We start from the raw sequence: 72,089 nt of genomic DNA, 5'->3' as shown, positions 1-72,089 counted from the left end.
ATAACCAGGCTGTATATAACACTGCCAATGTTGTATATAACCAGGCTGTAAATAACACTGCCAATGTTGTATATAACCAGGCTGTATATAACACTGCCAATGTTGTATATAACCAAGCTGTATATAACACTGCCAATGTTGTATGTGACCAGGCTCTGTATAACACTGCCAATGTTGTATGTAACCAGTCTGTATACTGTATAAGACTGCCAATGCTGTAATAAACCAGGCTCAGTATAACACTGCCAATGTTGTATATAACTAGGCTCTGTATATAACACTGCCAATGTTGTATATAACCAGGCGGTATATAACACTGCTAATGTTGTATAAAACCAGGCTCTGTATATAACACTGCCAATGTTGTATATAACACTGCCAATGTTGTATATAACCAGGCTCTGTATATAACACTGCCAATGTTGTATATAACCAGGCTCTGTATATAACACTGCCAATGTAGTATATAACCAGGCTCTGTATATAACACTGCCAATGTAGTATATAACCAGGCTCTGTATATAACACTGCCAATGTTGTATATAACACTGCCAATGTTGTATATAACCAGGCTCTGTATATAACACTGCCAATGTTGTATATAACCAGGCTCTGTATATAACACTGACAATGTTGCATATAACCAGGCTGTATATAACACTGCCAATGTAGTATATAACCAGGCTGTATATAACACTGCCAATGTTGTATATAATCAGGCTCTGTATACAGTCTGATCACATGAAATCTTAGTTTGGCTATTAGGTATTTAGGATGTTTAAAGTATTTAGTTTATTTCTAATGTGCAGAAGCTACAATTTACATGAACAGTGCAGAACTGTCAGGTATATAGGGGTATATAGGGTGCCTGGCAATTTCCCCTTAAACAAAAAAACAAGGGTATAGAGTGGCCCCCTGAGCACTCTGGGAACAAATCTAATTAACACACTGACAGACACTTTATACCTGGGCAGCGCCGGGTACATTTTCTAGTATATATATATATATATATAGTGTTATATACAGGAGAGGTGACACACATCTATATATATATGCAAAAAAGGGGTCTGTGGAGCCTCAGTTACGAGTCCCAAAACACGGGAATAGGCAGATATCCCTCTCTCCAGAGAAGGAAGCCCATTGCCAAGGGGCGCCTCCTAGTGGGGAGAGCACCAAACCACCCTGATACATAGCCCCTCAGGTCCTCACTCTGTTGCGAGCTTTGGGACCTAAATAGGGAAACACCAGGGTGGCCCCTGTAAGTCAAAGTCTAACTCTGTGGTGAGTATAACGACATAAGACAAGGGTTACCAAGGGTTACCAAGGCATATATATATATAACGTTCTGTATATAACACTGTGTGTCCTGTATATATGTAACCTCTGTATAACACTGACCTGTATATATGTCCCCTCTCCTGTATATACAGAGGTGACACATATACAGGAGAGGAGACATATATAAATATACACATATATATATATATATATATATATATGTGTGTATATTTATATATGTCACCTCTCCTGTATATGTGTCACCTCTGTATATACAGGAGGGGGGACATATATACAGGACACACAGTGTTATATACAGGAGGGGGACATATATACAGGAGGGGGGACATATATACAGGACACACAGTGTTATATACAGGAGGGGGACATATATACAGAACACACAGTGTTATATACAGGAGGGGGACATATATACAGGACACACAGTGTTATATACAGGAGGGGGGACATATATATACAGGAGGGGGGACATATATACAGGAGGTGACTTATAGGTAGTGTTATACCCAGGTGCTCTATACTCTCTGATGTATGTGGAATATACCAATGATTCATCAGGATGAGGGGGACACATCATACACACACATAACGGGACATACCATTATGGAAGCATGATGGGGGAGGTCACTGACAGGATGTACTGTATGAATTCAGCCCGGCGTGTATATACATGGTACCGGCTCTCACCTTTCTCCGGTCTCCGCTCCCGTTCCCCGCGGCGCGCTCACAACCGTACGGCACCGGTCGGGTGCGCGCTCCCTCTTCCTGCCAGCCCGGGAGGCGCGTCCATGACGCGCGCACTCGTATACTCCGCCCCCGCCACCTCTGCGCTCTCCACACGAGGCGTCCGCCGCCATCTTTGTCACTGGCTTTGTTTGCCAGGTCGGGATCTCCTCCTCCAGGGTGGTCTATGTACAGGCCTCCTCACCACCAATACGCTCCGCATTCTCGGCCCCACATATCACCCTGCCATAGCCGCCATGTTGTATACAAGTGTGTTGTAATTGTTCTCTGTAACCATGTTTTGTATTCTCTGCTGTATCAGCATTGCTGTGACTACCAAAGGGTTAATGGGTTAGAGGATTGCCAGCCTCATGCACTCTGCTGCCTATAAGAGACAATAGGGGTATATATACTGTGTGTTGTATTATATAGTTATTTGTGGATGAAGATGTCTTGCTGCATTTTGGTCACTAGATGTCGCTCTATGCTATTACTATAAGCACAAGCTGGAGAGCAATGATGAGAGTTACAGGGGAAGTTAGGCGCAAGGCCAAAAAGATTATGGCAGCCAGGGGTGGGGGAGCATAAAAAGAAGTCACATCCACCTGTCATGTGCGCCACCACCTGGCTGACGGATGTCCCGCTCAGTCAGTGGTTGGCCAAGCAGGCTAAATCCCACCTACTTGTGACGTTCAACCTGGGTCGTGACTTAACCAGTAGAAGAAGTCACGCGGCGGGGTACGGGAGCTCCGCGATGCAGCACACCGGGCCAGACGTCTCCTTTAATGGTGTGAGTAATGTTCTGCACATATCTGCCACCTGCGGAGAGACAGTCCCTGTAATGGTCACCTCACAGAGGAGATACTTCTCATGTTCCCAAAGTGTAACCAGCCAATCCTGTCTCAGGGTGCCTCAGATCTTCTCCACCAATGGGAAACCCACCAACATATAGAAGGTGGTAAGGAGATGATCTGAGGGAGGGATTTCAGCACTCAGATACTGTATCCCCCTCCATGGGCCGGGCCCTGGGCCAGTGCCTGCTCTGTATCCTCATCCTACAACGTTTCCAGTGTTTCTGTACGCGAGCCATGTCAGGTAAGTATATCCCACCAAGAAGGTACAACAACCTATCCACGCTGAGCAGCTATCCTGACTCTCCAAGCCCTGAAACTCCCAGACCTTCAGTCTACAGCCAGCGGATTGGAGAAGAGCATAGTCGCCGACGTACCCTGCTGCAACTCACCAGGACCTAAGGGTAATACCGATAGATGGTTTGTACTACTGGACATGTCACTGTGTGCCCTCTGCCCAGACACATCATAGCCGTGAGTCCAGGCTCCGCCTTATTGCCATCAACTAAAAAAAATTGGTTAGAGCCCCTCCAGCAGAATACTGTACTAACTGGGTGAGTCCCCTTGAGGTAGTCAGCTGGCTCAGGGCCGGGACAAGGGGTTTTGGTGTCCTAGACAGAGAAGGCAAATGGCGCCCCTTCCCCCCCCCCCCCCCCCTCCAGTGTATAGCCCCCACATACAGTATAAATTCTTGGCTGACCCCACATAGTGTATAGTCTCCACACACCCCCACATAGTGTATCCCCCACATAGTGTATAGCCCCCATATACAGTACAGCCTCCTGGCAGCCCCCACAGTGTATAGTCTCCACATACAGTATAGCCTCCTGGCTGCCCCCACATAGTGTATAGCAGGGGTCCCCAAACATTTTACACAGGGGGCCCGTTCCCTCAGAGCAGTGGAGGGCCGGACTATATGCTGCTGCTATATCTGGTCTGCTGGGAGTTGTTGCCGCTGGAGGATGACACTGCCTCTGCCCATGAGGAGGAGGTGAAGTGGAGGATCATACTGCTCATCTGTCTCTGGTCCAGGGGAGGAGCATTGGGAGCGGCTTAGGATGGTGGAGTTGTAGTTTCATCACAGCCACACAGGAGCATGCTGAGAGTTGTTGTTCTACCAAAGCCACACAGGAGCATGATGGGAGCTGTAGTTCAACCATAGCCACATAGGAGCATGCTGAGAGCTGTAGTATTACCAAAGCCACACAGGAGCATGCTGGGAGTCGTAGCTCTACCAAAGCAACACTGGAGCATGCTGGGAGCTTTAGTTCTACCACAGCCACAGAGGAGCATGCTGGAAGCTGTGCTATTACAACAGCAACACAGGATCTTGCTGGGAGTAGTAGTTCTACTAAAGCCACATAGGAGCACGCTGGGAGCTGTAGTTCTACCTCAGCCACACAGGTGTGTGCTGGGAGCTGTTGTTCTACCAAAGCCACACAGGAGCATTATGGGAGCTGTAGTTCTACCACAGTCACACAGGAGCATGCTTGGAGCTGTAGTATTACCACAGCCACACAGGATTTTGCTGGGAGTTGTAGTTCTACTATAACCACACAGGATCATTCTGGAAGTTGAAGTTCTACCAAAGCCACACAGGAACATGATGGGAGCTGTAGTTTTACCAAAGCCACACAGGAGCATGCTGGAAGCTGTAGTTCTACCAAAGCCACACAGGAACATGCTGGGAGTTGTAGTATTACTACAGCCACATAGGATCATGCTGGGAGTTGTAGTTCTACTATAGCCACACAGGATCATGCTGGGAGTTGTAGTTCTATCACATTCACAAGGGATCATGCTGGGAGCACTAGTTCTACCAAAGCCACATAGGAGCACACTGGGAGCTGTAGTTCTACCACAGCCACACAGGTGCATGCTGGGAGCTGTTGTTCTACCAGGCCACACAGGAGCATTATGGGAGCTGTAGTTCTACCACAGTCACACAGGAGCATGCTGGGAGCTGTAGTATTACCACAGCCACACAGGATCATGCTGGAAGTTGTAGTTCTACCAAAGCCACACAGGAGCATGCTGGGAGTTGTAGTTCTACCACAGCCACACAGGTATATGCTGGGAGTTGAAGTTCTACCAAAGCCACACAGGAGCATGCTGGGAGCTGTAGTATTACCACAGCCACACAGGATCATGCTGGGAGTTGTAGTTCTAGCTCAGCCACACATGATCATGCTGGGAGTTGTAGTTCTACCTCAGCCTCACAGGTACATACTGGGAGTTAAAGTTCTACCAAAGCCACACAGGAGCATGATGGGAGCTGTAGTTCTACCAAAGCCACACAGGAGCATGCTGGAAGTTGTAGTTCTACCAAAGCCACACAGGAGCATGCTGGAAGTTGTAGTTCTACCAAAGCCACACAGGAGCATGCTGGGAGCTGTAGTATTACCACAGCCACACAGGATCACGCTGGGAGTTCTAGTTCTACCTTAGCCACACATGAGCACTAACACACACACACAGATACATATATTTACCCACACAGCATTAGCAGTAGCTGTGGAAGAGGACGCTGTCACTCAGTGGAGGATCATACTCCTCATCTGTCTCCGTTGGGAGGGGGCGGGGGTTGGCCATCTGTAACCACACTTGTCCCTGCACTTCTCCCCTCTCCTGATTGGCTCCGGACGTCATGTGACATTGGTAACGAGCTTTTCTTCAGCTCCAGAGCAAAGCAGAAGAGAGGAGGAGAGCTTGTGCCTGCCACCACAGGGCTGGAGCCTTCAGCAAAGGTCGGTGAGGTCGGGTGGGGGCATTTTTACTTGAGGACTGCGCCCCCTGTAATTCAGCAGGAGATTGCGCCCTAGGCCATGCCCTACCCTTTGTCCTGGCCCTAAGCCGTCTCCCTCAGGTCACCCAAACCTCTGTACTCCTCAGTGACAGCTGTCTGGAGAGTTCAGCCTCATCCTACGGTCTCAGTACAGCAGCTAACTGCAGTGATCTCAGGTATTAACCCCTTCCTTCCTTCCTCAGCCACTTCTCATTTTTGCACTTTTGTTTTTTCCACCTCGTGCTTAAGAAGCCATAGTGACGTCATTTTCTCCCCTACAGACTCTCTCGACTATACCATGATTGCTCATACGGATCAACGCTGTACATATGTATTGCACTGATCAATGGAATCTTCATTGGATGCTGAAGGCCAAACCAGGGGCCACACCAGGACAAAGAAGAGGCCCTGTGCGGTAAGTATAATGGCTGTGATTGCATCTTGGCGAGCCAATTCCCCCACTGGACAACCAGGGAATGCATTTAAATAGTTAAGTAGCCGACACAGTAGATCATTACCAGCGGCAGCTCCCAGCTACTGATCGCAGCCGGGGGCCAAATGAGACGCAATCCAGGGCCGGACATCTCGAGGCATTTTGCAGCATTTTTCATCCACAGGGAACATTCATGGGTCGGCAGTATCTGCTGGAGGCATCTGGCACCTGTTACACCTGCAGCACAGCCATTACTGTGCATTATGTTAGTTGGTTTACGGGGCTCCAGTATGTCTTTTTCTGGCCGGGAACTCGTGTAGAAGCCAGTTAGATGAGTGTTCATGGTGGAGCCAGTCAGATGAGTGTTCATAGTAGAGCCAGTTAGATGAGTGTTCATGGTGGAGCCAGTCAGATGAGTGTTCATGGTGGAGCCAGTTACATGAGTGTTCATGGTGGAGCCAGTTAGATGAGTGTTCATGGTGGAGCCAGTCAGATGAGTGTTCATGGTGGAGCCAGTTACATGAGTGTTCATGGTGGAGCCAGTTAGATGAGTGTTCATGGTGGAGCCAGTCAGATGAGTATTCATGGTGGAGCCAGTCAGATGAGTGTTCATGGTGGAGCCAGTCAGATAAGTGTTCATGGTGGAGCCAGTCAGATGAGTGTTCATGGTGGAGCCAGTCAGATGAGTGTTCATGGTGGAGCCAGTTAGATGAGTGTTCATGGTGGAGCCAGTCAGATGAGTGTTTATGGTGGAACCTGTTGGATGAGTGTTTATGGTGGAGCCAGTTAGATGAGTGTTCATGGTGGAGCCTGTTAGATGAGTGTTCATGGTGGAACCTGTTAGACTCATCTAACAGGTTCCACCATGAACACTCATCTAACAGGCTCCACCATGAACACTCATCTAACTGGTTCCACCATAAACACTCATCCAACAGGTTCCACCATAAACACTCATCTGACTGGCTCCACCATGAACACTCATCATGGTGGAGGCAGTTAGATGAGTGTTCATGGTGGAGCCAGTTAGATGACTGCTCAAGATGGAGACCGTTAGATGAGTGTTCATGGTGGAGCCAGTCAGATAAGTGTTCATGGTGGAGCCTGTTAGATGAGTGTTCATGGTGGAGCCAGTTAGATGAGTGTTCATGGTGGAGCCAGTCAGATGAGTGTTCATGGTGGAGCCAGTCAGATGAGTGTTCATGGTGGAGCCAGTCAGATAAGTGTTCATGGTGGAGCCTGTTAGATGAGTGTTCATGGTGGAACCTGTTAGATGAGTGTTCATGGTGGAGCCAGTTAGATGAGTGTTCATGGTGGAGCCAGTCAGATGAGTGTTCATGGTGGAGCCAGTCAGATGAGTGTTCATGGTGGAGCCAGTCAGATGAGTGTTCATGGTGGAGCCAGTCAGATGAGTGTTCATGGTGGAGCCAGTCAGATGAGTGTTCATGGTAAACCAGTTAGATGAGTGTTCATGGTGGAGCCAGTCAGATGAGTGTTCATGGTGGAACCTGTTGGATGAGTGTTTATGGTGGAGCCAGTTAGATGAGTGTTCATGGTGGAGCCTGTTAGATGAGTGTTCATGGTGGAACCTGTTAGATGAGTGTTCATGGTGGAGGCAGTTAGATGAGTGTTCATGGTGGAGCCAGTTAGATGACTGCTCAAGATTGAGACCGTTAGATTTGTGTTCATGGTGGAGCCAGTTAGATAAGTGTTCATGGTGGAGCCTGTTAGATGAGTGTTCATGGTGGAGCCAGTTAGATGAGTGTTCATGGTGGAGCCAGTCAGATGAGTGTTCATGGTGGAACCTGTTAGATCAGTGTTTATAGTGGAGCCAGTTAGATTAGTGTTCATGGTGGAGCCAGTCAGATGAGTGTTCATGGTGGAGCCTGTTAGATTAGTGTTCATGGTGGAGCCAGTTAGATGAGTGTTCATGGTGGAGCCAGTCAGATGAGTGTTCATGGTGGAGCCTGTTAGATGAGTGTTCATGGTGGAGCCAGTTAGATGAGTGTTCATGGTGGAGCCAGTTAGATGAGTGTTCCTGGTGAAGCCAGTCAGATAAGTGTTCATGGTGGAGCCAGTTAGATAAGTGTTCACGGTGGAACCGGTTAGATGAGTGTTCATGGTGTAGCCAGTTAGATGAATGTTCATGGTGGAGCCAGTTAGATAAGTGTTCATGGTGGAGCCAGTCAGATGAGTGTTCATGGTGGAGCCAGTCAGATGAGTGTTCATTTTGGAGCCAGTTAGATGAGTGTTCTTGGTGGAGCCAGTTAGATGAGTGTTCCTGGTGGAGCCAGTCAGATGAGTGTTCATGGTGGAGCCAGTTAGATGAGTGTTCATGGTGGAGCCAGTCAGATGAGTGTTCATGGTGGAGACCGTTAGATGAGTGTTCATGGTGGAGCCAGTCAGATGAGTGTTCATGGTGGAGCCAGTCAGATGAGTGTTCATGGTGGAGCCAGTCAGATGAGTGTTCATGGTAAACCAGTTAGATGAGTGTTCATGGTGGAGCCAGTCAGATGAGTGTTCATGGTGGAACCTGTTGGATGAGTGTTTATGGTGGAGCCAGTTAGATGAGTGTTCATGGTGGAGCCTGTTAGATGAGTGTTCATGGTGGAACCTGTTAGATGAGTGTTCATGGTGGAGGCAGTTAGATGAGTGTTCATGGTGGAGCCAGTTAGATGACTGCTCAAGATTGAGACCGTTAGATTTGTGTTCATGGTGGAGCCAGTCAGATAAGTGTTCATGGTGGAGCCTGTTAGATGAGTGTTCATGCTGGAGCCAGTTAGATGAGTGTTCATGGTGGAGCCAGTCAGATGAGTGTTCATGGTGGAACCTGTTAGATCAGTGTTTATAGTGGAGCCAGTTAGATTAGTGTTCATGGTGGAGCCAGTCAGATGAGTGTTCATGGTGGAGCCTGTTAGATTAGTGTTCATGGTGGAGCCAGTTAGATGAGTGTTCATGGTGGAGCCAGTCAGATGAGTGTTCATGGTGGAGCCAGTTAGATGAGTGTTCATGGTGGAGCCAGTTAGATGAGTGTTCATGGTGGAGCCAGTTAGATGAGTGTTCCTGGTGGAGCCAGTCAGATAAGTGTTCATGGTGGAGCCAGTTAGATAAGTGTTCACGGTGGAACCGGTTAGATGAGTGTTCATGGTGTAGCCAGTTAGATGAATGTTCATGGTGGAGCCAGTTAGATAAGTGTTCATGGTGGAGCCAGTCAGATGAGTGTTCATGGTGGAGCCAGTCAGATGAGTGTTCATTTTGGAGCCAGTTAGATGAGTGTTCTTGGTGGAGCCAGTTAGATGAGTGTTCCTGGTGGAGCCAGTCAGATGAGTGTTCATGGTGGAGCCAGTTAGATGAGTGTTCATGGTGGAGCCAGTCAGATGAGTGTTCATGGTGGAGACCGTTAGATGAGTGTTCTTAGTGGAGCCAGTTAGAGGAGTGTTCATGGTGGAGCCAGTTAGAGGAGTGTTCATGGTGGAGCCAGTCAGATGAGTGTTCATGGTGGAGCCAGTCAGATGAGTGTTCATGGTGGAGCCAGTCAGATGAGTGTTCATGGTGGAGCCAGTCAGATGAGTGTTCATGGTGGAGACCGTTAGATGAGTGTTCTTAGTGGAGCCAGTTAGAGGAGTGTTCATGGTGGAGCCAGTTAGATAAGTGTTCATGGTGGAGCCAGTTAGATGAGTGTTTATGGTGGAGCCAGTTAGATGAGTGTTTATAGTGGAGCTAGTCAGATGAGTGTTTATGGTGGAGCCAGTTAGATGAGTGTTCTTGGTGGAGCCAGTTAGATGAGTGTTTATGGTGGAGCCAGTTAGATGAGTGTTCTTGGTGGAGCCAGTTAGATGAGTCTTCCTGGTGGAGCCAGTTAGATAGTCTTCCTGGTGGAGCCAGTTAGATGAGTGTTCTATCCCTAGTGTAGTTCTAGGGCGGTGACTGTGCTCGAGTATTAGTAGAACATGTTAGGGTCTAGGTCTGTGGTGGCAAACGTGTGTCAGCACTGACACGTGTAGCCATAGTCGCTGACAGGCGGCTGCATCCAGAAAAGGATTAGGCCGTATGCAAGCCCCGCAGCCTTACAGTGCGGCCTGACCATACCACGTATTCCCCGTCCCCGGAGAGATGGGGGTCAGCTGGGGTAGTGTGCATGTGTGTGTGGAAGTGTCAGGTGGGGTAGTGTGTGTGTGGAAGGGTAGTGTATGGGGAGGGATGGGGGTCAGGTGGGGTAGTGTATGGGGAGGGATGGGGTCAGGTGGGGTTGTGTATGGGGAGGCATGGGGGTCAGGTGGGGTAGTGTATGGGGAGGGATGGGGGTCAGGTGAGGTAGTGTATGGGGAGGGATGGGGGTCAGGTAGGGTAGTGTATGGGGAGGGATGGGGGTCAGGTGGGGTACTGTGTGTGGAAGGGTCAGGTAGGGTAGTGTATGTGGAGGGATGGGGTCAGGTGAGGTAGTGTATGGGGAGGGATGGGGGTCAGGTAGGGTAGTGTATGGGTAGGGATGGGGGTCAGGTGAGGTAGTGTATGGGGAGGGATGGGGGTCAGGTGGGGTAGTGCATGGGGAGGGATGGGGTCAGGTGGGGTATTGTATGGGGAGGCATGGGGGTCAGGTGGGGTAGTGTATGGAGAGGGATGGGGGTCAGGTGAGGTAGTGTATGGGTAGGGATGGGGGTCAGGTGAGGTAGTGTATGGGGAGGGATGGGGGTCAGGTAGGGTAGTGTATGGGGAGGGATGGGGGTCAGGTGGGGAAGTGTACGGGGAGGGATGGGGGTCAGGTGAGGTAGTGTATGGGGAGAGATGGGGGTCAGGTAGGGTAGTGTATGAGTAGGGATGGGGGTCAGGTAGGGTAGTGTATGGGGAGGGATGGGGGTCAGGTGGGGTAGTGTATGGGGAGAGATGGGGGTCAGGTAGGGTAGTGTATGAGTAGGGATGGGGGTCAGGTAGGGTAGTGTATGGGGAGGGATGGGGGTCAGGTGGGGAAGTGTATGGGGAGGGATGGGGGTCAGGGGAGGTAGTGTATGGGGAGGGATGGGGGTCAGGTAGGGTAGTGTATGCGGAGGGATGGGGTAAGGTGGAGAAGTGTATGGGGAGGGATGGGGGTCAGGTGGGGTAGTGTATGGGGAGGGATGGGGGTCAGGTGGGGTAGTGTATGGGAGGGATGGGGGTCAGGTAAGGTAGTGTATGGGGAGGGATGGGGGTCAGGTAGGTTAGTGTATGGGGAGGAATGGGGGTCAGGTGAGGAAGTGTATGGGGAGGGATGGGGTCAGGTGAGGTAGTGTATGGGGAGGGATGGGGGTCAGGTGGGGTAGTGTATGGGGAGGGATGGGGGTCAGGTGGGGTAGTGTGTGTGGAAGGGTCAGGTAGGGTAGTGTATGGGGAGGGATGGGGGTCAGGTAGGGTAGTGTATGGGGAGGGATGGGGGTCAGGTGGGGTAGTGTATGGGGAGGGATGGGGGTCAGGTGGGGAAGTGTATGGGGAGGGATGGGGGTCAGGTGGGGAAGTGTATGGGGAGGGATGGGGGTAAGGTGAGGTAGTGTATGGGGAGGGATGGGGGTCAGGTAGGGTAGTGTATGGGGAGTGATGGGGGTCAGGTAGGGTAGTGTATGGCAAGGGATGGCGGTCAGGTGGGGTAGTGTATGGGGAGTGATGGGGGTCAGGTGGGGTAGTGTATGGGGAGGGATAGGGGTCAGGTGGGGTAGTGTATGGGGAGGGATGGGGGTAAGGTGAGGTAGTGTATGGGGAGGGATGGGGGTCAGGTAGGGTAGTGTATAAGTAGGGATGGGGTCAGGTAGGGTAGTGTATGGAGAGGAATGGGGGTCAGGTGGGGTAGTGTATGGGGAGTGATGGGGGTCAGGTAGGGTAGTGTATGGGGAGGGATGGGGAAGGATGGGGGTCAGGTGGGGTAGTGTATGGGGAGGGATGGGGAAGGATGGGGGTCAGGTTGGGTAGTGTGTGTGGAAGGGTCAGGTAGGGTAGTGTATGGGGAGGGATGGGGGTCAGGTGAGGTAGTGTATGGGGAGGGATGGGGGTCAGGTGGGGTAGTGTATGGGGAGGGATGGTGATCAGGTGAGGTAGTGTATGCGGAGGGATGGGGTCAGGTGGAGAAGTGTATGGGGAGGGATGGGGGTCGGGTGGGGTAGTGTATGGGGAGGGATGGGGGTCAGGTGGGGTAGGGTATGGGAGGGATGTGGGTCAGGTGGGGAAGTGTATGGGGAGGGATGGGGTCAGGTAGGGTAGTGTATGGGGAGGGATGGGGTCAGGTAGGGTAGTGTATGGGGAGGGATGGGGTCAGGTGGGGTAGTGTATGGGGAGGGATGGGGGTCAGGTGGGGAAGTGTATGGGGAGGGATGGGGTCAGGTGAGGTAGTGTATGAGGAGGGATGGGGGTCAGGTGGGGTAGTGTATGGGGAGGGATGGGGGTCAGGTGGGGTAGTGTATGGGGAGGGATGGGGGTCAGATAGGGTATTGTATGGAGAGGGATGGGGGTCAGGTGGGGTAGTGTATGGGGAGGGATGGGGGTCAGGTGGGGTAGTGTATGGGGAGGGATGGGGGTCAGGTAGGGTAGTGTATGGGGAGGGATGGGGGTTAGGTGGGGTAGTGTATGGGGAGGGATGGGGGTTAGGTGGGGTAGTGTATGGGGAGGGATGGGGGTCAGGTAGATGGGGGTCAGGTAGGGTAGTGTATGAGGAGGGATGGGGGTTAGGTGGGGTAGTGTATGGGGAGGGATGGGGGTTAGGTGGGGTAGTGTATGGGGAGGGATGGGGGTCAGGTAGATGGGGGTCAGGTAGGGTAGTGTATGAGGAGGGATGGGGGTAAGGTGAGGTAGTGTATGGGGAGGGATGGGGGTCAGGTGGAGAAGTGTATGAGGAGGGATGGGGGCAGGGGCGTAGCTAGGATTCATGGGGCCCCATAGCAAAAACTGTATGGGGCCCCATGAATCCTGTAGACCCCCCCCCTCCCCCCGCCAAACACAGACATTGACGCACATATACACACACAGAGGCACCATTAACATATATACAGATACACCACTGACATACACACATATATACGCTGTAATGTGATGACACTAGTGCTGATGTATACACCATGAGTAGACTGTATACAGGGAAATCATCTCAGTGTCATAAGAAATACTCAACCAGAAATAAAAGAAAATGCAGCAGATATTAGTGGTGGGTTCTTTTATTAGAGCCCAGCATTAATAGAAGCTGCTGCAGAACATCTTTGGGAGCAAACACACACATATACACCAGTGCTACAGACATTGCTGACATACACAAACACATATATCCACAGATACATACACATACTGACATATAACTATATACAGAGATACATATATATATATATATATACACACACACTGACATATACATATACCCACAGACACATATATACACACACTGACATATACATATACCCACAGATACATATATACACACACTGACATATACATATACCCACAGATACATATATACACACACTGACATATACATATACCCACAGATACATATATACACACACTGACATATACATATACCCACAGATACATATATACACACACTGACATATACATATACCCACAGATACATATATATACACACACTGACATATACATATACCCACAGATACATATATACACACACTGACATATACATATACCCACAGATACATATATACACACACTGACATATACATATACCCACAGATACATATATACACACACTGACATATACATATACCCACAGATACATATATACACACACTGACATATACATATACCCACAGATACATATATACACACACTGACATATACATATACCCACAGATACATATATATACACACACTGACATATGAACTGGAGAGAGTGGAACGGCTGCACATCCCATCTATGACTGATACTAATGCCGCTAGGCCTATATTAAAAATCAACACCAGAGTGTCTGTATATGAATTGATCAAGCCATATTGCCCCGTGTACCACCGCGCAGGTCCTCTGGTCCACACGGGTCCCTACGCTAACTCCACACCGTGTCGGTCAGCGACCGCCAACCCCGCAAAGCGTGCACATGCAGGGAAGGGAGGCCATGGAACGGCCCTGCAACCCCAATGTCACAGGACCAGACCCAAAAAGCCCCACCAAAACCCAGCCAGCACCACCGGCTGGGAAGGCTGCCCCCAAACGACACAAGTATGAATATGGTATTACACTTACCATTGCTGCTCTCACAGAATGGGGAAGACATAGGGTCCAGACATGTGAGCACAGACATATCCTGCTAATTTTGGTCATGTGGGTCTTATAAAGGGGACCCGTGTGGACCAGAGGACCTGCGCGGTGGTGCACGGGGCAATATGGTTTGATCAATTCATATACAGACACTCTGGTGTTGATTTTTGATATAGGCCTGGCGGCATTAGTGTCAGCCATGGATGGGATGTGCAGCCGTTCCATTCTCTCCAGTTCGTGTTTTGCAGTTCTCCCTCTCTGAACAGCTAGCACTCCTTTATGAGACCCACATGACCAAGGTTGGCAGGATGTGTCTGTGCTCACATGTCTGGACCCTATGTCTTCCCCATTCTGTGGGAGCAGCGATGGTGGGTGTAATACCATATCCATACTTGTGTCGTTTGGGGGCGGCCTTCCCCGCCGGTGGTGCTGGCTGGGTTTTGGTGGGGCTTTTTGGGTCTGGTCCTGTGACATTGGGGTTGCAGGGCCGTTCCATGGCCTCCCTTCCCTGCACGTGCACGCTTTGCGGGGTTGGCGGTCGCTGACCGACACGGTGTGGAGTTAGCGGGGGACCCGTGTGGACCAGAGGACCTGCGCGGTGGTGCACGGGGCAATATGGTTTGATCAATTCATATACAGACACTCTGGTGTTGATTTTTGATATAGGCCTAGCGGCATTAGTATCAGCCATAGATGGGATGTGCAGCCGTTCCATTCTCTCCAGTTCGTGTTACACACTGACATATACATATACCCACAGACACATATATACACACACTGACATATACATATACCCACAGATACATATATACACACACTGACATATACATATACCCACAGATACATATATACACTCACTGACACACATACACAGCACTTACAGCTCCCAGGCTTCCCCTCCTCCTCCTGTAGTCCGGGCTGCTCTTCACATAGGTATTGAGGACCTTTGGGTCATGTGACCATAAGGTCCTTCATCCCTCTCCTGTGCCGTCTGGCAGGTCCTGCTCCTCTGTTCAGCCCGCTCACCCGCACTACAGTGAGGGGGCTGAACAGTGCAGTGGGGGTCCCTCTTCCTCTCTGGACCCCTGGGGGAGCGGGGTACCTACCATGAAGGCAGGGCAGGCTTCCTCGGGCCCCCTTCATGCAGGGGCCCCATAGCAGTCGCCTTCCCTGCCTTCACTGTAGCTACGCCACTGGATGGGGGTAAGGTGGGGTAATGTGTGTGTGTGTGTATGTGTGTATGTATGTGTGTGTGTGTGTGTGTTTTTTTAGTTTACTTCACACAATAATTATTTTTTGGTTTATTAAGTACAGTTGTAAATTACAATTACATATTTTTGGTATTAAAACTATAAATGTTGCAAAAGTATGTTTTCTTTCCTTGAAGTGACACACCATTCGAGTTATACTTGCAGAATGCTGACACACCAAGCTCAAAAGGATTGTCATCACTGGTCTAGGTCTTCATGTGTTCTCTTTAGTGGTGGACTTGGCGATGGGTCAGAAGTTTTAGTACTTACCCCCCGCTGTATAGTCAGAAGGTTTTCTTTTGTCTCTTTGTGGTATGTATAGGTGTATGTATGTGGGTGTCCTCCACCTCCCCAATCCCTGGCCTGGCTGAGCGGCCTGTCACTTCAGACACTACCGAGAGCGGCCGAAGCTACAGGACATGAGGGAGAGCGGAGAGGTATTTATAACATTACTTTACACTTATTAGGCTTCATGGACATTGCTAACCATACACAGTGGTACCTTGGTATAACAGTAACTTGGTTTAAGAGCGTTTGGCAGGAAGAGCTCACAGTTTCTCAAAATAATGACTTGGTGTAAGAGCATTGCTTTGGTGTAAGAGCTCCTTGTACTGGGTGGGATGGGGAGTTGGGGGAGGGGCATAGTCTGCATAGCGGGGTCTACAGCCCTGTACTCTGACCCAGGAAGTATCCCTCACCTTCAAAATCATAGCAGATCCACTTCAGGCTGGGGCTTACATCAGGGGACAGGACTGTGGGGGGGGGGGTCATCTCTTCATAGCTGTAACCCCTCTCTCACCGGACAGAGAGTGCTGCTATATACTGTACCTACATCTGCCCTGCTCATTCCTTCATGCTCCCTGCAGTCTCTGTCAGCCCTTGCATTTCTCATCCTCTCCATTGCTGCTATAATGTGCCTGCACTCACACTCAGCTATACACACTGCTGCTATAATGTGCCTGCACTCACACTCAGCTATACACACTGCAGCTATAATGCAGCTATAATATTCTGTCACTGTCCTCCTGCATAGCTCTGTGATTATAACTTCCTGATTGGTCCATGCTAAACACCCCCTTACACATTGTTGTCATATGACCACACAAACTTCTGACAGCAGCCCTGCTTCCCTATTCTAGCCTGTTGTACTACACTACTGCATTATGGGGATCTGCAGCTCCATCCTGTATCTACAAACTGCTGTTGCTGTGTTATCAGGGTTATACAGATACTATACATTATACACCACATGCTGCTATACTGTACAGTAACTTATATATCACATATCCAGCTGCTGTGTTATCAGGGTTATGCAGTTACTATACATTATACACCACATGCTGCTATACTGTACAGTAACTTATATATCACATATCCAGCTGCTGTGTTATCAGGGTTATACAGTTACTATACATTATACACCACATGCTGCTATACTGTACAGTAACTTATATATCACATATCCAGCTGCTGTGTTATCAGGGTTATACAGTTACTATACATTATATACCACATGCTGCTATACTGTACAGTAACTTATATATCACATATCCAGCTGCTATGTTATCAGGGTTATACAGTTACTATACATTATATACCACATGCTGATTGCTATACTGTACAGTAACTTATATATCACATATCCAGCTGCTGTGTTATCAGGGTTATACAGTTACTATACATTATACACCACATGCTGCTATACTGTACAGTAACTTATAATATCACATATCCAGCTGCTGTGTTATCTGGGTTATACAGTTACTATACATTATACACCACATGCTGCTATACTGTACAGTAACTTATATATCACATATCCAGCTGCTGTGTTATCAGGGTTATACAGTTACTATACATTATATACCACATGCTGCTATACTGTACAGTAACTTATATATCACATATCCAGCTGCTGTGTTATCAGGGTTATACAGTTACTATACATTATATACCACATGCTGATTGCTATACTGTACAGTAACTTATATATCACAGATTCTGCTGCTTCTCATTGTTTCATCTCTTCCACATGTTATTCAGAATATATCAGTATATTTGGGGTGTGGAACCAATGGTCTGCAGATCAGTGATTTCTTATGGGAAAATTTGCTTTGGTTTAAGAGTGGATTTGGATTACAAGTGCTGTCCCGGAACGGATTATACTCCTTATCCAAGGTAACACTGTATGTATGTGTATACAGCCCTTGCTGCCCGATCGAACTGTAAATGGGCTCAGTAAGCGAGCACCGATCTCACTTACATCAAGTCATCAGGCCGTGTTATATGTCTCTAAGTATAACGCTGGGTTCACACTACGTATATTTGAGGCTGTATTTTTGAGGCTGTATAGCAACCAAAACCAGGAGTGGATTGAAAACACAGAAAGGCTCTGTCCACACAATGGTGAAATTGAGTGGATGGCCGTCATTTAATGGCAAATATTTGCTGTTATTTTAAAACAACGGCTGTTATATTGAAATAATGGCCGTTATTTACTGTTATATGGCGGCCATCCACTCAATTTCATCATTGTGTGAACAGAGCCTTTCTGTGTTCTCAATTCACTCCTGGTTTTGGTTGCTATGAGGACCACAATACTGCCGGAAATGTACGTAGTGTGAACATAGCCTAAAGGAGCACTCCCTTCACTCCACCAGACGTGTCACATACTCACCTTGCAGCACTTCAGCGACGTCCTCCTCACCAGGGTCACCAGGAGCGATCCCAGCAGCCACACTGCGCACGTCCGGAGTGATCCCAGCAGCCACACTGCGCACGTCTGGAGTGATCTAGGAAGCTAAAATATGCGAACGGCCGGAGTGATCCCGGAAGCCACAATATGCGCACGGCCGGAGTGATCCCGGAAGCCACAATATGCGCACGGCCGGAGTGATCCCAGCAGCCATACTGCGCACGTCCGGAGTGATCTAGGAAGCTAAAATATGCGCACGTCCGGAGTGATCCCGAAAGCCACAATATGCGCACGGCCGGAGTGATCTAGGAAGCTAAAATATGCGCACGGCCGGAGTGATCCCAGCAGCCACACTGCGCACGTCCGGAGTGATCCCAGCAGCCACACTGCGCACGGCCGGAGTGATCTAGGAAGCTTAAATATGCGCACGGCCGGAGTGATCCCAGCAGCCACAATATGCGCACGGCCGGAGTGATCCCGGAAGCCACACTGCGCACGGCCGGAGTGATCTAGGAAGCTAAAATATGCGCACGGCCGGAGTGATCCCAGCAGTCACACTGCGCACGGCCGGAGTGATCCCAGCAGCCACACTGCGCACGGCCGGAGTGATCTAGGAAGCTAAAATATGCGCACGGCCGGAGTGATCCCGGAAGCCACACTGCGCACGGCCGGAGTGATCTAGGAAGCTAAAATATGCGCACGACCGGAGTGATCCCAGCAGCCACACTGCGCACGGCCGGAGTGATCCCAGCAGCCACACTGCGCACGGCCGGAGTGATCTAGGAAGCTAAAATATGCGCACGGCCGGAGTGATCCCAGCAGCCACAATATGCGCACGGCCGGAGTGATCCTGGAAGCCACAATATGCACACGTCCGGAGTGATCCCAGCAGCCACACTGCGCATGTCCGGAGTGATCCCGGAAGCCACAATATGCGCACGGCCGGAGTGATCCCGGAAGCCACAATATGCGCACGGCCGGAGTGATCCCGGAAGCCACAATATGCGCACGGCCGGAGTGATCCAAGCAGCCACACTGCGCACGGCCGGAGTGATCTAGGAAGCTAAAATATGCGCACGGCCGGAGTGATCCCAGCAGCCACACTGCGCACGGCCGGAGTGATCCCAGCAGCCACACTGCGCACGGCCGGAGTGATCCCGGAAGCCACAATATGCGCACGGCCGGAGTGATCCCGGAAGCCACAATATGCGCACGGCCGGAGTGATCCCGGAAGCCACAATATGCGCACGGCCGGAGTGATCCCGGAAGCCACAATATGCGCACGGCCGGAGTGATCCAAGCAGCCACACTGCGCACGGCCGGAGTGATCTAGGAAGCTAAAATATGCGCACGGCCGGAGTGATCCCAGCAGCCACACTGCGCACGGCCGGAGTGATCCCAGCAGCCACACTGCGTACGGCCGGAGTGATCCCGGAAGCCACAATATGCACACGGCCGGAGTGATCCCGGAAGCCACAACATGCACACGTCCGGAGTGATCCCAGCAGCCACACTGCGCACGGCCGGAGTGATCCCGGAAGCCACAATATGCGCACGGCCGGAGTGATCCCGGAAGCCACAATATGCACACGGCCGGAGTGATCCCGGAAGCCACAATATGCGCACGGCCGGAGTGATCCCGGAAGCCACAATATGCGCATGGCCGGAGTGATCCCGGAAGCCACAATATGCACACGGCCGGAGTGATCCCGGAAGCCACAATATGCACACGTCCGGAGTGATCCCAGCAGCCACACTGCGCATGTCCGGAGTGATCCCGGAAGCCACAATATGCGCACGGCCGGAGTGATCCCGGAAGCCACAATATGCGCACGGCCGGAGTGATCCCGGAAGCCACAATATGCGCACGGCCGGAGTGATCCCGGAAGCCACAATATGCGCAAGGCCGGAGTGATCCCGGAAGCCACAATATGCGCACGGCCGGAGTGATCCCGAAAGCCACAATATGTGCAAGGCTGGAGTGATCCCGGAAGCCACAATATGCGCACGGCCGGAGTGATCTAAGAAGCTAAAATATGCGCACGGCCGGAGTGATCCCGGAAGCCACAATATGCGCACGGCCGGAGTGATCCCGGAAGCCACAATATGCGCACGGCCGGAGTGATCCCAGCAGCCACACTGCGCACGGCCGGAGTGATCCCAGCAGCCACACTGCGCATGTCCGGAGTGATCCCGGAAGCCACAATATGCGCACGGCCGGAGTGATCCCAGCAGCCACAATATGCGCACGGCCGGAGTGATCCCAGCAGCCACACTGCGCACGGCCGGAGTGATCCCAGCAGCCACACTGCGCATGTCCGGAGTGATCCCGGAAGCCACAATATGCGCACGGCCGGAGTGATCCCGGAAGCCACAATATGCGCACGGCCGGAGTGATCCCGGAAGCCACAATATGCGCACGGCCGGAGTGATCCCGGAAGCCACAATATGCGCAAGGCCGGAGTGATCCCGGAAGCCACAATATGCGCACGGCCGGAGTGATCCCGAAAGCCACAATATGTGCAAGGCTGGAGTGATCCCGGAAGCCACAATATGCGCACGGCCGGAGTGATCTAAGAAGCTAAAATATGCGCACGGCCGGAGTGATCCCGGAAGCCACAATATGCGCACGGCCGGAGTGATCCCGGAAGCCACAATATGCGCACGGCCGGAGTGATCCCAGCAGCCACACTGCGCACGGCCGGAGTGATCCCAGCAGCCACACTGCGCATGTCCGGAGTGATCCCGGAAGCCACAATATGCGCACGGCCGGAGTGATCCCAGCAGCCACAATATGCGCACGGCCGGAGTGATCCCAGCAGCCACACTGCGCACGGCCGGAGTGATCCCGGAAGCTACAATATGCGCACGGCCGGAGTGATCCCAGCAGCCACACTGCGCACGGCCGGAGTGATCCCGGAAGCTACAATATGCGCACGGCCGGAGTGATCCCGGAAGCCACAATATGCGCACGGCCGGAGTGATCCCGGAAGCCACAATATGCACACGGCCGGAGTGATCCCGGAATCCACAATATGCGCACGGCCGGAGTGATCCCGGAAGCCACAATATGCGCACGGCCGGAGTGATCCCAGAAGCCACAATATGCGCACGGCCGGAGTGATCCCGGAAGCCTCACTGAACATGCGGCAGGAGAGACACGTTCAGGGTCCACTGTCCTCCCCGTCCCTTACCGGAAGGTTCTTGCAGAGTCGTGACTAGACGCATATTACTGGCCAATGCATGGCTTGCTGAAGCCCGCCATGGAGTCTGGGTGTTCCTTTCCCACTAGAGGGCGCCCCGGCTGCAGGTCATCACTCCGAGAGACGTGCGATCTTACGTTGTTGTCTGCAGTCACTGGTGCTTAATCTGCTGTATATCAGGGAGGGGGAACGTTCAGCTCTCCCGCTGTCCGGCTGTCCAGGGATGATGGGAGTTGTAGATTTGCAGCAGGTTCCCATCCCTGCTCTATATACTTCCCTCCTCTTTCACAGTCGCTTATGGATCATATCTGCAATAAACTCTCTTCCTTCCGACCCAGAAAGACCATTCTTATTTATTTGCTTATTTAAGGGGTTTCTTCCAAATCACCTGGTGTCAAAATGTTATACAGATTTGTAATTTACTTCTATTAAAAAATCTCCAGTCTTCCAGTACTTATCAGCTGCTGTATGTCCTGCAGGAAGTGGTGTATTCTCTCCAGTCTGACACAGTGCTCTCTGCTGCCACCTCTGTCCATGTCAGGAACTGTCCAGAGCAGCAGCAAATCCCCATAGAAAGCCTCTCCTGCTCTGGACAGTTCCTGACATGGACAGAGGGGGCAGCAGAGAGCACTGTGTCAGACTGGAGAGAATACACCACTTCCTGCAGGACATACAGCAGCTGATAAGTACTGGAAGACTGGAGATTTTTTTTTTTTATAGTAATTTACCAATCTTTGGCACCAGTTGATTTGAAAGAAGCATTTTTTGTCCGGAGTCCCGGTAACGCTGTCCCTAATGCTGCTGCGGACAGAACTTGGTACTGACCCCCTCTCATCCAGGCGCTGTAGATTCTCCCATGAAGGTAAGTACTCTTATTATCCGCACATGCAGAACATCTTTTCTAGGCCAGACCTTGCCTCTGTCTCACCTATTACCACCACTAGACAGTATATCCTGCCCCAGTACAGGGATCTCAGATTATTCTGCCCCCCCCCCCCCCCCAAACTATGGCGCACGCACCTGGGTCAGTTAACCTCGGACACTATCGGAAGACATAATGGGAACACAAGAAATCTACTACAAAGGCTACTATCTGGGGGGGGCACTGTACACATCGCAGAGCACTGTAGACCTGTATGTAGACATCGCAGAGCACTGTACTGTAGGCATCGCAGAGCACTGTAGACCTGTATGTAGACATCGCAGAGCACTGTAGACATAGCAGAGCACTGTAGACATTGCAGAGCACTGTGGACCTGTAGACATCGCAGAGCACTGTAGACATCGCAGAGCACTGTAGACCTGTAGACATCGCAGAGCACTGTAGACATCGCAGAGCACTGTAGACCTGTAGACATCGCAGAGCACTGTAGACATCGCAGAGCACTGTAGACCTGTAGACATCACAGAGCACTGTAGACATCGCAGAGCACTGTAGACATCGCAGAGCACTGTAGACCTGTAGACATCGCAGAGCACTGTAGACATCGCAGAGCACTGTAGACCTGTAGACATCGCAGAGCACTGTAGACATCGCAGAGCACTGTAGACCTGTAGACATCACAGAGCACTGTAGACATCGCAGAGCACTGTAGACATCGCAGAGCACTGTAGACCTGTAGACATCGCAGAGCACTGTAGACCTGTAGACATCGCAGAGCACTGTAGACATCACAGAGCACTGTAGACCTGTAGACATCGCAGAGCACTGTAGACCTGTAGACATCGCAGAGCACTGTAGACATCACAGAGCACTGTAGACCTGTAGACATCGCAGAGCACTGTTTACATCGCAGAGCACTGTAGACCTGTACACATCGCAGAGCACTGTAGACATCGCAGAGCACTGTTTACATCGCAGAGCACTGTAGACCTGTACACATCGCAGAGCACTGTAGACATCGCAGAGCACTGTAGACCTGTAGACAACGCAGAGCACTGTAGACCTGTAGACATCGCAGAGCACTGTAGACATCGCAGAGCACTGTAGACCTGTAGACATTGCAGAGCACTGTGGACCTGTAGACATTGCAGAGCACCGTAGACCTGTAGACATCGCAGAGCACTGTAGACATCGCAGAGCACTGTAGACCTGTAGACATCGCAGAGCACTGTAGACATCGCAGAGCACTGTAGACATCACAGAGCACTGTAGACCTGTAGACATCGCAGAGCACTGTAGACATCGCAGAGCACTGTAGACCTGTAGACATTGCAGAGCACTGTGGACCTGTAGACATCGCAGAGCACTGTAGACCTGTAGACATCGCAGAGCACTGTAGACATCGCAGAGCACTGTAGACCTGTAGACATCGCAGAGTACTGTAGACCTGTAGACATCGCAGAGCACTGTAGACATCGCAGAGCACTGTAGACCTGTAGACATTGCAGAGCACTGTAGACATCGCAGTGCACTGTAGACCTGTAGACATCGCAGAGCACTGTAGACATCGCAGAGCACTGTAGACCTGTAGACATCGCAGAGCACTGTAGACATCGCAGAGCACTGTAGACCTGTACACATCGCAGAGCACTGTAGACATCGCAGAGCACTGTAGACCTGTAGACATCGCAGAGCACTGTAGACCTGTAGACATAGCAGAGCACTGTAGACCTGTAGACATAGCAGAGCACTGTAGACCTGTAGACATAGCAGAGCACTGTAGACATTGCAGAGCACTGTAGACATCGCAGAGCACTGTAGACCTGTACACATCGCAGAGCACTGTAGACCTGTAGACATAGCAGAGCACTGTAGACATAGCAGAGCACTGTAGACATCGCAGAGCACTGTAGACATCGCAGAGCACTGTAGACCTGTAGACATCGCAGAGCACTGTAGACCTGTAGACATAGCAGAGCACTGTAGACATTGCAGAGCACTGTAGACATCGCAGAGCACTGTAGACCTGTACACATCGCAGAGCACTGTAGACCTGTAGACATAGCAGAGCACTGTAGACATCGCAGAGCACTGTAGACCTGTACACATTGCAGAGCACTGTAGACCTGTAGACATAGCAGAGCACTGTAGACATCGCAGAGCACTGTAGACATCGCAGAGCACTGTAGACCTGTAGACATAGCAGAGCACTGTAGACATTGCAGAGCACTGTAGACATCGCAGAGCACCATATGCTCCATATCCATCATTACTTTCCGGCTCCCCGTTGGTTCACGCTCATTGGTGTCTTGACCTTGATCTCCAAAACTTCATGGATTTGAACAGAGGAGAAATCTCAGTCTCTCCTTTATGACCTGCTCTCTGTGTATAGTCTGTTTCTGGCTTTGGCTTCAGTTATCTGATAAATCTGTCTGTGTGAGGGCCCCATTAGTCACCACAGATCTCCTGAAGCCTCTGACCCCGGGTTATTTACTGCTGCAAGTCAGCGCTTCTTCCCCCGCTGAAGAAGCTTCATTAGATGGGCTGCAGATCTTCCCTCCCTTATTGCTGATCATTGGAAAGCGGCCGGACACACATACTCCCCATAGTGGTGAGAACGTCCGTCACCCCAGAGCAGCTCCTGAGAACGGGAAGCTCTACCGCTGACCTTCCTGTGTGGGAACGGCCCAGATTACGGCCCTTCTGACCTTCTATTAGGCAATTCCTAACTGATCTCTTTGACTTCCCGTTTTTCTGTGCTCCGCTGGTCTATAACTGAGGTAACCGATAGTTCTCGTCACCGACAGTCCCTACGGAATGGGAGATACTGCGGCTCCGGCTTCGGCGTGTACGTCCCGCTATATCACCTTCTGTATAACAATCCTAAATGCCCGCAGATTCATAAAAATGTGGACACATTGGGGCTGACTAAGGCCTTCCCGCCAGCAAATTGGAGGGATTTTGTTCATTTTTGGTCCATTTTTAGTGTAGCGATACATCTAATAGGCGTGCAACACAATTTTTCCAAAAACCCTACAAATCTGTCATTTTTGTCCAAAAACCAGCCAAGTGGGTGTGTCATGGGTGTGCCGTGGGCGTGTCATGGGTGTGCCGTGGGCGTGTCATGGGTGTGCCGTGGGCGTGTCATGGGTGTGCCGTGGGCGTGTCATAGGTGTGCTGTGGGCGTGTCATGGGTGTGCTGTGGGCGTGTCATGGGTGTGCTGTGGGCGTGTCATGGGTGTGCCGTGGGCGTGTCATGGGTGTGCCGTGGGCGTGTCATGGGTGTGCTGTGGGCGTGTCCTTTAAACTCCGCCACAATCTGCTGATTTATTAGGTGAAACCTCATTTTGTGGACGGGTTTTCTCTTGTACATAACGGCCACTTCTAGTGCGGCAGAGCCAGTCGGGATTCAGTTGTCCTGTGAAGAACCTTCCAGATTTCTTAAGGGCAACAGAGACATCAATGAATCTAATGCAAAAAAACAGACACAACCAACATCAAAGCGGCTTATACCTGAGTGATTGTCAGGGGCCCATTGGCTGATGTCAGATGTGGCTGTTAGCAGGTGTGCGGGGTGGGAGGGGCCTCTATGAAGGTGCGACCACATGGGTTGTAGTCCAGGAGGGTTTATTGTTTGAACCGTCTCACATTCTCCCATCCTGCACTCTGTCACTTCTCCCAGGCTGCACTCCCTACTTTCATTCCCTACGCTCTGCTTTGTATCTCCCTGCTGTGCAGCATGAATGCTGATGTGATCGGTATCATGTTCTTCTCGTATCGTGAAAATGTTAAATAAAAAGAAAACAGAGGAGTCATGTCATGGGCCTCCATTTTGTATCAGTCCCCTCCTGCAGTCCCCATTTAATATCAGCGCCCTCCTGCAGTCCCCATTTAGTATCAGCCCCCTCCTGCACTCCCCATTTAATATCAGCCCCTCCTGCAGTCCCCATTTAGTTTCAGCCCTCCTGCAGTCCCCATTTTGTATCAGTCCCCTCCTGCAGTCCCCATTTAATATCAGTGCCCTCCTGCAGTCCCCATTTAGTATCAGCCCCTCCTGCAGTCCCCATTTAGTATCAGCCCCCATTGAGTATCAGCCCCTCCTGCAGTCCCCATTTAATATCAGCGCCCTCCTGTAGTTACCATTTAGTATCATCCCCCTCCTGCAGTCCCCATTTAGTATCAGACCCTCTTGCAGTCCCCATTTAGTATCAGCCCCTCCTGCAGTCCCCATTTAGTATCAGCTCCCTCCTGCAGTCCCCATTTGTATCAACCCCCTCCTGCAGTCCCCATTTAGTATCAGCCCCCTCCTGCAGTCTCCATTTAGTATCAGCCCCTCCTACTGTCCCCATTAAGTATCAGCACCCTCCTGTAGTCCGCATTTAGTATCAGTACCCTCCTGAAGTCCCCATTTAGTATCATCTCCCTCCTGCACTCCCCATTTAGTATCAGCCCCTCCTGCAGTCCACATTTAGTATAAGCCACTCCTGTAGACCACATTTAATATCAGCGCCCTGCTGCAGTCCCCATTTGTATCAACCCCCTTCTGCTGTCACCATTTAGTATCAGCGCCTCCTGCTGTCCCCATTAAGTATCAGCACCCTCCTGTAGTCCGCATTTAGTATCAGTACCCTCCTGCAGTCCCCATTTAGTATCAGCCCCCTCCTGCAGTCCCCATTTAGTATCAGCCTCCTCCTGCAGTCCCCATTTAGTATCAGCCTTCTCCTGCAGTCCCAATTTAGTATCAGCCCCCTCCTGCAGTCCCCATTTAGTATCAGCCCCCTCCTGCAGTCCCCATTTAGTATCAGCCTCCTCCTACAGTCCCCATTTAGTATCAGCCTTCTCCTGCAGTCCCCATTTAGTATCAGCCCCCTCCTGCAGTCCCCATTTAGTATCAGCCTCCTCCTGCAGTCCCCATTTAGTATCAGCAGCCCTCGTAAGTCCCATCTAATCACTCCCCCCACCCCCCTGCGGTCCTCATATAATCAGTCCTTCCTAGTTCCCCTCTTGCAGCCCCCCTTTGATATATCGTAATATATATAAAAATAGTGGGCACCGCTATTGATAAGGAGTGCTAAACCAATGCATATAAGAAACAGATAACTCTCCAAGAAAACAAAAGCATATGCACAAAAAGGTAGCACATCACAAAAATACTTTATTATGACAATATCAAAAATACAGAAAATACAATAAATTATGCAGGGGTGAAGCAATAAGGGAGACAAACCCCAAACATGTCAACATGAGGCCTGCCGGCGTACCAGCAAGGTCTAACAACCACTCTGACCCCTGGACCATATAAATCCTGAACCAAACTGCCTAATGTCATCCCTGAGGAAGCCGCTGGGCGGCGGAACGCGTGGGGTGACTCTTTGCCCATTTGACCCGCTTTTCATTTTTTGGACTGCACATGGTGATAGGTTTCGCTTTTCTGCCTTATGTCTATACTTATTATTCTTTTTTGATGTGATATGTCATAGGGACTCTGTTTAGGCAGTTTGGTTCAGGATTTATATGGTCCAGGGGTCAGTGTGGTTGTTAGACCTTGCTGGTACGCCGGCAGGCCTCATGTTGACATGTTTGGGGTTTGTCTCCCTTATTGCTTCACCCCTGCATAATTTATTGTATTTTCTGTATTTTTGATATTGTCATAATAAAGTATTTTTGTGATGTGCTACCTTTTTGTGCATATGCTTTTGTTTTCTTGGAGAGTTACCCTTGATATATCGGACAACCCCCCCAGCGGCCTCTTGTGACTACAGGCATTGCTTCTCACATCATTCTGGGCGCCTTTTCAACTGTAAGCATGATAACAGAGAAGCTTAAAGATAAAGGGGGCGACGCGGCCCCGGTGCTTGCAGAAACTATCACACAAGGTAAGCTTAGATACATCAGCTGGGTATCACGCTGTATCCGTCCATCACTGTACAGTCATGGGCAAAAGTTTTGAGAATGATACAAATATACATTCTTACAAAGTCTTCTGCTTCAGTTTTTAAAATGGCAATTTGCATCATATAGTCCAGAGTGTTATAGAGAGGGATCAGCTTATCAGCAATTACTTGTACAGTCAGTATTTACCTAGGAAAGGAACTTTATCCCCAAAACACATTTCACCATTGGATTTTGGAGGTTGGATTTGGCTAGAATGGATGATGAACGCCATGTCGCATTTACAGAGCCCTCGTGCTGCCAAGACAGTAAAAACCCCACAAGTGACCCCATTCTGGAAACTACACCCCTCAAGGAATCTAACAAGGGGTGCAGTGAGGATATGGACCCCTTTATGACGGCCACATTTGTGCCGTGAATGTGAAAAAATGAAAATTTTCACTTTCACATCACATTGTTCCACATTTGTGCCCGTCACCAGTGGGGTCCATATGCTCACTGCACCTGGGGGTCGCCTGCCGCAGCAAGTCCATCCCACCTTGCGGCGGGCTCTGGTGAAAACCAGCGGCCCCTTAGACTCCGCTCCCTGGTGAGGTTAGTGCCATCGCTGGTGACGGTCCAGTGGATCCACTACTCCAGGCGTTACAGTAGGCTCCAACCATGGATCCCGGCGAGGTGCCTGATATCCGTGACGTAGCCCGTGTGGTCGCCCAACAGGCACAGCAGATCCAGCAACTCACTGCCGCCTTACAGCAGCATACTACAGCCCAGCGCACACCACCTCCTGCTGCTTTTTCTACACTCCGACTGGCTCTCCCAAGCAAATACTCTGGTGACTCCAAGTTGTGCAGAGGATTCCTGACTCAGTGCACTATGCATATTGAACTTTTAAGTAGTCAGTTTCCCATTGAGCGCTCTAAAGTGGCTTTCATCATCAGCCTATTGGAGGGTAGAGCCCTGGCCTGGGCCACGCCGCTGTGGGACCGAGATGACCCTGCTGCTGCCAATCTCCGGGCCTTCCTATTCGAGTTTCGCTCCGTCTTTGAGGAACCTGCCCGTGCTTCTTCAGCTGAAACTGCTCTCCTCAACCTCTCTCAAGGGAGCTCCTCTGTTGGCGACTACGCCATCCAGTTCCGTACCCTGGCGGCAGAATTAGACTGGAATGAGGCCGCTCTAATAACCACCTTCAAGAAGGGCCTGTCCAGTCGGGTGAGAGACGTGCTTTCCGCCCGAGACCTACCTACCTCCCTGAACGAACTCATCCTACTGGCCACCAGAGTTGATACTCGTTTTTTGGAGAGGGAGTCCCAGCCCTCTCCTGAGATTCCTATGCAGGTGGAACGGGCTCACCTGACGCCTGATGAAAGAATTCGTCGTCTGGAGCTGAATCTCTGCCTCTATTGGGGTGGTTCGGATCACTTTCGGCTGAGATGTCCCCAACGTCCTCAAGCGTCCGGGAAATGCTCGCAGCTAGGTCCGGTGGGACAGGTGTCCCTAGGTGTGAATGCCACCTCTCCAAGTTTGTCTATGCCGGTTTCCATCCAGACACCCTCAGGACAAAATCACCAGACTACGGCCTTTCTCGATTCTGGGTCAGCAGGCAGTTTTATTGCGGCAACATTGGTCCAAAGATGGCGGCTACCCGTGACCCAACTAGCCAGGCCCCTGACTATCTCCTCGGTCACGGGCGAGATTCTTACCGACCATGTGTACTACCAGACCGCACCTCTAGTTCTCCAGGTGGGTCCTTTACATCAGGAAAAGATATCCTTCTACGTCCTGCCCCATTCTTCTCCCGCCATCCTCCTGGGACTCCCTTGGCTGCAATTACATGCCCCTAAGCTGGACTGGAGAACCGGGAAGATTCTCAGTTGGGGTCAGGACTGTTTCAACCAGTGTCTCAAGTCACCTCAGACCAAGTACTCTATGTCGTCACCTGACCCCGCCAAGCCTCTATCCGGCCTACCGGCGGAAGACCAAGACTTGGCGGATGCCTTCTCACCGGGCGTACGATTGTCCCATAGACCTCCTTCCTGGTACTCCTCCACGAGGTCGGGTGTACCCTCTGTCCGTACCCGAGACTGAGGCCATGTCCTCCTACATCCGGGAGAACTTACAGAAGGATTTCATCCACAAATCCACATCCCCTCGCCACATTATACCTCCCGATCGCCTAGTACCAGTCGTCACCTCTACTCTTCAGAGAATACCCCCCGGAAAGACCCATGTTCACCCTGCGCTTCGAAGAAGGATTTTAAAGTGGGGACATTCCTCATTGGAGGCCGGGCACCCTGGAGTCCAAAAGACCGGGCAACGGATCTCCCGCCACTACTGGTGGTCCAGTCTATTCCAAGATGTCAAGGACTTTGTGGCTTCCTGTACCATCTGTGCCAGTAACAAGTCCTCCCGACTAAGGCCTGCCGGCCTATTACAGCCCTTGCCAGGTCCAGACCTTCCCTGGCACCACATAGGGATGGACTTCATCACTGATTTGCCGCCATCTGCAGGCAAGAAAGAGGGGGAGGCCAAAGAGGGGGGGTACTGTCACGGCCGCGACCTCCTCCTGCCCCATGCAGCCGCCGGGGTCCTTGTGCAGGGACCCGGCGCTGCTGCTAGTTCGGCCCCTGGGGGCGCCTCACCTCTCCTCCGCTCCTCTCTCTCACTGTGTCGGCCGGCGCGCGCGTCCCCGCCTCCTAGGGCGCGCGCGCGCCGGCTGTCTCAGATTTAAAGGGGCAGTGCGCTCCCAATTGGTCTGGTTGTCAATCACTCCCCTATAAGTTCCAGCCCTGCCCCCTTCCAGGTGTTGGAGCCTCTACATGCTTCCCATAGCGTTTGGCCCAGCTCCCTGTTGTTCCTGACCTTAGTCCTTGTCCCTTGTTCCTGTCTTCAGTCCTTGTCCCTAGTCCTTGCCCGCTGCCTTCCCATTGTTCCTGAGTCCTGTCCGCCACCTGCGAGCACGTCTACAATCCTCTGCCTGCACTATCTCCTGCCTACTGCTCCTGCCACGCCTCGCCTGCCGTCACTAGCAACCAAGCCAGGGGTAGCGACCTGGGGGTCGCCTGCCGCAGCAAGTCCATCCCGCCTTGCGGCGGGCTTTGGTGAAAACTGGCGGCCCCTTAGACTCCGCTCCCTGGTGAGGTTAGTGCCATCGCTGGTGACGGTCCAGTGGATCCACTACTCCAGGCGTTACAGTCTCATGCCAACTGTAACCGGCATCCTGAAACCATTCATGTGTGGGGTTGCTTCTCAGCCAAGGGAATCGGCTCTCTCACAGTCTTGCCTAAAAACACGGCCATGAATAAAGAATGGGACCAGAATGTCCTCCAAGAGCAACTTCTCCCAACCGTCCAAGAGGAGCTTGGCCACCAACAATGCCTTTTCCAGCATGATGGAGCACCTTGCCATAAAGCAAAGGTGATAACTAAATGGCTCAGGGAGCAAAACATAGAGATTTTGGGTCCATGGCCTGGAAACTCCCCAGATCTTAATCCCATTGAGAACTTGTGGTCAATCATCAAGAGACGGGTGGACAAACAAAAACCAACACATTCTGACAAAATGCAAGCATGGATTGTGCAAGAATGGACGGCTATCACTCAGGATTTGGTCCAGAAGTTGTATGAGAGCAGCCGGGGAGAATTGCAGAGGTCCTGAAGAAGAAGCCGCAACACTGCAAATATTATAGACTTGCTGCAGTAACTCATTCCATCTGTCAGTATAAGCTTCTGTTACTTATAATATGATTGCAATTATATTTCTGTATGTGATAAAAACATCTGACAAACACACAGAAAAACCAGAGGGCAGAGGATCATGGGAAAATAGAAGATTTGTGTCATTCTCCAAACTTTTGTCCATGACGGTATATACAGATAGGAGCCTCCCTCTCTATTACCTGTGCTGGAGAGGCGGCCGGGCAGAGCACTGAATATGAGAAGCAATAACACACATGATCTGCAGGATCTGCCCCTCAGCTGCTGGATCCTCTACTAATCGCTGATAATCAGTGTCCAGGAGAAGGTGCTAGAAAGAAGCGTCTCCAGCGATCATCTGTGCCTGGGCTGGGGGTGTATGTATGTATGGGGTGATGTATGTATGGGGTGATGTATGTATGTATGGGGTCATGTATGTATGGGGTGATGTATGTATGTATGTATGGGGTCATCTATGTATGGGGTGATGTATGTATGTATGTATGTATGTATGTGGTCATGTATGTATGGGGTGATGTGTGTATGTATGCATGTATGGGGTCATATATGTATGGGGTGATGTGTGCATGGGTGATGTAATCTATGTATGGGGTCATGTATGTATAGGGTGATGTATGTATGAATGTATGGGTAATGTAATGTATGTATGGGGTCATGTATGTATGTATGGGGTCATGTATGTATGGGGTGATGTGTGTATGTATGTATGGGGTGATGTATGTATAGGGTAATATACCGTATGTATGTATGGGGTGATGTATGTATGTATGAGGTGATGTATGTATGTAAGGGGTGATGTATGTATGGGGTGATGTATGTATGGGGTTATGTGTATATAGGGTGATATACTGTATGTATGTATGTATGGAGTGATGTATGTATGGGATGATGTGTGTATGGGGTGATGTGTGTATAGGATGATATAATGTATGTATGTATGGGGTGATGTGTGTATAGGATGATATAATGTATGTATGTATGGGGTGATGTGTGTATAGGGTGATATAATGCATGTATGTATGGGGTGATGTGTGTATAGGATGATATAATGTATGTGTGTATGGGGTGATGTGTGTATAGGATGATATAATGTATGTATGTATGTATGGGGTGATGTATGTATAGGGTGATATAATGTATGTATGGGTGATATACTGTATGTATGTATGTATGTATGTATGGGGTGATGTGTGCATGGGTGATGTAATCTATGTATGGGGTCATGTATGTATAGGGTGATGTATGTATGTATGTATGTATGGGTGATGTAATGTATGTATGGGGTCATGTATGTATGTATGAGGTGATGTATGTATGTATGGGGTCATGTATGTATGGGGTGATGTGTGTATGTATGGGGTGATGTGTGCATGGGTGATGTAATGTATGTATGGGGTGATGTATGTATGGGTGAAGTAATGTATGTATGGGGTCATGTATGTATGGGGTGATGTGTGTATGTATGGGGTCATCTATGTATGGGGTGATGTATGTATGTGGTCATATATGTATGGGGTGATGTGTGCATGGGGTCATGTATGTATGGGTTGATGTATGTATGTATGTATGGGGTCATGAATGTATGGGGTGATGTATGAATGTATGGGTGATAAAATGTATGTATGTATGGGTGATATATATGTATGTGGTCATGTATGTATGTGGTGATGTATGTATAGGGTGATATAATGTATGTATGGGGTCATGTATGTATGGGGTGATGTGGGTATGGGGTGATATAATGTATATATGTATGGGTGATATAATGTATGTATGTATGGGGTGATGTGTGTATAGGGTGATATAATGTATGTATGTATGTATGGGTGATATACTGTATTTATGTATGGGGTCATGTATGTATGGGGTGATGTGTGTATAGGGTGACATAATGTATGTATGTATGGGTGATATAATGTATGTATGTATGGGGTGATGTGTGTATAGGGTGATATAATGTATGTTTGGGTGATGTAATGTATGAATGGGGTGATATACTGTATGTATGTATGTATGTATGGGGTGATGTATGTATGGGGTCATGTATGTATAAGGTGATATACTGTATGTATGGGGTGATGTATGTATGGGGTGATATACTGTATGTATGTATGTATGGGGTGATGTATGTATGGGGTGATATACTGTATGTATGTATGTATGGGGTGATGTATGTATGGGGTGATGTATGTATAAGGTGATATACTGTATGTATGTATGGTGTGATGTATGTATGGGGTGATATACTGTATGTATGTATGGTGTGATGTATGTATGGGGTGATGTATGTATGGGGTGATATACTGTATGTATGTATGTATGGGGTGATGTATGTATGGGGTGATGTATGTATGGGGTGATATACTGTATGTATGTATGTATGGGGTGATGTATGTATGGGGTGATGTATGTATGGGGTGATATACTGTATGTATGTATGTATGGGGTGATGTATGTATGGGGTGATGTATGTATGGGGTGATATGAGGTAAGAGGAGCTGGAGATAAATACCACATACATACCATGCAGCAATGTACTATAAGCAGAAGTGACTGATGGGATGGAATAAGCGACGTCCATACAATGTCAGACACGTTTAGCTGGTAGGGTTACATGCAGGAGGTCGGAGGCCATTGTGTAACACTCGTCAGGTGATGAAACTCCCCGCGGCTCGGAGACTTACAGACTCGTCTTTATAAAGGGGATTTTTTTTTTAGCGCTGCCATCCATCGTAATGTCACCTCAGGTCTTATAAATCTATATACGGCCGCTCAGGGACGGAAAAACTGATGGCAGAAGAAAGAAAGACTAAGGAGATGGAAAATTCCTCACACTCCTGTCCCGTATATGATGGAGAGTAAGGATGTGCGACCGCCCCGTAAGATAAGGAACGGGGAAGGGGCCACTGACTGCCACTCCTACCTCACCCGTCTACCTCCATAGGTGACTGTATATACAGGGGGAGACTCCCTCCCCCTCACCCTTCTGCCTCCATAGGTGTCTGTATATACAGGGGGAGACTCCCTCCTCCCCTCACCCATCTGCCTCCATAGGTGACTGTATATACAGGGGGAGACTCCCTCTTCCTTCACCCATCTGCCTCCATAGGTGACTGTTTATATACAGGGGGAGACTCCCTCCCCCCTCACCCTTCTGCCTCCATAGGTGACTGTATATACAGGGGGAGACTCCCTCCCCCCTCACCCATCTGCCTCCATAGGTGACTGTATATATACAGGGGGAGACTCCCTCCTCCCCTCACCCATCTGCCTCCATAGGTGACTGTATATACAGGAGGAGACTCCCTCCTCCCCTCACCCATCTGCCTCCATAGGTGACTGTATATACAGGAGGAGACTCCCTCCTCCCCTCACCCATCTGCCTCCATAGGTGACTGTATATATACAGGGGGAGACTCCCTCCCCACTCACCCTTCTGCCTCCATAGGTGACTGTATATACAGGGGGAGACTCCCTCCTCCCTCACCCATCTGCCTCCATAGGTGACTGCATATACAGGGGGAGACTCCCTCCTCCCCTCACCCATCTGCCTCCATAGGTGACTGTATATATACAGGGGGAGACTCCCTCCTCCCCTCACCCTTCTGCCTCCATAGGTGACTGTATATACAGGGGGAGACTCCCTCCCCCCTCACCCATATACCTCCATAGGTGACTGTATATATACAGGAGGAGACGTCCTCCCCTCCCCTCCCTCAACCATCTGCCTCTATAGATGTACTGTACACAGGGTCACCAGTCACCGTATGCACAATGCACACAGGGTCACCAGTCACTGTATACACGATGCACACAGGGTCACCAGTCACCGTATACACGATGCACACAGGGTCACCAGTCACCGTAGACATGATGCACACAGGGTCACCAGTCACCGTATACATAATGCACACAGGGTCACCAGTCACCGTATACACGATGCACACAGGGTCACCAATCACCGTATACATGATGCACACAGGGTCACCAGTCACCGTATACATGATGCACACAGGGTCACCAGTCACCGTATACATGATGCACACAGGGTCACCAGTCACCGTATACATGATGCACACAGGGTCACCAGTCACCGTATACATGATGCACACAGGGTCACCAGTCACCGTATACATAATGCACACAGGGTCACCAGTCACCGTATACATGATGCACACAGGGTCACCAGTCACCGTATACATAATGCACACAGGGTCACCAGTCACCGTATACATAATGCACACAGGGTCACCAGTCACCGTATACATGATGCACACAGGGTCACCAGTCACCGTATACACGATGCACACAGGGTCACCAATCACCGTATACATAATGCACACAGGGTCACCAGTCACCGTATACATAATGCACACAGGGTCACCAGTCACCGTATACATGATGCACACAGGGTCACCAGTCACCGTATACACGATGCACACAGGGTCACCAGTCACCGTAGACATGATGCACACAGGGTCACCAATCACCGTATACATGATGCACACAGGGTCACCAGTCACCGTAGACATGATGCACACAGGGTCACCAGTCACCGTATACACGATGCACACAGGGTCACCAATCACCGTATACATGATGCACACAGGGTCACCAGTCACCGTATACATGATGCACACAGGGTCACCAGTCACCGTATACATGATGCACACAGGGTCACCATTCACCGTATACATGATGCACACAGGGTCACCAGTCACCGTATACATGATGCACACAGGGTCACCAGTCACCGTATACATGATGCACACAGGGTCACCAGTCACCGTAGACATGATGCACACAGGGTCACCAGTCACCGTATACATAATGCACACAGGGTCACCAGTCACCGTATACATGATGCACACAGGGTCACCAGTCACCGTATACATGATGCACACAGGGTCACCAGTCACCGTAGACATGATGCACACAGGGTCACCAGTCACCGTATACATGATGCACACAGGGTCACCAGTCACCGTATACATGATGCACACAGGGTCACCAGTCACCGTATACATGATGCACACAGCTCAGGAGACCATGACGCTCACTTATTTGCTGCAGATATAAGACTTTTTCTTGTGATGCAGAAAGAATGTACATTTTGTGCCGCAGATCTGCGGGTGGGATCATCCCCTACTGCCCCGGTGATCATCGCTGTAGGTTCCTAGCAGACCCAGATCACCATTGTAGTCGGTGTTAGCGGGTTGTGTGCCCGGAATATCCACAATAAAGAGAAAATATTTTGTAACGGAATATTCTATGCAAAAGAGAAAAACGAAAGCAAAAAAAAAAAAGTACCTTGTCATGAAATAGAGGAAATTGGTCAAACATGTGAGGGGTCCTGTGCGTCTCCGCCCGAGTAATTCCCTATATAGTTATTATATAGTGTTCATCAGCCTCTGTATGTTGTATCATCACGCTGCAGGGTCAGAGGTCAGCCGGTGCTGTATGATCACGCTGCGGGGTCAGGGGTCAGCCGGTGCTGTATGATCACGCTGCAGGGTCAGCCGGTGCTGTATGATCACGCTGCGGGGTTAGGGGTCAGCCGGTGCTTTATGATCACGCTGCAGGGTCAGCGGTCAGCCGGTGCTGTATGATCACGCTGCGGGGTCAGCCGATGCTGTATGATCACGCTGCGGGGTCAGGGGTCAGCCAGTGCTGTATGATCACGCTGCGGGGTCAGGGGTCAGCCGGTGCTGTATGATCACGCTGCGGGGTTAGGGGTCAGCCGGTGCTGTATGATCACGCTGCAGGGTCAGCGGTCAGCCGGTACTGTATGATCACGCTGCGGGGTCAGGGGTCAGCCGGTGCTGTATGATCACGCTGTGGGGTCAGGGGTCAGCCAGTGCTGTATGATCACGCTGCGGGGTTAGGGGTCAGCCGGTGCTGTATGATCACGCTGCGGGGTCAGGGGTCAGCCGGTGCTGTATGATCACGCTGCAGGGTCAGGGGTCAGCTGGTGCTGTATGATCACGCTGCGGGGTCAGGGGTCAGCCGGTGCTGTATGATCACGCTGCGGGGTCAGGTATGGTCGGGTGGTATATCTCTGTATGATCACTCTGCGGGGTCGGAGGCTTACCCAACCATTACCTCAGTGAGGAACCAGAATTATAACATTGTAGGTGACTGTATATATACAGGGGGAGACTCCCTCCCCCCTCACCCTTCTGCCTCCATAGGTGACTGTATATACAGGGGAAGACTCCCTCCCCCCTCACCCTTCTGCCTCCATAGGTGACTGTATATACAGGGGAAGACTCCCTCCCCCCTCACCCTTCTGCCTCCATAGGTGACTGTATATACAGGGGGAGACTCCCTCCTCCCTCACCCATCTGCCTCCATAGGTGACTGTATATATACAGGGGGAGACTCCCTCCCCCTTCACCCTTCTGCCTCCATAGGTGACTGTATATACAGAGGAAGACTCCCTCCCCCCTCACCCTTCTGCCTCCATAGGTGACTGTATATACAGGGGGAGACTCCCTCCCCCCTCACCCATCTGCCTCCATAGGTGACTGTATATATACAGAGAGAGACTCCCTCCTCCCCTCACCCATCTGCCTCCATAGGTGACTGTATATATACAGAGGGAGACTCCCTCCTCTCCTCACCCTTCTGCCTCCATAGGTGACTGTATATATACAGAGGGAGACTCCCTCCTCTCCTCACCCTTCTGCCTCCATAGGTGACTGTATATATACAGGGGGAGACTCCCTCCCCCCTCACCCATCTACCTCCATAGGTGACTGTATATATACAGAGGGAGACTCCCTCCCCCCTCACCCTTCTGCCTCCATAGGTGACTGTATATACAGGGGGAGACTCCCTCCTCCCCTCACCCATCTACCTCCATAGGTGACTGTATATATACAGGGGGAGACTCCCTCCCCCTTCACCCTTCTGCCTCCATAGGTGACTGTATATACAGGGGAAGACTCCCTCCCCCCTCACCCTTCTGCCTCCATAGGTGACTGTATATACAGGGGGAGACTCCCTCCTCCCCTCACCCATCTGCCTCCATAGGTGACTGTATATACAGGAGGAGACTCCCTCCCCCCTCACCCATCTGCCTCCATAGGTGACTGTATATATACAGGGGGAGACTCCCTCCCCCTTCACCCTTCTGCCTCCATAGGTGACTGTATATACAGGGGAAGACTCCCTCCCCCCTCACCCTTCTGCCTCCATAGGTGACTGTATATACAGGGGGAGACTCCCTCCTCCCCTCACCCATCTGCCTCCATAGGTGACTGTATATACAGGAGGAGACTCCCTCCCCCCTCACCCATCTGCCTCCATAGGTGACTGTATATATACAGAGAGAGACTCCCTCCTCCCCTCACCCATCTGCCTCCATAGGTGACTGTATATATACAGAGGGAGACTCCCTCCTCTCCTCACCCTTCTGCCTCCATAGGTGACTGTATATATTCAGAGGGAGACTCCCTCCTCTCCTCACCCTTCTGCCTCCATAGGTGACTGTATATATACAGGGGGAGACTCCCTCCTCCCCTCACCCATCTACCTCCATAGGTGACTGTATATACAGGGGGAGACTCCCTCACCCATCTGCCTCCATAGGTGACTGTATATACAGAGGGAGACTCCCTCTCCTCCATAGGTGACTGTATATACAGGGGGAGACTCCCTCTCCTCCATAGGTGACTGTATATACAGGGGGAGACTCCCTCTCCTCCATAGGTGACTGTATATACAGGGGGAGAATCCCTCTCCTCCATAGGTGACTGTATATACAGGGGGAGACTCCCTCTCCTCCATAGGTGACTGTATATACAGGGGGAGACTCCCTCTCCTCCATAGGTGACTGTATATATACAGGGGGAGACTCCCTCTCCTCCATAGGTGACTGTATATACGCAGGGGGAGACTTCCTCCCCTCTGGCTTCCATCCTCCGGGCAGCCTGCAGCGCACTATTCCTCCCTCTATCACCAGTAAGGGGGTTTTCCACAATGTGTTATAGGAAGATAAATATCCAAACATTCTGTGTAAATAATCGTGCATATAACCTGTCTGTGTATTGTTACACCTTTGTGCACATTGTACGTCAGGTTGCCATGACCTGGGGTGCTAGATGGCAACAGCAAGTGAGCTCTGGGGTTTTCACTAGGACACTTGTCACGGTGGCCAGAAGTGGTGATACCCACCCCCGGGCGCTGGGCTATGTACAGGGAGCACAGGTGTGAGGGAAGGTGCACGTGCGGAGGAGGAGGAGGAGGAGGAGGAGGAGGAAATAAGCACAGAGTCCAGGACTTAGGGCCCTATTCCACCGGATGATTATCGTTAGCATAATCGCTAACGATTAACGATCTCAAACGACCGCTATTGCGAAAGACCTGAAAACGTTCACTCATTTCCATGGAACGATAATCGTTACTTATGATCGTAATTGCGATCGTTTCTTCTTCCGTATTTCTTCGCTATTGCGTTCGTATCTATTGCGAACGACCGAACGATGTCTTATTCAATGCGAACGATTTGCGAACGTTTTGCGAACGAGCAACGATAAAAATAGGTCCAGGTCTTATAAAGCGATCAACGATTTCTCGTTCGGTCGTTAATCGTTACTGCATTTCAACCGAACGATTATCGTTTAGATTCGAACGATTTAACGATAATCTGAACGATAATCGTCCGGTGGAATAGGGCCCTAAGACAGACAGGAGATGACTTTACTGTGCAGTCCAGGGAAATAGCTGTGTAGGTGCAGGAATAGGTGTAGGTACAGGTGTAGGTGTAGGTGGAATAGCTGTGTAGGTATAAGTGTAGGTGAAGGTGCAGGTGTAGGCACAAGTCTAGGTGCAGGTGGAATAACTGTGTAGTTACAGGTGTAGGTACAGGTGGAATAGCTGTAGGTGCAGGTACAAGTGTAGGTGGAATAGCTGTAGGTGCAGGTGCTGATGTAGGTGCAGGTACAGGTGCAGATGTAGGTGCAGGTGCTGATGTAGGTGCAGATGTAGGTGCAGGTACAGGTGTAGGAACAGGTGTAGGTTGTGTTTGAGGAAGAGACTGACAGTACTAGTAAGAAGTAGATGAAGTGTGGCTTGACTTGGTTCAGGTTCAGGGACCCTACCAGAATAGTGCAGCACTCTGCCGGGATGGTGTAGAAGATCTCGTACTCACAGTTAGAAATCGCAGATAAGAAAGAGACCGCCTTTTGTCAAACGAGTCCAGAGACTGTCAGGTTTGGTAGCACGAGTCCCAGGGTTGAACTACTGGGCAAAGCTAACTCCTTAAGATCACCTGAGCAGGCCGAGCAGATACCAGTGGGATACTTCGGCCTAGGCTCTTTGTTCCACTAAGGACCATTCTGTGAATGTAGATTGTCCTGATCCCAGGCATAAACAAGGTAGAACCCAGGTGACAGGTACCCCACCTTTTGGTTTTTTAGCGCAGTTACTTGAAAGTCTGATAAAACTTCTAAAAGCTGCGGCTACTGACAAGGGCTCTGGCCCCGGGCCAGGCCCAGGTATACACTGCAGCAGCAACTCTCAGTGCCTTGTTATATCCACCATCCACTAAAGAAGACCCTCCCACCAGGGACTAACTAGCCTATATAGAGGTCACTGTAAACACGGTGCTTACTGAGCACAATGCACACAGCTCAGGGGACCATAAGACTATGTTCACACGCGGCATTTGCTGCAGAATTTTTTATGCAGAAACAATGTATATTTTGTGCAGCAGATCTGCGGGGTGTGATCATCCCCTACTGCTTCCTGCCCCAGTGATCATGTGATCGCCAGGCGCCCTGTTGGTTCCAGCAGACCCTGATCACCATTGTAGTCGGTGACAGCAGGTCAGTGCCCCCCGCTGTAGATTCAATAACTGATACCTGGACGGTGACCAGCCCGGCGGCCGTCACATGAACAGAAAGCCAACACAGCAAGCAGAGGTCCTGAAAACTGCCAGGAATGTAGACAGAGAGTATACTGAGCATTGTTATAACCAGAGGAACAAGTTCTAGGGCAAGTGTAATATCCCTTTAAGCACTCCGCCCCCCCCCCTCCTTGCACGGCCACGTGTTGCATCACCCAGCACAATGCCTCCTCCTCTCACGCAGCCTCCTCAGTCTTCTCTGTATCTCACCTGCAGCAATATACCCTCCTGTGATAGCAGCAATATACCCTCCTGTGATAGCAGCAATATACCCTCCTGTGATAGCAGCAATATACCCTCCTCCTGTGATCGCAGCAATATGTCCAAGGACAGGGCCAGTTCAGTGGAGTCAGGGTTCCTGACGGAGCCGTCCTCAGTAAGGACCACTCCTAATGGAACCCTAGAGAGTCTCTATGAGAGTGAAGAAAATCTGAAGACTGTGTGTGCGGACCCAAGGAAGGTGAGTGACAGAGGGTGAAAGCCAAAAGCCAGGGTGGGGTCCTCATAAAACACCTAGAGCGTATATACATAGTGGACTATATAGTATATATACAGTGTATATACATAGTGGACTATATAGTATATATACAGTGTATATACATAGTGGACTATATAGTATATATACAGTGTATATACATAGTGGACTATATAGTATAGTATATATACAGTGTAAATACATAGTGGACTATATAGTATAGTATATATGTATATATATATACACAGTGGTGCCTTGGAGCATATTTCGTTCCCATAAGAAAACATTGATCTGCAGCCAATTGGTTCCACACCCCAAATATACTGATTATTATTCTATATAACATGTAGAAAATATGAAACAATGAGAAGTTGCAGAATCTGTGATATTATATTAAGTTACTGTACAGTATAGCAGCATGTGGTGTATAATGTATAGTAACTGTATAACCCTGATAACACAGCAGCTGGATATGTGATATATAAGTTACTGTACAGTATAGCAGCATGTGGTATATAATGTATAGTAACTGTATAACCCTGATAACACAGCAGCTGGATATGTGATATATGTTACTGTACAGTATAGCAGCATGTGGTGTATAATGTATAGTAACTGTATAACCCTGATAACACAGCAGCTGGATATGTGATATATAAGTTACTGTACAGTATAGCAATCAGCATGTGGTGTATAATGTATAGTAACTGTATAACCCTGATAACACAGCAGCTGGATATGTGATATATAAGTTACTGTACAGTATAGCAATCAGCATGTGGTGTATAATGTATAGTAACTGTATAACCCTGATAACACAGCAGCTGGATATGTGATATATACGTTACTGTACAGTATAGCAATCAGCATGTGGTGTATAATGTATAGTAACTGTATAACCCTGATACCACAGCAGCTGGATATGTGATATATACGTTACTGTACAGTATAGCAGCATGTGGTGTATAATGTATAGTATCTGTATAACCCTGATAACACAGCAGCTGGATATGTGATATATAGGTTACTGTACAGTATAGCAGCATGTGGTGTATAATGTATAGTAACTGTATAACCCTGATAACACAGCAGCTGGATATGTGATATATAAGTTACTGTACAGTATAGCAATCAGCATGTGGTGTATAATGTATAGTAACTGTATAACCCTGATAACACTGCAGCTGGATATGTGATATACAAGTTACCGTACAGTATAGCAATCAGCATGTGGTATATAATGTATAGTAACTGTATAACCCTGATAACATAGCAGCTGGATATGTGATATATAAGTTACTGTACAGTATAGCAACATGTGTTATATAATGTATAGTAACTGTATAACCCTGATAACATAGCAGCTGGATATGTGATATATAAGTTACTGTACAGTATAGCAGCATGTGGTGTATAATGTATAGTAACTGTATAACCCTGATAACACAGCAGCTGGATATGTGATATATAAGTTACTGTACAGTATAGCAGCATGTGGTGTATAATGTATAGTAACTGTATAACCCTGATAACACAGCAGCTGGATATGTGATATATAAGTTACTGTACAGTATAGCAGCATGTGGTGTATAATGTATAGTAACTGTATAACCCTGATAACACAGCAGCTGGATATGTGATATATAAGTTAATGTACAGTATAGCAATCAGCATGTGGTGTATAATGTATAGTAACTGTATAACCCTGATAACACAGCAGCTGGATATGTGATATATAAGTTACTGTACAGTATAGCAATCAGCATGTGGTATATAATGTATAGTAACTGTATAACCCTGATAACACAGCAGCTGGATATGTGATATATAAGTTACTGTACAGTATAGCAACATGTGTTATATAATGTATAGTAACTGTATAACCCTGATAACATAGCAGCTGGATATGTGATATATAAGTTACTGTACAGTATAGCAATCAGCATGGGGTGTATAATGTATAGTAACTGTATAACCCTGATAACACAGCAGCAGAATCTGTGATATATAAGTTACTGTACAGTATAGCAATCAGCATGTGGTGTATAATGTATAGTAACTGTATATCCCTGATAACACAGCAGCTGGATATGTGATATATAAGTTACTGTACAGTATAGCAGCATGTGATATATAATGTATAGTAACTGTATAACCCTGATAACACAGCAGCTGGATATGTGATATATAAGTTACTGTACAGTTTAGCAATCAGCATGTGGTGTATAATGTATAGTAACTGTATAACCCTGATAACACAGCAGATGGATATGTGATATATAAGTTACTGTACAGTATATCAGCATGTGGTGTATAATGTATAGTAACTACATAACCCTGATAACACTGCAGCAGCTGGATATGTGATATATAAGTTACTGTACAGTACAGCAGCATGTGGTATATAATGTATAGTAACTGTATAACCCTGATAACACAGCAGCTGGATATGTGATATATAAGTTACTGTACAGTTTAGCAATCAGCATGTGGTATATAATGTATAGTAACTGTATAACCCTGATAACACAGCAGCTGGATATGTGATATATAAGTTACTGTACAGTTTAGCAATCAGCATGTGGTATATAATGTATAGTAACTGTATAACCCTGATAAAACAGCGGCAGCTGGATATGTGATAAAAATGACACCTGACCCAGCCCCATAGACCAAAGAATAAAAGCGCTGTAAGCCTGGGAATGGAGCGATTTTAAGGAACGTATATTTGTTAATAATGGTTTGAATTTTTTATAGGCCATTAGATACAATAAAAGTTATACATGTTATATATTGTTTTAATCGTAACGACTTGAGGAACATATATAACAAGTCAGTTTTACCCCAGGGCGAATGGCGTAAAAACACAGTTCCCCCAAATAAAAGAAATGCGGTTTTTTTTTCAATTTCACCACACATTGAATTTTTTTCTGGTTTCGTAGTGTACCAAATGCAAAAATTCAGCCGTCATTGCAAAGTACAGTTAGTGACGCAAAAAAATAAGGGCTCATGTGGGTTTCTAGGTGGAAAAATGCAAGTGCTATGACCTTTTAAACCCAAGGAGGAAAAACCGAAAACGCAAAAACGAAAATGGGCCCCGTCCTTAAAGGGTTAAGGGGAAATCGCCAGGAGCCCTATATATTTGACAGTTCTGCACTGTTCATGTCAATTGTAGCTTATGCACATTAGAAATAAACTAAAAACTTTAAACATCCTAAATACCTAATAGCCAAACTGAGATGTCATGTGATCAGACTGTATACAGAGCCTGATTATATACAACATTGGCAATGTTATATACAGAACCTGGTTATATACAACAATGGTAGTGTTATATACAGAGCCTGGTTATATACAACATTGGCAGTGTTATACACAGCCTGGTTATATACAACATTGGCAGTGTTATATACAGCCTGGTTATATACAACATTGGCAGTGTTATATACAGAGCCTGAATATATACAACACTGGCAGTTTTATATGCAGAGCCTGGTTATATACAACATTGACAGTTTTATATACAGAGCCTGGTTACATACATCATTAGCAGTTTTATATACAGAGCCTGGTTATATACAACATTGTCAGTGTTATATACAGAGCCTGGTTCTATGCAACATTGTCAGTGTTATATACAGCCTGGTTATATACAACATTGGCAGTGTTATATACAGAGCCTGGTTATATACAACACTGGCAGTGTTATATAAAGCCTGGTTATATACAACATTGGCAGTGTTATATACAGAGCCTGGTTATATACAACACTGGCAGTGTTATATACAGCCTGGTTATATACAGCATTGGCAGTGTTATATACAGCCTGGTTATATACAACATTGGCAGTGTTATATATAGCCTGGATATATACAACATTGGCAGTGTTATATACAGCCTGGGTATATACAACATTGGCAGTGTTATATACCGCCTGGTTATGTATAACATTGGTAGTGTTATGCTGAGCCGGGTTATATACAACATTGACAGTGTTAGTGGAGGTCCTGTATACCTGTAGTTTATAGTTGGTGGAGGTCCTGTATACCAGTAGTATATAGTTCTGGTGTCCTGTATACCTGTAGTGTAAAGTTTGCGAAACCTGCAGCTTATAATAAGTGCATACACAATCCTGCATCATCATAATCTGTCCCTCTTAGGCACTACCTTTCATCCTTGGTGAGGACAACATAGAAGATGTTTCTAATACTGTATACCCCCCCCCCTGCAGGTAGTCCCCGTACTGTATACACTCCCACCCCCTTGCAGGTACTCCTATACTGTATACACTCCCTCCCTGCAGGTAGCCTCCATATTGTATACACTCCCCCCGCAGGTAGCCCCCATACTGTATACACCCCCCAACCCCTGCAAGTAGCCCCCATACTGTATACACCCCCCAACCCCTGCAGGTAGCCCCCATACTCTATACACTCCGCCCACTTGCAGGTAGCCCCCATACTTTATACACTCCCCCCACTTGCAGGTAGCCCCCATACTCTATACACCCCCCTGCAGGTAGTCCCTATATTGTATACACTCCCTCCCTGTAGGTAGCCCCCATACTTTATACACTCCCCCCACTTTCAGGTAGCCCCCATACTCTATACACTTCCTTAACTTGCAGGTAGCCCCCATACTTTATACACTCCCCCCACTTTCAGGTAGCCCCCATACTCTATTCACTCCCCCCACTTGCAGGTAGCCCCCATACTTTATACACCCCCCACCCCTGCAGGAGCCCCCATACTTTATACACTCCACCCACTTGCAGGTAATCCCTTACTCTATACACCGCCCCTGCAGGTAGTCCCTATACTGCCGCTGCAAGTTTGTCAGCAGCCCGCCCCATTAACCTCCCGCTGCCGGAGCGTATACATCACCTGGTCCCTGCTCCGGCTTGCTTCGGGGATTCCCGGCATGTCCTGCTCGGCCAATCAGTGCGCTGCCCCGCCGCAGCCCACAGATTGGCTGAGCGGGACGTGAAGACACCAGGAGCCCTGAAGCAAGCTGGAGCGGGGAGCAGGTGATGTATACGCTCTGGCAGCAGGGGGTTAATGGGGCGGGCTTCCAACAAACTTGCAGCGGGATGTCCATCCTGCTGCGAGTTTGTCTGCCCATAGGGTGTACAGGGCAGGGATGCGCAGCGGGTACGCCCAGTGTGTTTGTACCCTCACTGTATTTATTTCTGTGCATCTGTTGTGAGGCAGCTGGCCTAGCAACCAATCAGATTCCAGCTCCCTGTAAAAATGAAAGTAGTAATCCTATTGGTTGCTAAGGCTCCCAACTGCCATTACTGCTGGAAGCTGCAGCACTAATTATATCACCTGTGTGTGCAGGGTGGAGATTTTGCCAGTCATCTCTATGGGGCGCTCTTCCCCCTTATGCTCCTCTCCTGTACATCTGGTGGGGACGGGACCTTCGCTCTAACCTTCCCGGGCACCCAATGTATCTTTGTGCCAAATTTGGGGTCAAACGGTTCAGGCGTTTGGAAGTCTATATGGGACAGACAGACAGACAGAAAGACAGACCGACTTTCCTTTGTATGATATAGATATAATGTATGGGCCCAACCTACGGGGGCTTACATAGAGAGAGAGGACCGAGCCTGTGAGGGTTGATAATCTACAGGGGGAAGATGAAGATGTTTGGAGGGGACAGGGTGAGGGTCAGAGATGTATAGAGGGGACAGGGTGAGGGTTGGAGATGTATGGAGGGGAGAGGGTGAGGGTCAGAGATGTATAGAGGGGACAGGATGAGGGTTGGAGATGTATGGAGGGGAGAGGGTGAGGGTCAGAGATGTATGGAGGGGGCAGGGTGAGGGTTGGAGATGTATAGAGGGGACAGGGTGAGGGTCAGAGATGTATGGAGGGGAAAGGGTGAGGGTCAGAGATGTATGGAGGGGACAGGGTGAGGGTCAGAGATTTCTGGAGGGGACAGGGTGAGGGTCAGAGATGTCTGGAGGGGACAGGGTGAGGGTCAGTGATGTCTGGAGGGGACAAGGTGAGGGTCAGAGATGTATGGAGTTGACTATCATACATTAGGGGTGTTGTCATACATTAGCAGTGATGTCATACATTAGGGGTGTTGTCATACATTAGCAGTGATGTCATACATTAGCAGTGATGTCATACATTAGGGGTGATGTCATACATTAGAGGTAATGTCATACATTAGGGGTGATGTCATACATTAGTGGTGATGTCATACATTAGGGGTGATGTCATACATTATCTGACTCTCCGTTTTTCTCCTCTCAGATCCCCTGCAGATTCAGATTAGAGTCGGTGTCTGTAGATAATGTGACTGATCCCCAGCTGACTCTTCGGTCACAGATCACCCAGGTAAGCCACATCTACTCTTAGATTGTTCACTTATAATTGAGTGACTCTGTAAATGAGGACAGTAAGCTGTGTCCCCCCCAGACTGGGTTCAGGGTCAGAGATGTATGGAGGGGAGAGGGTGAGGGTCGGAGATGTATGGAGGGCACAGGGTGAGGGTAAGAGATGTATGGAGGGGGCAGGGTGAGGGTCAGAGATGTATGGAGGGCACAGGGTGAGGGTCAGAGATGTATGGAGGGCACAGGGTGAGGATCAGAGATGTATGGAGGGCACAGGGTGAGGGTCAGAGATGTATGGAGGGTACAAGGTGAGGGTCAGAGATGTATGAAGGGGAAAAGGTGAGGGTCAGAGATGTCTGGAGGGGACAAGGTGAGGGTCGGAGATGTCTGGAGGGGACAGAGTGAGGGTCAGAGATGTATGGAGGGCACAGGGTGAGGGTCAGAGATGTATGAAGGGGACAAGGTGAGGGTCGGAGATGTATGGAGGGCACAGGGTGAGAGTCAGAGATGTATGGAGGGGACAAGGTGAGGCTCAGAGATGTATGGAGGGTACAAGGTGAGGCTCAGAGATGTCTGGAGGGGACAAGGTGAGGCTCAGAGATGTCTGGAGGGGACAAGGTGAGGGTCAGAGATGTATGGAGGGGACAAGGTGAGGGTCAGAGATGTCTGGAGGGGACAGGGTGAGGGTCAGAGATGTATGGAGGGGACAAGGTGAGGGTCAGAGATGTCTGGAGGGGGCGGGTGAGGGTCAGAGATGTATGAAGGGGACAAGGTGAGGGTCAGAGATGTATGGAGGGGACAGGGTGAGGGTCAGAGATGTATGGAGGGGACAGGGTGAGGGTCAGATGTCTGGAGGGGGCGGGTGAGGGTCAGATGTCTGGAGGGGGCGGGTGAGGGTCAGAGATGTATGGAGGGGGTAGGGTAAGGTCACAGATGTCTGGATGGGACAGGGTGAGGGTCAGAGATGTCTGGAGGGGACAGGGTGAGGGTCAGAGATGTCTGGAGGGGACAGAGTGAGGGTCAGAGATGTCTGGAGGGGACAGGGTGAGGGTCAGAGATGTCTGGAGGGGACAGGGTGAGGGTCAGAGATGTCTGGAGGGGGTGGGTGAGGGTCAGAGATGTCTGGAGGGGAGAGGGTGAGGGTCAGAGATGTATGGAGGGGACAAGGTGAGGGTCAGAGATGTATGAAGGGGGGCAGGGTGAGGGTCAGAGATGTCTGGAGGGGACAGGGTGAGGGTCAGAGATGTCTGGAGGGGACAGAGTGAGGGTCAGAGATGTCTGGAGGGGACAGGGTGAGGGTCAGAGATGTCTGGAGGGGACAGGGTGAGGGTCAGAGATGTCTGGAGGGGGTGGGTGAGGGTCAGAGATGTCTGGAGGGGAGAGGGTGAGGGTCAGAGATGTATGGAGGGGACAAGGTGAGGGTCAGAGATGTATGAAGGGGGGCAGGGTGAGGGTCAGAGATGTATGGAGGGGACAGGGTGAGGGTCAGAGATGTATGGATGGAACTATCATAAATTAGGAGTGATGTCATACCTTAGGGGTAATTTCATACATTAGGGGTGATGTCATACATTAGGAGTGATGTCATACATTAGCGGTGATGTCATGCATTAGCGGTGATGTCATACATTAGGAGTGATGTCATACATTAGGGGTGATGTCATACATTAGCGGTAATGTCATACATTAGGGGTGATGTCATACATTAGGAGTGATGTCATACATTAGGAGTGATGTCATACATTAGCGGTGATGTCATACATTAGCGGTGATGTCATACATTAGGGGTGATGTCATACATTAGCGGTGATGTCATACATTAGCGGTGATGTCATACATTAGCGGTGATGTCATACATTAGGGGTGTTGTCATACATTAGCAGTGATGTCATACATTAGGGGTGATGTCATACATTAGGGGTGATGTCATACATTAGGGGTGATGTCATGCATTGGCGGTGATGTCATACATTAGGGGTGATGTCGTACATTAGCGGTGATGTCATACATTAGGAGTGATGTTATACATTAGGGGTAATGTCATACATTAGGAGTGATGTCATACATTAGCGGTGATGTCATACATTAGGAGTGATGTCATACATTAGGGGTAATGTCATACATTAGGAGTGATGTCATACATTAGGGGTAATGTCATACATTGGGAGTGATGTCATACATTAGCGGTGATGTCATACATTAGGAGTGATGTCATACAGTAGCGGTGATGTCATACATTAGGAGTGATGTCATACATTAGGGGTAATGTCATACATTAGGAGTGATGTCATACATTAGTGGTGATGTCATACATTAGGGGTAATGTCATACATTAGGAGTGATGTCATACATTATCTGACTCTCCGTTTTTCTCCTCTCAGATCCCCTGCAGATTTAGATTAGAGTCGGTGTCTGTAGATAATGTGACTGATCCCCAGCTGACTCTTCAGTCACAGATCACCCAGGTAATCCACATCTACTCTTATTATGATAAGTTTACACAGAGCGATAATTCGCCCGATCGTACGATTAACGATTTTGAAGTAACGATTTTTTTTTATAACGATCAGCGTTTAGATGGAACGATATATCGTACATTCGAAAATTCGCCCGATAATCGTTCCGTGTAAAAGTAGCTTTAGGCTGGGTTCACACTACATATATTTCAGTCAGTATTGCAACCAAAACCAGGAGTGGATTAAAAACACAGAAAGGATCTGTTCACACAATGGTGAAATTGAGTGGATGGCCGCAATATAACAGCCGTTGTTTTAAAATAACAGCAAATATTTGCCATTAAATGGCGGCCATCCACTCAATTTCATCATTCGAAACAAGCTAGGGAAGCATAACTGTCCGGCGCTTGTCGCTTATTCCCACGCCCGTAGTTTCAGCCGCACATGTACGGTGGCGTAAGAACTGCGGACAGATTCAAACACAGTGTGAACATAGCCTTAGATGCGTTTACACAGAGAGATTTATCTGACAGATTTTGGAATCCAAAGCCAGGAATGGATTTGAAAAGAGGAGAAATCTCAGTCTTTTCTTTATGACCTGATCCCTGTTTATAGTCTGTTCCTGGCTTTGGCTTCCAAAATCTGTCAGATAAATCTGTCTGTGTAAACGCACCATTATGCTAAGTTTACACGGAGCGATAATTGGCCCGATCGCACGATTAACGATTTCAAAGTAACGATTTTTTTTTATAACGATCAGCGTTTAGACGGTACGATATACCGTAAGGAAAAATTCTTTTGCGATCGCGCGCCCGCAGCCCGGCCCGCCTCCCCGCTCGCAGCCCGGCCCTCTGCTCATCCGCAGCCCGGCCCCACGGTCAACCGCAACCCCCTGCGCCGCCACCCCGATCGCCCCCGCCGCTCCGATCGCCCCCCCGCTGCCACTCCAATCGCCACCCCCACCGCTGCTCCGATCGCCACCCCCCCTCCGCCACCGTGTCGATCGGAGCGGCGGGGGTGGTGATCGAGCCGGCGCAGGGGGCTGCGGATGAGCGGGGGACCGGGCGGCCGGACTATCGCGCGACGACTGTTTACACGGAACGATCGGCAAGTTTTTTTGCGAACAAAGAACGACAATTTAAGAACATGTTAAAAGATCTAAAAATAAACGATTTATCGATCATTCGCCGCGTTTACACGTACGATTATCGTTCGAAATCGATCATTATCGCGAAAATTCGCCCGATAATCGTTCTGTGTAAACGTAGCATTAGGCTATGTTCACATTACGTGAACATCCGGCCGTTCCGTGATCCCGGCTGGGTCACCGAACGGCCAGTCTTAGCCCGGATCATCCCGGTCAGTACTTAAGTATCGGCCGGATGATCTTTCCGGCCGCGGAGCTCTGATGCGGGCGCATCAGCGCGCGCCCGCATCAGAGCTTCCCATAGCCCACAGTGAAGCAAGTGGCCGGAGCCCCTCTGTCCCCCCAGATACCTCTGTCCCCCCCCAGACCCCTCTGTCCCCCCAGACCCCTCTGTCCCCCCAGACCCCTCTGTCCCCCCAGACCCCTCGGTCCCCCACAGACCCCTCTGTCCCTCCAGACCCCTCTTTCCCCCACAGACCCCTCTGTCCCTCCAGACCCCTCTGTCCCTCCAGACCCCTCTGTCCCCCACAGACCCCTCTGTCCCTCCAGACCCCTCTGTCCCCCCAGACCCCTCTGTCCCCCCAGACCCCTCTGTCCCCCCAGATACCTCTGTCCCCCCCCAGACCCCTCGGTCCCCCACAGACCCCTCTGTCCCTCCAGACCCCTCTTTCCCCCACAGACCCCTCTGTCCCTCCAGACCCCTCTGTCCCTCCAGACCCCTCTGTCCCCCACAGACCCCTCTGTCCCTCCAGACCCCTCTGTCCCCCACAGACCCCTCTGTCCCCCCAGACCCCTCTGTCCCTCCAGACCCCTCTGTCCCCCACAGACCCCTCTGTCCCTCCAGACCCCTCTGTCCCCCACAGACCCCTCTCTCCCCTACAGACCCCTCTCTCCCCTACAGACCCCTCTGTCCCCCACAGACCCCTCTGTCCCCCCAGACCCCTCTGTCCCTCCAGACCCCTCTGTCCCCCACAGACCCCTCTGTCCCCCCAGACCCCTCTGTCTCTCCAGACCCCTCTGTCCCCCACAGACCCCTCTGTCCCCCACAGACCCCTCTGTCCCCACAGACCCCTCTGTCCCCCACAGACCCCTCTGTCCCCCACAGACCCCTCTGTCCCCCCAGACCCCTCTGTCCCCCACAGACCCCTCTGTCCCCCACAGACCCCTCTTTCCCTTTAGACTCCTCTCCCACCCCCACCCCCAGACTCTTCTGTCCCCCACAGACCCCTCTGTCCCTCCAGACCCCTCTGTCCCCCACAGACCCCTCTGTCCCCCCAGACTCCACTGTCCCTCTAGACTCCTCTCCCACCCCCACCCCCAGACTCTTCTGTCCCCCACAGACCCCTCTGTCCCTCCAGACCCCTCTGTCCCCCACAGACCCCTCTGTCCCCCCAGACTCCACTGTCCCTCTAGACTCCTCTCCCACCCCCACCCCCAGACTCTTCTGTCCCCCCAGATTCCTCTTTCCCTCCAGACTCCTCTGTTCCTCCAGACTCCTCCCCCCCCCAGACTCTTCTGTCGTTCCCCCCCCCCCAGGTCCCTCTGCCCCCCTCCAGACTCCTCTGCAGAGTATATTTCCCTCCCCCTCCCTGTGTCAGGTGTCTCAGCAGATTGCTACATCAGGGAATTTCCTCTCCTCCTGTGAGTGACAGCAACGGCCGCTTCATACTGATTGTAATATTTTCAATGTAAAAATCTATAAGAATTTGTTGTGTAAAACAGCAGAACACAACAACACAACAGAATACAACACAACAGAACACAACAGAATACAACACAACACAAGGCAACAGAACATAACACAACAACACAACAGAATACAACACAACAGAATACAACACAACACAAGGCAACAGAACATAACACAACAACACAACAGAATACAACACAACAGAATACAACAAAACAGAACACAACACAACAACAGAACAGAATACAACACAACACAGGACAACACAACAGAACAGGACAAAGCAAACATGGTACAAAACAAGACAAGACAGCACAGCACAAAACGAGACAGCAGTACACAACAGAACACTACAGAACACAACAGAACAGAATACAACACAACACAAGACAACACAACAATTATTGTATATGGGAAGGGGTTCTTTACAGTAAGAGCAGTTACTATGTGTAGTATCTGGATGGTTACTGTATTAGTGACTGCTATGTGTACAGGTACATGGATTATTGTATATGGGAAGGGGTTCTTTACAGTAAGAGCAGTTACTATGTGTAGTATCTGGATGGTTACTGTATTAGTGACTGCTATGTGTACAGGTACATGGATTATTGTATATGGGAAGGGGTTCTTTACAGTAAGAGCAGTTACCATGTAGAGTATCTGGATGGTTACTGTATTAGTCAGTGTTTCTCAACCTTTTAAAGCCAAGTACCCCCATGTCATGAGATGCTCCAGCCAAGTACCCCCAAGGATGTGATCAATTAGAAACGTTGCCTTAATGAGGCCAAGATCAGAACTGCAGCATTTAGGCTCTGTGTAAAGTCTCTGTCTCGGATCATATCCTCCCATAACTGTAGGTTTGATCTGTAGAACCCATAAATAGAGTTAGTAGAAATGTCTAATAATTATGCCCCCCTCCCCAATAATAAATCCTCCTTTCCTAGTAATAATGCCCCCTGTAGCAATTATTGATGCCCCCTTGTAGCCAGATACATGCCCCCCTGTAGCCAGATACATGCCCCCCTGTAGCAGGATACATGCCCCCCTGTAGTTAGACACATGCCCCCCTGTAGCAGGATACATGCCCCCACCCCCAGCTCAGCCCTAATGAGATAAGAGAGCAGGACTTACATGACGCTCTCTTCCTCTGTGTCCCGGTCGGGTCGGGGGAGGAGGCGCTGTCACCGGGTGCTGCTGTGTGCGGGGCGGGAGATGATCAGAGCAGCAGGAGGAGCAGGGAAGTTCCAGGTTCTCTGTGCTCCAGTCTCATCTCTTCAGCCCCAGGATAACTTTGAGTCTGATTGCCCCTGTGCAGCTATGTCCACCACTGCCCTGCCTATCTGTGCCCCATATAGTTGTATTATGCCCCAATCGTTTGGCCCCCTCCGTGCAGTGCCCCCACTAGCCAAAAAAACAAACATTAACTCACCTGTCACCAGCGGCTCCTCTCCTGTAGTCTTCTCCCAGCAGCTCCTCTCCTGAAGTCTTCTCCCAGCAGCTCCTCTCCTGTAGTCTTCTCCCAGCAGCCCCTCCTGTAGTCTTCTCCCAGCAGCTCCTCTCCTGTAGTCTTCTCCCAGCGGCTCCTCTCCTGTAGTCTTCTCCCAGCGGCTCCTCTCCTGTAGTCTTCTCCCAGCAGCTCCTCTCCTGTAGTCTTCTCCCAGCAGCTCCTCTCCTGTAGTCTTCTCCCAGCAGCCCCTCCTGTAGTCTTCTCCCAGCGGCTCCTCTCCTGTAGTCTTCTCCCAGCGGCTCCTCCTGTAGTCTTCTCCCAGCGGCTCCTCTCCTGTAGTCTTCTCCCAGCGGCTCCTCCTGTAGTCTTCTCCCAGCAGCTCCTCTCCTGTAGTCTTCTCCCAGCAGCTCCTCTCCTGTAGTCTTCTCCCAGCGGCTCCTCTCCTGTAGTCTTCTCCCAGCGGCTCCTCTCCTGTAGTCTTCTCCCAGCGGCTCCTCTCCTGTAGTCTTCTCCCAGCGGCTCCTCTCCTGTAGTCTTCTCCCAGCGGCTCCTCTCCTGTAGTCTTCTCCCAGCGGCTCCTCCTGTAGTCTTCTCCCAGCAGCTCCCCTCCTGTAGTCTTCTCCCAGCGGCTCCTCCTGTAGTCTTCTCCCAGCGGCTCCTCTCCTGTAGTCTTCTCCCAGCGGCTCCTCTCCTGTAGTCTTCTCCCAGCGGCTCCTCTCCTGTAGTCTTCTCCCAGCAGCTCCCCTCCTGTAGTCTTCTCCCAGCGGCTCCTCTCCTGTAGTCTTCTCCCAGCGGCTCCTCTCCTGTAGTCTTCTCCCAGCGGCTTCTCCTGTAGTCTTCTCCCAGCAGCTCCTCTCCTGTAGTCTTCTCCCAGCGGCTCCTCTCCTGTAGTCTTCTCCCAGCGGCTCCTCCTGTAGTCTTCTCCCAGCAGCTCCTCTCCTGAAGTCTTCTCCCAGCAGCTCCTCTCCTGTAGTCTTCTCCCAGCGGCTCCTCTCCTGTAGTCTTCTCCCAGCGGCTCCTCTCCTGTAGTCTTCTCCCAGCGGCTCCTCTCCTGTAGTCTTCTCCCAGCGGCTCCTCTCCTGTAGTCTTCTCCCAGCGGCTCCTCCTGTAGTCTTCTCCCAGCAGCTCCTCTCCTGTAGTCTTCTCCCAGCGGCTCCTCTCCTGTAGTCTTCTCCCAGCAGCTCCTCTCCTGTAGTCTTCTCCCAGCGGCTCCTCTCCTGTAGTCTTCTCCCAGCGGCTCCTCTCCTGTAGTCTTCTCCCAGCGGCTCCTCTCCTGTAGTCTTCTCCCAGCGGCTCCTCCTGTAGTCTTCTCCCAGCAGCTCCTCTCCTGTAGTCTTCTCCCAGCGGCTCCTCTCCTGTAGTCTTCTCCCAGCAGCTCCTCTCCTGTAGTCTTCTCCCAGCAGCTCCTCTCCTGTAGTCTTCTCCCAGCGGCTCCTCTCCTGTAGTCTTCTCCCAGCAGCTCCTCTCCTGTAGTCTTCTCCCAGCGGCTCCTCTCCTTGATTCGTTCTCCTCAGTCTCCTGTCATGTCCCGCACAGGCAGGTACAGAGGTTCTGCCTGCACCGGATGTGCCCCGCAGCCCTGTGTTACTCACACAGATGAATGATTAGGGCTGCGGGGCACATCCGGTGCAGGCAGAACCTCTGTACCTGCCTGTGCGGGACATGACAGGAGACCGAGGAGAGCGAATCAAGGATTAGAGAGCAGGTGACACCTTCCTCCCTCCCCGCTGTGAAGGAGCACGTCCTCCGCGCCCTCAGCTGCTGATTAAGCAGCGCAGAGGCAAGGGCCGCAGCAGTGCACTCTCATTATGCAGCCCGGTTGGGTTTATTCCACCCCTCCCGGCGTACCCCCTCATCCTGCGTCGCGTACCCCCTGGGGTATGCGTACCGCAGGTTGAGAACCACTGGTATTAGTGACTGCTATGTGTACAGATACATGGATTAATGTATATGGGAAGGGGTTATTTACAGTAAGAGCAGTTACTATGTGTAGTATCTGGATGGTTATTGTATTAGTGACTGCTATGTGTACAGGTACATGGATTATTGTATATGGGAAGGGGTTCTTTACAGTAAGAGCAGTTACTATGTGTAGTATCTGGATGGTTACTGTATTAGTGACTGCTATGTGTGCAGGTACATGGATTATTGTATATGGGAAGGGGTTCTTTACAGTAAGAGCAGTTACTATGTGTAGTATCTGGATGGTTACTGTATTAGTGACTGCTATGTGTACAGGTACATGGATTATTGTATATGGGAAGGGGTTCTTTACAGTAAGAACAGTTACTATGTGTAGTATCTGGATGGTTACTGTATTAGTGACTGCTATGTGTACAGGTACTCGTGGTCTCTCTGAACTTCTATCGTCTGTGTCTTTCTACAGATCTATTATCCCAGTACCCCACATATTCCAGACTTTTATTTGAAGAGAAATGAGAAAACCTGCACAGAGATCACTGAGGCTGAAGCGGTAAGTAATGGTGGTGATACCCCTGTGCCCCAATCCCTACTGCTGGCTTATACATGATGCCTAATACAGAGAGTAGGAGAGGCAGCTGAGGCCCCCGGACACCATCACAAGGAAATTATTGCTTATTTGATTCCTTAACCCAAAGTTAAACGAACATTTCTTCCCGATTTGCTGGTGTAGAGTTTGTGTAACTCCTGTACATAGCCGGCTGTCCTGCTGCTTATAGATCTGAGATTGCTCCTAGATACTGCAGGATGTACAGGGCCGGCCAGAATGTGGGGAGAGGGTGGAGCATCCGGGGAGGGCAGCTCACACAGGGTGTATACAGTGAGGGGCGTCCAGGGGAAAGCTGGGGACCACCCCGGCCGTGTGTCAGTGTACAGGGAGAGAACGGGCAGCTCACACAGGGTGTATACAGTGAGGGGCGTACAGGGGAAAGCTGGGGACCACCCCGGCCGTGTGTCAGTGTTCATTATAATACACACCGGACCCCCTGACACTCATGATAATACACACCTGACCCCTTGACAGATCCCCTCCCAGATTACAGATCCCTCGGTGCGCTGCTGACTGGATCGCTGCCCTGCTGACTTGATCACTGGGCTGCTGACTGGATCACTGGGCTGCTGACTGGATCACTGGGCTGCTGACTTGATCGCTGGGCTGCTGACTTGATCACTGGGCTGCTGACTTGATCGCTGGGCTGCTGACTGGATCACTGGGCTGCTGACTGGATCACTGGGCTGCTGACTGGATCACTGGGCTGCTGACTTGATCGCTGGGCTGCTGACTTGATCGCTGGGCTGCTGACTGGATCACTGGGCTGCTGACTTGATCGCTGGGCTGCTGACTGGATCACTGGGCTGCTGACTGGATCACTGGGCTGCTGACTTGATCGCTGGGCTGCTGACTGGATCACTGGGCTGCTGACTGGATCACTGGGCTGATGACTGTCTTGATTTCTTCTCACAGGAGCGAGCGGCATCACCAGAACGACAAACATTTATTCCCAACTCTAGAGAGTCCGAAGACAATGACGGGAAGAAGAAGAAATCTGTAAGTGACGCGGCGGCCTTCACAACCCTCATCCTCCTGCGGCCATCGTGGTGATCACATGATCAGTCATATGACCTCCGGGCCATGAGAGGCAGCAGTGTTGTGTCAGTAACAGCTTAGACTATTGTTTAGTGACCACAGCTCCCATAGAGATCAATGTGTCTCCATGGTAACAGACTACAACTAAAGCTCATGTGGTCTGAGCCTCTAGCTGTCCCCTGCTTTAGCTGATAATCATCCGGAAGGTTTGTCAGAAGCTCAGGGCAGGTGGTGGAGTCCGGGGTAAGTACACAGCTCCTGCCGCTCCCATCACATCACATGATCATGTCCATCATGTCTTCTTAATGTGTTGTCAATATACTGCCTCATGTGGTCAGTGGTAGTACTGCATAGTTGTACAGGAGGCCTGGGAGCTGTGATAACACTGAGAAGCCAGGACATAGAGGCAGGAAGTGTTGTCATAGGGATAAGGGGTATTATATACTGCCTCATGTGGTCAGTGGTGGTACTGCATAGTTGTACATGAGGCCTGGACTGGGAGCTGTGATAACACTGAGAAGCCAGGACATAGAGGCAGGAAGTGTTGTCATAGGGATAAGGGGTATTATATACTGCCTCATGTGGTCAGTGGTGGTACTGCATAGTTGTACATGAGGCCTGGACTGGTAGCTGTGATAACACTGAGAAGCCAGGACATAGAGGCAGGAAGTGTTGTCATAGGGGCACAATGATTAGTTATCTCCTTCTCTTTCAGCGCTGTCAGAGAACGGTGAAGGTCCCGCTGTGGCTGATTTACTTGTCTATCATCATCATCATCATCATCACAGCCATATTGTTGGGTGAGTGCCTGTATATATATATAAGAGCGTGTAGCTGTATATAAGGCAGGTATAGAGCCCTGTATCTCTATGTGGCAGGTATAGAGCCCTGTATCACTATGTGGCAGGTATAGAGCCCTGTATCACTATGTGGCAGGTATAGAGCCCTGTATCACTATGTGGCAGGTATAGGGCACTGTATCACTATGTGGCAGGTATAGAGCCCTGTATCACTATGTAGCAGGTATAGAGCCCTGTATCACTATGTGGCAGGTATAGAGCCCTGTATCACTATGTGGCAGGTATAGAGCCCTGTATGACTATGTGGCAGGTATAGAGCCCTGTATCACTATGTAGCAGGTATAGAGCCCTGTATCACTATGTGGCAGGTATAGAGCCCTGTATCACTATGTGGCAGGTATAGAGCCCTGTATCACTATGTGGCAGGTATAGAGCCCTGTATCACTATGTGGCAGGTATAGGGCACTGTATCACTATGTGGCAGGTATAGAGCCCTGTATCACTATGTAGCAGGTATAGAGCCCTGTATCTCTATGTGGCAGGTATAGAGCCCTGTATCACTATGTGGCAGGTATAGAGCCCTGTATGACTATGTGGCAGGTATAGAGCCCTGTATCACTATGTAGCAGGTATAGAGCCCTGTATGACTATGTGGCAGGTATAGAGCCCTGTATCACTATGTGGCAGGTATAGAGCCCTGTATCACTATGTGGCAGGTATAGAGCCCTGTATCACTATGTGGCAGGTATAGAGCCTTGTATCTCTATGTGGCAGGTATAGAGCACTGTATCACTATGTAGCAGGTATAGAGCCTTGTATCTCTATGTGGCAGGTATAGGGCACTGTATCACTATGTGGCAGGTATAGGGCACTGTATCACTATGTGGCAGGTATAGAGCCTTGTATCTCTATGTGGCAGGTATAGAGCCCTGTATCACTATGTGGCAGGTATAGAGCCTTGTATCTCTATGTGGCAGGTATAGGGCACTGTATCACTATGTGGCAGGTATAGGGCACTGTATCACTATGTGGCAGGTATAGAGCCTTGTATCTCTATGTGGCAGGTATAGAGCCCTGTATCACTATGTGGCAGGTATAGAGCCTTGTATCACTATGTGGCAGGTATAGGGCACTGTATCACTATGTGGCAGTTATAGGGTACTGTATCACTATGTGGCAGGTATAGAGCCTTGTATCACTATGTGGCAGGTATAGGGCACTGTATCACTATGTGGCAGATATAGAGCCCTTTATCACTATATGGCAGGTATAGGGCACTGTATCACTATGTGGCAGGTATAGAGCACTGTATCACTATCTGGCAGGTATAGAGCACTATATCACTATGTGGCAGGTAAAGGGTACCCAGGTTCTTATATACCCCTTCCACAGGTTCTTATACACCCCTACCTGGTACTCTTATAAATCCCTAACCCAGGCCAGTAGAGGAGAAGAGCCAGTAGAGGGTACCCGTCCTGGCAGGGTAGTACCCTGCACTGGGTGAAGCCGAATTCTCGAACCTTTCCAGGATAGCCGTGCGTTACGCAGTGGAATACTTTGGCTAACTGCACTTTGTTCCACTGGGGTGAGTGCCTAACTGGAAACAGGTCACTACCTCGTACTGTGTAGACAGTATCCCTGGCGTGGACAAGGTGATCCTCAGAGGACGTCCTTTCCTCTTGAGGTGACTAGCAATACATGCTTGAGGGAGCTTGCTTAAAGAAGAAATAACTTAAAGGGGTTGTCCAGGGAAAATATTTTTTCTTTCAAATCAACTGGTATCAGAAAGTTAAATAGATTTGTAATTTACTTCTATTTAAAAATCTCAAGTCTTCCCATACTTATAAGCTACTATATATCCTGCAGGAAGTGTTGTTTGTTTACATTCAGAAACAGTGCTCTCTACTGACATCTCTGGCGGAGTCAGGAACTGTCCTGAGCAGGAGAGGTTTTCTATGGGGACTTGCTGCTGCTCTGGACAGTTCCTGACTCCGCCAGAGATGTCAGTAGAGAGCACTGTTTCTGAATGTAAACAAACAACACTTCCTGCAGGATATATAGCAGCTTATAAGTATGGAAAGACTTGAGATTTTTAAATAGAAGTAAATTACAAATCTATTTAACTTTCTGAAACCAGTTGATTTGAAAGAAAAAAAAAATTCGCTGGACAACCCCTTTAAGTATCTTAGTTCCTGACAAGGGTCCTGGCCAGAGCCAGGCCCTAACTTTACTGCAGCAGGAACTGTATCTTGTGTGTTGCTCTCTCTCCACTGACTGACTAGAGAACTAACTCCTCCCACTAGGAACTTATCTCCTTTCTAGGGGCGAATTAACCTCCCAGTGATTGGTGGGGTTGGGTGGTGCCAGAGAGAAAGAAGAGGATAGGGCAGAAAGAGGATGGAAAACAGCCGCACCAGTGACAGGAGGAAAAGAAACACATGACATAGAACAATTAACCCATTTCTTACTGGAGCTATGTACAGAATAAACATAGGAGTAGTGACACCTTGTGGGGAACCTGATACCAGTTACTTTGCCCGGGTGCAATAGAACTTAGTGACTCACCTGTGCTGGGACACTACACTTATATACCCCTACCCCAGGCTCTTATATACCCCTACCCCAGACTCTTATATACCCCTACCCCAGACTCTTATATACCCCTACCCCAGACTCTTATATACCCCTACTTCAGGCTCTTATATACCGTAGGCTCTTATATACTCCTACCCCAGGCTCTTATATACCCCTACCCCAGGTCTTATATACCCCTACCTCAGGCTTTTATATACCCCTACCCCAGGCTCTTATATACCCCTACCCCAGACTCTTATATACCCCAGGCTCTTATATACCCCAGAGTCTTATATACTCCTACCCCAGACTCTTATTTACCCCTACCCCAGGCTTTTATATACCCCTACCCCAGACTCTTATATACCCCTACCCCAGGCTCTTATATACCCCTACTTCAGGCTCTTATATACCGTAGGCTCTTATATACTCCTACCCCAGGCTCTTATATACCCATACCCCAGGTCTTATATACCCCTACCCTAGGCTTTTATATACCCCTACCCCAGGCTCTTATATACCCCTACCCCAGACTCTTATATACCCCAGGCTCTTATATACCCCTACCCCAGGTCTTATATACCCCAGAGTCTTATATACCCCTACCCCAGACTCTTATATACCCCTACCCCAGGCTTTTATATACCCCTACCCCAGGCTCTTATATACCCCTACCCCAGGCTCTTATATACCCCATACCCCAGGCTCTTATATACCCCAGGCTCTTATATACCCCTACCCCAGACTCTTATATACCCCAGGCTCTTATATACCCCTACCCCAGGTCTTATATACCCCAGGCTCTTATATACCCCTACCCCAGGCTCTTATATACCCCTACCCCAGGCTCTTATATACCCCATACCCCAGGCTCTTATATACCCTAGGCTCTTATATACCCTAGGCTCTTATATACCCCTACCCCAGGTCTTATATACCCCAGTCTTATATACCCCTACCCCAGACTCTTATATACCCCTACCCCAGGCTTTTATATACCCCTACCCCAGGCTCTTATATACCCCTACCCCAGGCTCTTATATACCCCATACCCCAGGCTCTTATATACCCCAGGCTCTTATATACCCCTACCCCAGACTCTTATATACCCCAGGCTCTTATATACCCCTACCCCAGGTCTTATATACCCCAGAGTCTTATATACTCCTACCCCAGGCTCTTATATACCCCTACCCCAGGCTCTTATATACCCCTACCCCAGGCTCTTATATACCCCATACCCCAGGCTCTTATATACCCTAGGCTCTTATATACCCCAGGCTCTTATATACCTCAGGCTCTTATATACCCCTACCCCAGGTCTTATATACCCCAGAGTCTTATATACCCCTACTCCAGACTCTTATATACCCCTACCCCAGGCTTTTATATACCCCTACCCCAGGCTCTTATATACCCCATACCCCAGGCTCTTATTTACCCTAGGCTCTTATATACCCCTACCCCAGGTCTTATATACCCCAGAGTCTTATATACCCCTACCCCAGACTCTTATATACCCCTACCCCAGACTCTTATATACCCCTACCCCAGGCTCTTATATACCCCATACCCCAGGCTCTTATATACCCCATACCCCAGGATCTTATATACCCTAGGCTCTTATATACCCCAGGCTCTTATATACCCCTACCCCAGACTCTTATATACCCCAGGCTCTTATATACCCCTACCCCAGGTCTTATATACCCCAGAGTCTTATATACCCCTACCCCAGGCTCTTATATACCCCATACCCCAGGCTCTTATATACCCCAGGCTCTTATATACCCTAGGCTCTTATATACCCCAGGCTCTTATATACCCCAGGCTCTTATATACCCCTACCCCAGGTCTTATATACCCCAGAGTCTTATATACCCCTACCCCAGACTCTTATATACCCCTACCCCAGGCTTTTATATACCCCTACCCCAGGCTTTTATATACCCCATACCCCAGGCTCTTATATACCCTAGGCTCTTTTATACCCCAGGCTCTTATATACCCCAGGCTCTTATATACCCTACCCCAGGTCTTATATACCCCAGAGTCTTATATACCCCTACCCCAGGCTCTTATATACCCCTACCCCAGGTCTTATATACCCCAGAGTCTTATATACCCCTACCCTAGACTCTTATATACCCCTACCCCAGACTCTTATATACCCCTACCCCAGGCTTTTATATACCCCTACCCCAGGCTCTTATATACCCCATACCCCAGGCTCTTATATGCCCCTACCATGGGCTCTTCACGGCCTCAGTATGTGCCGGGTAACCAGACACATTCACATGTTATTTAGCTTTCACCCATTTTTGTGATTTAAGGTTTTCTGATACCGCGGGGTCCCGTGGAGGATCTGGCCTCCGGTAGACCCCCGTGTGAGGAGTCCTGGATTTGGGTTGGAGGTCGCTGTTACTACTTCTCAGGTGAAAGAAAAACCTGGAATCAAAGTCAGGAGTTCTGCTCTAGACATGGCTCCACATTGGCCATCCTGATGGACAGAAGCATAGAGGTGACTATATTCTAAGCCTCCTCCTCTCCTTACCCTCTGACCTCAGCCTCCTCCTCTCCTTACCTTCTGACCTCAGCCTCCTCCTCTCCTTACCCTCTGACCTCAGCCTCCTCCTCTCCTTACCCTCTGACCTCAGCATCCTCCTCTCCTTACCCTCTGACCTCAGCCTCCTCCTCTCCTTACCTTCTGACCTCAGCCTCCTCCTCTCCTTACCCTCTGACCTCAGCCTCCTCCTCTCCTTACCCTCTGACCTCAGCCTCCTTCTCTCCTTACCCTCTGACCTCAGCCTCCTCCTCCTGTCCTTACCCTCTCACCTCAGCCTCCTCCTCCTGTCCTTACCCTCTGGCCTCAGCCTCCTCCTCTCCTTACCCTATGACCTCAGCCTCCTCCTCCTCCTGGCCTTACCCTCTGACCTCAGCCTCTCCCTGTCTTTACCCTCTGACCTCAGCCTCCTCCTCTCCTTACCCTATGATCTCAGCCTCCTCCTCCTCCTGGCCTTACCCTCTGACCTCAGCCTCTCCCTGTCTTTACCCTCTGACCTCAGCCTCCTCCTCCTGTCTTTACCTTCTGATCTCAGCCTCCTCCTCCTGTCCTTACCCTCTGACCTCAGCCTCCTCCTCTCCTTACCCTCTGCCTCCTCCTCCTCTCCTTACCCTCTGACCTCAGCCTCCTCCTTCTCCTCTCCTTACCCTCTGACCTCAGCCTCCTCCTCCTCTCCTTACCCTCTGACCTCAGCCTCCTCCTCCTCTCCTTACCCTCTGACCTCAGCCTCCTCCTCTCCTTACCCTATGACCTCAGCCTCCTCCTTCTCCTCTCCTTACCCTCTGACCTCAGCCTCCTCCTCCTCTCCTTACCCTCTGACCTCAGCCTCCTCCTCCTCTCCTTACCCTCTGACCTCAGCCTCCTCCTCTCCTTACCCTATGACCTCAGCCTCCTCCTGTCCTTACCCTCTGACCTCAGCCTCTTCCTCTCCTTACCCTCTGACCTCAGCCTCCTCCTCCTCTCCTTACCCTCTGACCTCAGCCTCTTCCTCTCCTTACCCTCTGACCTCAGCCTCTTCCTCTCCTTACCCGCTGACCTCAGCCTCTTCCTCTCCTTACCCTCTGACCTTAGCCTCCTCCTGTCCTTACCCTATGACCTCAGCCTCCTCCTCTCCTTACCCTCTGACCTCAGCCACCTCCTGTCCTTACCCTCTGACCTCAGCCTCCTCCTGTCCTTAGCCTATGACCTCAGCCTCCTCCTCTCCTTACCCTATGACCTCAGCCACCTCCTGTCCTTACCCTCTGACCTCAGCCTCCTCCTGTCCTTAGCCTATGACCTCAGCCTCCTCCTCTCCTTACCCTCTGACCTCAGCCTCCTCCTGTCCTTAGCCTATGACCTCAGCCTCTTCCTCTCCTTACCCTCTGACCTCAGCCTCTTCCTCTCCTTACCCTCTGACCTCAGCCTCCTCCTGTCCTTAGCCTATGACCTCAGCCTCCTCCTCTCCTTACCATTAGCCCTGAGTTCCTCTAACAATTTTTAACAATCTCGTTCTCGTTCCAGAAAACCATACGGCGATATCGGGAAACAGTAAACTATTGGATTGGACTCCACATGAACGATGAGGGTCAGTGGATGTGGGTCAATGGATCTCTGTATGACGGCAGGTAGGGTCTTTATTAAAGAGTAACCCCAACCCCCGGTCTGTGTTACATCTGTATGAACTATAACATTGTATTATATAGTGTGGAGAATCAGGGTAATCAGCTGAGATGCGCTTTCCTGAACTCTCACCTGGGGGCGCTGCACTGCTCTACAGGACGGCAATGGATCTGTGTGAAGGACGTCACCTAGGGGCAGCCGGTAGGTTGAGTGACACCATGATATGGCCCTGGGTGCTTGTAGGTGGGGGGCACGCACTTCTAGCCTTGTAGCATGTGTGTATACCGTATATATGATTTACACTATTCTTTACAGGGAGTATACAAGACTGTGCCCACCTGCCCTGTATATAGGGGGTCCTAGGGGGGGACCCCGACCCTCACAGCCAGTGTCACATGTATCAGTAACCCCAACCACAATACATTGTATCTCTTTATATGGTTTATATTTCATCTACAGTCACTTTATGTCTCCTGCAGGTTGGATGTAGATCCGGCGGCCATCGGATTATATCGGAGTCCATGTCCTAAAAGGGTCCGCGCCTCCTGACCACACAGATCCTGCTGTGCCCCTCTCATTGCCATGTGACTAATCACTTCAGTACTTACCCTCTGACCTCAGATCCTCTTTGTTCTCTAGCATCAGCAGAGTCCCAGAGGTCCGACCCCCCCCCTCCCCCTCCGCCGATCATAACGTGATGGTGATACTCCTGTAACTTAAAGGGATACTATGACGTCAGGTGAAAGTTCTCTGCCTGGAGCTGCTGCAGAACATTTCAGTACACTGCAGATTATTACACTGCAGCACCTGCTGCATTCATCCCCCGCCTGCTCCTCTGCCTGAGGCATTGTTCAGCACAAGGTTTCATGCTATAACCTTAAGTCCTGGTAAAGATCTATATATGTGAATAAGTAAATACGTGTATGTGACAGAGAGATGGTGATGTAAGTGGGAGGGGCTGGTGAGAGGTGATGACATCACCCAGAGGGTGGGGCTAGTAGTTGCAGGGTCTCCTCATGTAAATATTTGTATGTATATATTCAATAAAAGTATTTTATTTATCACAGTTTGGGGATTTTTATGATTTTTTGATCTCCCTGTACAGAGCTATATACACCAATATAATATAGAGGGGTACAGGCGGCCATCATGTCTCTGGGCCCCTGCATCACATGAAGGCAGAGGTCAGAGGCTTCCTAGGTATGGTAGTAGTAGTAGTAGTATAGGGTGTAGGTGGCTAGGCCTCTCTCTTCTGTGTGTATAGTGCTGAGCTCTGGAGTGAGGGGTAGTGCAGAGGATGATGGTGGTAGTAGTAGTAGTAGTAGTATAGGGTGTAGGTGACTAGGCTTCTCTCTCCTGTGTGTATAGTGCTCAGCTATGGAGTGAAGGGTAATGGAGAGGATGATGGTGGTGGTAGTAGTAGTAGTAGTAGTATAGGGTGTAGGTGACTAGGCCTCTCCTGTGTGTATAGTGCTGAGCTCTGGAGTGAGGGGTAGTGGAGAGGATGGTGGTAGTAGTAGTAGTAGTAGTATAGGGTGTAGGGGGCTAGGCCGCTCTCTCCTGTGTGTATAGTGCTGAGCTCTGGAGTGGAGGGTAGTGGAGAGGATGATGGTAGTAGCATACCTCCCAACTTTTGCAAAGAGCAAAGAGGGACATGTGCGCCGCGGTCCCCATAGCCACGCCCCCATAGCGACCCTCCATAGCCACGCCCCTATAGCAACCCTCCATAGCCACTCCCCTACAGTCACCACATGCTGCTGACTGAATAGTGCCTTATATAGTATCCAATCCCCCCAAAAATGCCCTATATAGTATCCAATCCCCCATTATAGTGCCCCACATAGTATCCAATGCCCCCATATATGCCCCACATAGTATCCAATGCCCCCATATATGCCCGACATAGTATCCAATCCCGCACATAGTGCCCCACATAGTGTCCAATCCCCCACATAGTGTCCAATCCCCCACATAGAATCCAATCCCCCATATAGTGCCCCACATAGTATCCAATGCCCCCATATAGTGCCCCACATAGTAGCCAATGCCCCCATATAGTGCCCCACATAGTAGCCAATGCCCCCATATAGTGCCCCACATAGTAGCCAATGCCCCCATATAGTGCCCCACATAGTAGCCAATCCCCCCATATAGTTCCCCACATAGTAGCCAATCCCCCCATATAGTGCCCACATAGTAGCCAATCCCCACATAGTGCCCCACATAGTAGCCAATCCCCATATAGTGCCCCACATAGTAGCCAATCCCCACATAGTGCCCCACATAGTAGCTAATGCCCCATATAGTGCCCCACATATTATCCAATCCCCCATATAGAGCCCCACATAGTAGCCAATCCCCCCATATAGTGCCCCACATAGTAGCCAATCCCCCATATAGAGCCCCACATAGTAGCCAATCCCCCCATATAGTGCCCCCCACATAGTAGCCAATCCCCATATAGTGCCCCACATAGTAGCCAATCCCCCATAGAGTGCCCACATAGTAGCCAATCCCCATATAGTGCCCCACATAGTAGCCAATCCCCCATATATGCCCACATAGTAGCCAATCCCCATATAGTGCCCCACATAGTAGCCAATCCCCCATAGAGTGCCCACATAGTAGCCAATGCCCCCATATAGTGCCCCACATAGTAGCCAATCCCCCATATATGCCCACATAGTAGCCAATCCCCCATATATGCCCCACATAGTAGCCAATCCCCCATATATGCCCCACATAGTAGCCCATCCCCCATATATGCCCCATAGTAGCCAATCCCCCATATAGTGCCCCACATAGCCAATCCCCCATATAGTGCCCCACATAGTAGCCAATGCCCCCATATAGTGCCCCACATAGTAGCCAATGCCCCCATATAGTGCCCCACATAGTAGCCAATCCCCCATATAGTGCCCCACATAGTAGCCAATGTGCCCATATAGTGCCCCACATAGTAGCCAATACCCCCCATTAGTGTGGCCCCAGCGAAAAAAACAATAAACCAGTAACTCACCTGTCCTCCGGTCCCAGCAGCTCCTCTCCCGGCAGAGCGCGCACTCCCGTCATCCTCCGGGGCGGACAGCGGGGTACAGAGATACTGACTGTGCCGGAAGTGACCTGCAGCCTCTATATGAATTACTTCCGGTACAGTCAGTGACTCTGTACTCCGCTGCCCGCCCCGGAGGATGACGGGAGTGCGCGCTCTGCCGGGAGAGGAGCTGCTGGGACCGGAGGACAGGTGAGTTACTGGTTTATTGTTTTTTTTCGCTGGGGCCACATATATTGCGGGACACTGGGGGCCGTTCCGGGACCGCGGGACAGCACCCCGAAAACGGGACTGTCCCGCGAAATCCGGGACGGTTGGGAGGTATGGGTAGTAGTAGTAGTAGTATAGGGTGTAGGTGGCTAGGCCTCCTGTGTGTATAGTGCTGAGCTCTGGAGTGAGGGGTAGTGGAGAGGATGATGGTGGTAGTAGTAGTAGTAGTAGTATAGGGTGTAGGTGGCTAGGCCTCTCTCTCCTGTGTGTATAGTGCTGAGCTCTGGAGTGAGGGGTAGTGCAGAGGATGATGGTGGTAGTAGTAGTAGTAGTATAGGGTGTTTGTGACTAGGCCTCTCCTGTGTGTATAGTGCTGAGCTCTGGAGTGAGGGGTAGTGGAGAGGATGATGGTGGTAGTAGTAGTAGTATAGGGTGTAGGTGACTAGGCCTCTTCTGTGTGTATAGTGCTGAGCTCTGGAGTGAAGGGTAATGGAGAGGATGATGGTGGTAGTAGTAGTAGTAGTATAGGGTGTAGGTGACTAGGCCTCTCCTGTGTGTATAGTGCTGAGCTCTGGAGTGAGGGGTAGTGGACAGGAGGATGATGGTGGTAGTAGTAGTATAGGGTGTAGGTGACTAGGCCTCTCTCTTCTGTGTGTATAGTGCTGAGCTCTAGAGTGGAGGGTAATGGAGAGGATGATGGTGGTAGTAGTAGTAGTAGTAGTAGTATAGGGTGTAGGTGACTAGGCCTCTCCTGTGTGTATAGTGCTGAGCTCTGGATTGAGGGGTAGTGGAGAGGAGGAGGATGGTGGTAGTAGTAGTATAGGGTGTAGGTGGCTAGGCCTCTCCTGTGTGTATAGTGCTGAGCTCTGGAGTAAGGGGTAGTGGAGAGGATGATGGTGGTAGTAGTAGTAGTATAGGGTGTAGGTGACTAGGCCTCTTCTGTGTGTATAGTGCTGAGCTCTGGAGTGAAGGGTAATGGAGAGGATGATGGTGGTAGTAGTAGTAGTAGTATAGGGTGTAGGTGACTAGGCCTCTCCTGTGTGTATAGTGCTGAGCTCTGGAGTGAGGGGTAGTGGAGAGGAGGATGATGGTGGTAGTAGTAGTATAGGGTGTAGGTGACTAGGCCTCTCTCTTCTGTGTGTATAGTGCTGAGCTCTAGAGTGGAGGGTAATGGAGAGGATGATGGTGGTAGTAGTAGTAGTAGTAGTAGTAGTATAGGGTGTAGGTGACTAGGCCTCTCCTGTGTGTATAGTGCTAAGCTCTGGATTGAGGGGTAGTGGAGAGGAGGAGGATGGTGGTAGTAGTAGTATAGGGTGTAGGTGGCTAGGCCTCTCCTGTGTGTATAGTGCTGAGCTCTGGAGTAAGGGGTAGTGCAGAGGATGATGGTGGTAGTATAAGTAATGGTAGTAGTAGTAGTAGTAGTAGTAGTAGTAGTATAGGGTGTAGGTGACTAGGCCTCTCTCTTCTGTGTGTATAGTGCTGAGCTCTGGAGTGAAGGGTAATGGAGAGGATGATGGTGGTAGTAGTAGTAGTAGTATAGGGTGTAGGTGACTAGGCCTCTCCTGTGTGTATAGTGCTGAGCTCTGGAGTGAGGAGTAGTGCAGAGGATGATGGTAGTAGTAGTAGTAGTATAGGGTGTAGGTGACTAGGCCTCTCCTGTGTGTATAGTGCTGAGCTCTGGAGTGAGGGGTAGTGCAGAGGATGATGGTGGTAGTAGTAGTAGTAGTAGTATAGGGTGTAGGTGACTAGGCCTCTCTCCTGTGTGTATAGTGCTGAGCTCTGGAGTGAGGGGTAGTGGAGAGGATGATGGTAGTAGTAGTAGTAGTAGTAGTATAGGGTGTAGGGGGCTAGGCCTCTTTCTCCTGTGTATATAGTGCTGAGCTCTGGAGTGAAGCGTAGTGGAGAGGATGATGGTAGTAGTAGTAGTAGTAGTAGTAGTAGTAGTATAGGGTGTAGGTGGCTCAGGGCAGTTTCTAGGTCATTTTGACAACAGGGCGAGTCTTGATAAAAGCGCCCCCCCCCCCCCCCCCCTCACTCAGTTTAGCCCTGGGGAAGGTAGGGGGGCTTTTATCAAGATTCGGGTTATTAGAAAGAAGCAGTGTGTGTATTGCGGCATAGAACAGTGTTGCACCCCTGCCAAATAATGTTCCACTGAATACAAAATCATTATACAGGGACTCACAGGTGACGTCTTCTTTGATCTGACGGGTCCCTTTTCCTCTGCATCCGGCCCCGGCCTCCATGACGGTTTCTTGCAGCTACAATTCATCTCTTTAGGACCTGCCAGACAGACATCTTAGGCTCCGCACT

The 72,089-nt window shown here is 49.9% G+C and overlaps 2 protein-coding genes across 12 annotated transcripts in view; one reads left to right on the top strand and one right to left on the bottom strand.

The window, feature by feature from the left end:
- The window catches only part of DTNB (dystrobrevin beta), a 136,792-nt gene extending 134,690 nt beyond the window's left edge, over positions 1–2,102 (bottom strand). For 6 of the 9 annotated variants that reach the window (XM_069973230.1, XM_069973226.1, XM_069973234.1 and 3 more), the window contains exon 1: positions 1,987–2,102. The gene's annotated coding sequence lies outside the window, so the exon portion shown is untranslated. The other 3 variants (XM_069973233.1, XM_069973235.1, XM_069973229.1) reach the window with 2 other exon arrangements.
- A 39,940-nt stretch (positions 2,103–42,042) lies between these two features.
- Positions 42,043–67,540, top strand: LOC138795158 (C-type lectin domain family 2 member B-like). 3 transcript variants are annotated; one of them, XM_069974140.1, is made up of 10 exons: positions 42,043–42,318; positions 48,594–48,677; positions 51,055–51,138; positions 57,800–57,886; positions 58,859–58,942; positions 59,697–59,781; positions 64,689–64,876; positions 66,419–66,522; positions 66,601–66,718; positions 66,997–67,540. In XM_069974140.1, exons 1-9 carry the CDS (start codon positions 42,178–42,180, stop codon positions 66,707–66,709), a joined length of 966 nt encoding a protein of 321 aa, XP_069830241.1. In that variant the 5' UTR covers positions 42,043–42,177; the 3' UTR covers positions 66,710–66,718; positions 66,997–67,540. The 3 variants fall into 3 exon arrangements, with proteins under 3 accessions (XP_069830241.1, XP_069830242.1, XP_069830244.1); XM_069974141.1 differs by lacking the exon at positions 51,055–51,138; XM_069974143.1 differs by lacking the exons at positions 48,594–48,677; positions 51,055–51,138.
- Positions 67,541–72,089: the final 4,549 nt, after the last annotated feature.

This window comes from Dendropsophus ebraccatus, chromosome 6, assembly GCF_027789765.1.
Source record: "Dendropsophus ebraccatus isolate aDenEbr1 chromosome 6, aDenEbr1.pat, whole genome shotgun sequence".
NCBI lineage: Eukaryota > Metazoa > Chordata > Amphibia > Anura > Hylidae > Dendropsophus > Dendropsophus ebraccatus.
Note: the sequence above shows the minus strand (reverse complement) of the source record. Positions and strands in the feature narration are given on the sequence as shown.

Bases quoted from the DNA above. Each gene is read 5' to 3' on its own strand.
- LOC138795158 (XM_069974140.1), top strand. From the start codon at position 42,178: ATGTCCAAGGACAGGGCCAGTTCAGTGGAGTCAGGGTTCCTGACGGAG. The intron at 57,887-58,858 runs GTAAGTAATGGT...TTCTTCTCACAG, and splicing joins AGATCACTGAGGCTGAAGCG to GAGCGAGCGGCATCACCAGA. The intron at 58,943-59,696 runs GTAAGTGACGCG...CTTCTCTTTCAG, and splicing joins ACGGGAAGAAGAAGAAATCT to CGCTGTCAGAGAACGGTGAA.